This window comes from the organism of the source record quoted next, unplaced genomic scaffold (genome assembly GCF_019419815.1).
Source record: "Pyrus x bretschneideri cultivar Hongxiangsu unplaced genomic scaffold, Pyrus_bretschneideri_v1 Contig4, whole genome shotgun sequence".
In the NCBI taxonomy this organism is placed as follows: Eukaryota; Viridiplantae; Streptophyta; class Magnoliopsida; order Rosales; family Rosaceae; genus Pyrus; species Pyrus x bretschneideri.
In genome coordinates this window covers 1864674-1934513 of record NW_025999723.1, presented here as the reverse complement: position 1 = coordinate 1934513, position 69840 = coordinate 1864674, and the positions used below count along the sequence as shown (strand labels likewise).

The 69840-nt window shown below is 37.2% G+C and overlaps 10 protein-coding genes across 10 annotated transcripts in view; 5 read left to right on the top strand and 5 right to left on the bottom strand.

The window, feature by feature from the left end:
* LOC103958201 (pentatricopeptide repeat-containing protein At5g52850, chloroplastic) overlaps positions 1-270 on the bottom strand; it is a 2844-nt gene extending 2574 nt beyond the window's left edge. Inside the window, exon 1 of the mRNA XM_009370444.3 lies at positions 1-270. This exon is cut by the window's left edge and continues 2574 nt beyond it. Within this exon, the coding sequence (XP_009368719.2) occupies positions 1-210 (210 nt within the window). The 5' untranslated portion in view covers positions 211-270.
* Positions 271-2618: 2348 nt separating this feature from the next.
* LOC103958198 (protein SGT1 homolog) lies at positions 2619-5749 on the top strand. Its single transcript, XM_009370441.3, has 10 exons — positions 2619-2833; positions 2992-3061; positions 3515-3639; positions 3764-3896; positions 4137-4233; positions 4379-4444; positions 4696-4831; positions 4911-4996; positions 5080-5184; positions 5347-5749. The coding sequence occupies exons 1-10, from the start codon at positions 2674-2676 to the stop codon at positions 5452-5454; spliced, it is 1086 nt and encodes a 361-aa protein (XP_009368716.2). The 5' UTR covers positions 2619-2673; the 3' UTR covers positions 5455-5749.
* Positions 5750-6380: 631 nt separating this feature from the next.
* Positions 6381-8244, top strand: LOC103958199 (trafficking protein particle complex subunit 1-like). Its single transcript, XM_009370442.2, has 3 exons — positions 6381-6869; positions 7181-7299; positions 7863-8244. The coding sequence occupies exons 1-3, from the start codon at positions 6531-6533 to the stop codon at positions 7912-7914; spliced, it is 510 nt and encodes a 169-aa protein (XP_009368717.2). The 5' UTR covers positions 6381-6530; the 3' UTR covers positions 7915-8244.
* Positions 8245-14676: 6432 nt separating this feature from the next.
* On the top strand, positions 14677-16538 carry LOC103958200 (UDP-glycosyltransferase 88A1-like). Its single transcript, XM_048564914.1, has one exon. It carries the CDS (start codon positions 14849-14851, stop codon positions 16316-16318), a length of 1470 nt encoding a protein of 489 aa, XP_048420871.1. The 5' UTR covers positions 14677-14848; the 3' UTR covers positions 16319-16538.
* An 8900-nt stretch (positions 16539-25438) lies between these two features.
* On the bottom strand, positions 25439-27856 carry LOC103958197 (ABC transporter G family member 4-like). Its single transcript, XM_009370439.3, has one exon. The coding sequence runs from the start codon at positions 27472-27474 to the stop codon at positions 25669-25671; it is 1806 nt and encodes a 601-aa protein (XP_009368714.2). The 5' UTR covers positions 27475-27856; the 3' UTR covers positions 25439-25668.
* Positions 27857-36440: 8584 nt separating this feature from the next.
* On the bottom strand, positions 36441-37082 carry LOC103958251 (late embryogenesis abundant protein At1g64065-like). Its single transcript, XM_009370500.2, has one exon. The coding sequence runs from the start codon at positions 37080-37082 to the stop codon at positions 36441-36443; it is 642 nt and encodes a 213-aa protein (XP_009368775.2).
* Positions 37083-44968: 7886 nt separating this feature from the next.
* LOC103958250 (late embryogenesis abundant protein At1g64065) lies at positions 44969-45622 on the top strand. The gene has a single exon (XM_009370499.3). The coding sequence runs from the start codon at positions 44969-44971 to the stop codon at positions 45620-45622; it is 654 nt and encodes a 217-aa protein (XP_009368774.2).
* Positions 45623-49866: 4244 nt separating this feature from the next.
* LOC103958195 (membrane-associated kinase regulator 5-like) lies at positions 49867-51738 on the bottom strand. Its single transcript, XM_009370437.3, has 3 exons — positions 50588-51738; positions 50431-50493; positions 49867-50321 (listed from the first exon to the last, which is right to left on the bottom strand). Exons 1-3 carry the CDS (start codon positions 51483-51485, stop codon positions 50245-50247), a joined length of 1038 nt encoding a protein of 345 aa, XP_009368712.2. The 5' UTR covers positions 51486-51738; the 3' UTR covers positions 49867-50244.
* Positions 51739-59456: 7718 nt separating this feature from the next.
* Positions 59457-61609, top strand: LOC103958193 (reticulon-like protein B1). Its single transcript, XM_009370436.3, has 5 exons — positions 59457-59875; positions 60550-60730; positions 60825-60966; positions 61078-61147; positions 61256-61609. The coding sequence occupies exons 1-5, from the start codon at positions 59653-59655 to the stop codon at positions 61423-61425; spliced, it is 786 nt and encodes a 261-aa protein (XP_009368711.2). The 5' UTR covers positions 59457-59652; the 3' UTR covers positions 61426-61609.
* A 1009-nt stretch (positions 61610-62618) lies between these two features.
* Positions 62619-68165, bottom strand: LOC103958192 (nuclear valosin-containing protein-like). Its single transcript, XM_009370435.3, has 16 exons — positions 67550-68165; positions 66833-66954; positions 66639-66727; positions 66489-66524; positions 66144-66237; positions 65958-66000; positions 65773-65867; positions 65604-65668; positions 65016-65512; positions 64804-64891; positions 64548-64685; positions 63874-64442; positions 63650-63785; positions 63494-63562; positions 63257-63385; positions 62619-63158 (listed from the first exon to the last, which is right to left on the bottom strand). Exons 1-16 carry the CDS (start codon positions 67765-67767, stop codon positions 63045-63047), a joined length of 2502 nt encoding a protein of 833 aa, XP_009368710.2. The 5' UTR covers positions 67768-68165; the 3' UTR covers positions 62619-63044.
* Positions 68166-69840: the final 1675 nt, after the last annotated feature.

Genomic DNA, 69840 nt, shown 5'->3' with positions numbered 1-69840 from the left:
AACTCCAGAGCATTTTGCATAGAGAGACAGCAGGTTGTTGGTTAAGTAAAGGTCATCGTCAAGACCCAGTTTGGTAATTGGGCTGTGCACACAGATGCCCTCTGGCAGGGACTGTGAGTTGCATGCTGAAAGAACCCGGAGGCAAGTTTCTTTGAAACAGTTAACTTCATTTGTGTTGACAACGAACCTGGTGACTTTTGCTATAGACATCAAATTCACAACATTTTCGTATGGTTGAATTTGAGAGATAAAAAGATTAAATACCACGTGACGTTTTGACTGTCACACTTTAAAAAGCTAAGAGTACTTTCAAAGAAGATGTTAACATGTCATATTATAATCGTAAAAAAAAAAAAAAAAAACCAACAACAATATTTCTTAAGGAAAATTAATGAAAATGACTTATAAACGTTAAGTTTTAATCAAAATGACAAAAAAAATTGTTGTAAGTGAACAGTACTATGAGTGTTTCGTTAAAACTTCCTATTTTTTAACCAAAAACCAAATCTGATGTGGCATGATATTTGGCAACCCTCACCCGCAAAAATTAGCCGTGTTATCAACTTTTTTTAATTAATTATTAAATACATTATATTAATTTATTACTGTTTTTTGTTTTATAGTATTTATTATGGGTGTGTAATATCCACATACATCTTTTTACTCCTCACATACCTCTTATTAATTTCTCATTTGATATTCTTCAATTCATTCGATCTGACGATTGGAAATTAAGAAAGCGTGTAAGAAGTAAAAAGAGGTGTGTGGATAGCGCACATCTTTATTATAATAGTTCAATGCAATAAATTGTAATAAAATAATAATTTAATTTGAAATATCGAGTTGAGAGTAAAACTTTAAAATATGTCAAGATCACATACATTGTTAAATTTAAATTTTATATTAAAAATTTGTCGTTGGTAGACATGTAACATTATTTATATAGTCATGTACAAATGGAAGCTTCCTTTCTCAATAGTTGGGTTTCTGGTATGTGAATATGGAAGCTCGCACGAAAACTAATATCTAAAAAAATTATATTCCTTTTTGCATTGCGTTACATATAACATCACATTGATAATATTTATAAGCTGGGAATAAATAAAAGTACATAGAAACATGGAAGAAGCCAAGAAAAGTTTGTAAACTTGCCTTCCTTGCTTGGTTGTTCTTGGAAATTTACTTTCCTACCAAAAGCAAGAAATATAAAAATACCTACGAATATCATCCAAGTTTAGCTAAGCATGTCAAGACTAAAAGTGATGATTTAGAATTAAATAGGTCTATAGCATGATTCCCTCAATCATTTATGATTACTGTGTGATTAGTAATAATTTTTTAAATGAATCGGTAAAATACGCTGATAACTGTAAGTTTTATATAAATATAAAGAGTACTTTGGTTGTGAGTTTCATTTAGTGCTATTTTCTAATTACAAAGTCATCAATGTAGCGAGGAAGTTTTAACATGTCCATCTTACTAGAAATACTTTGTGAGGTCATATGAGATTAAAATATAGAGAATTTCATACTAATTTGAATATAGATTTTCTTGCATACTTAAATTTAGCAAAATTAACTAAAAGAAAATGGAGCTAACTCAAGTTCGAATCCCTTCTCAACAAATAGATTTTGTTATATTCTTTAATTATTATTTTTGATAAGATGAACTGTCAATTTAGTTACTAAATTATTACACGAGTGAAAATTAGGTCCCTAAACTTTTTTTTTTCCAGAAAAATTAGTCATTGAATTATAAAAATCTACCAATTACATCCCTAATATGAGATTCGAAGCTACTATATTCAATTTTCCGTCAATTTAAGTCACGTTACTTGCATGTGATCTACATTGGAGGGTAGATTGTAATTTTCTATAAAGAAATAGTGTATGGAGTTAACTTTGAAGCTTTAGACGTTAGATTCGCAACCTATATGAAATGTTAAGGGCTTATAGGTGAGAAAAAAATGATATTACACTCTAAAATGTGTCAAGTAATATAAGTTGAAGAAAAATAGGTTTGAATACAATAGTAGGATGAAAATAGTAATTTTTAATGAATTTAGAGAGTTATTTTACCAAAAAAATAATTCAAGAAACTAATTTTCACTGACATGATAGTTTAGGGATTAAATCGACACTTTACCCATACTATGTTGTATGCTCATCATACAATTAATCATTTGACACATGTTCTTTCACTTAACCTTAGTTAAATTTTTTCAAAATTGAAAAGATAACATTTGATGTGAAAATTAACTTGAGTTAAGTGAGATAACACATGGCAAATATATAAGTGCATAGTGAACATACACCATAGTTATGATGATGATACTCACAACTAGCAAGGGACGAAGCCCAAAAGCCCCACCAACGCTATTCTCTCTCCCCATCGGATTAAGCGAATGAGTAATGCTAGTTAAATAAATTTTTTAGACTATATTTGCAAATAACGTATCACTAAAAAAAATAAGTAAATTAATAAACGATTAATTATCTAATTATAAACAATAAAAGCATATAATATTAGCCTTAAGTTAAGCGAATATAATTTTAAGTATACGATATTTATCAGCTTACTCTCTCATATTTGCCACCCCAAGTCAATCATATTGTCTCCCTACTTTTTTTCTAGACTCTTCCATTTCCCTCAGTCCAGACGGTTGCTCCGCCAATGGCTTCCGATCTCGAAAAGAGTGCCAAGGAGGCGTTCATCGACGACCACTTCGAGTTGGCCGTTGACCTCTACACCCAGGCCATCGCTCTCAACCCTCAGAGCGCCGAGCTCTACTCCGACCGCGCGCAGGCCAACATCAAATCCGGCAATCTCACTGGTACCCCTTTTTCCTCTTGCAATTTCGCGCCAACCCTTTTCTTTGTTTCTTGTTTGGTTCCCAAGAAAGCCTGTGAAAATTGAAATAAGTTCAAGAAAATGGTCAATTGGGTCTTCTAATTCTCTTTTATCTGTTGTGCTTTTTTTTTGTTTGTTCAGGGGCTGTTGCGGATGCGAACAAGGCAATTGAGTTCGATCCATCACTATACAAAGCGTATTTGCGCAAAGGGTGAGTTCGAATGCACCAACACCGGAAACTCGTAATTCTGTTTGTTGTTTTTTTATCACCTATTTGTATGGAATACAATAAAGATTGCAACTTGTATTTGATATTTTCGGACTGTAATCTAATAGGGTGTTCAATTTTGTCTAAGCTTGTAACTATCAACTCGAAAATTAATAAAGGTCATGCTGATCATTGGTATTTGTTGTGGATCTTTCGTCCTTTGCGAAAGGGAAAGGCTTTTAATGCTAATTTGAGTGTTTCAAAACTTTTGTTTTTGTTTTTGGCCAAAATCTTGGAGGGCTTATGGCGGGGTATCGTGGAGTCCATTTGTGAAACTCGTTGTGTACTACGTGTGGGTTTTGATTTGGTATCAGTTATGTTCTGCACTTTCTACATGTGATTGCCAATGTCATCGCTAGTTTTACAATTTTTATTCTTTGCTGTTGTTGGTTACAGAATTGCCTGCATCAAGCTCGAGGAATATGAGACTGCAAAGGCAACCCTGGAAATTGGTGCTCCTCTGGCCCCGCATGAGACAAGATTCGCTGAATTGATAAAAGAGTGTGATGAGAAAATTGCAGGTGCGATGGTTGCTTGTTTCAAGTTGCACCTTTGTAGTGATTCATGGAAATGACGGGCCTTTTCACACAGTTAGATATTTAGCTTTCTTTTTTGGTCTGATTTATGCTGTTTCCTTCCAATCAGAGGAAACTGGTGTTCAACCAACATCTTCGTTGGAGAAAAACATGACAGAGAATGTTATACCTGCAGAAGATGTTCAGCCTGTGAGTCAACCTTCCAATCAGGTGACCGTAGCAACTGTCAAACCAAAATACAGGTTAGTCGAGATCAATTTAATTTCTGTTGCAGCAAGTGTTTTAGTCTTGATATTTTGAAGGAGCATCACCAAAACATTCTATCTGCAGTTCTTGTTATTTTTTTTTTTACCTTTTTGTACAGTGTATGTTGAAGCTCCGTGCTATCTATGCATGCTTGGGTAATACCCTCTTATTTGCTTTATGTATCCTTATTCCTTAGTCACTGAGATGCATGATTTGGTGGAAATTTTTTTATGCAGGCATGAATTCTACCAGAAGCCAGAAGAAGTGGTTGTGACCATATTCGCCAAGGGCATACCAGCCAAAGATGTTAATGTTGACTTTGGTGAACAAATAGTATGGTTCTCATTGATCCAATGCTTCTTTTTATTATTTGTGAATATTGATTTTATAGTTGTCGAGAACCTACATAGTAAAAAAGTTCTGTGGATATTTATACAAGTTTTATGACTGACGAATCACTTTTATTGGTTGTTTCCAGCTAAGTGTTAGTATTGATGTCGCTGGTGAAGATACGTATCATTTTCAGCCTCGTTTATTTGCGAAGGTAGTGCACCTATTCTATGTTGGTGAGATTTTTTTTTTCTTTGTTTGCAACAAGGATATACACAGAAAATTAGAGAAATAGATGATGGCCCTTTCCATTTTCCTATTTATATTTTTAAAATAATTGGCAGTATCGTATGCTTTGAATTTAATCTGGCCTGAGCAGTTGGTATTCTTTTGAGCTATTGGTTGATTTTATATATGCATGAGAGCATTTTCGAATAACTGTGCGGTTTGGTTGTTTGCGAACAGATAATACCTGAAAAGTGTAGATTTGACGTTCTGTCCACCAAAGTTGAAATTCGCTTGGCTAAAATTGAACCATTACACTGGACATCTCTTGAATTCAGCAAGGACAGCCCTGTTCCACAAAGGGTCAGTGGCCCAGGTATGTTAATATGTTTGCAACCCTCTGATTCTAAAACTAGATTAGAAATTTGCTGCTAAAATGTGTTTACTGTCTGCAGTTGTTTTAGCGCCAAGGCCATCCTACCCATCCTCGAAACCAAAAAGGGTCGACTGGGATAAGCTGGAGGCCCAAGTGAAGAAGGAGGTTTGCTCGTAACCCAATTGGTTTGACATTACTCTTGTATGTTTCACTGCATGACCACTTACTCCGGTGCGTTGTGACTCCAGGAAAAAGAAGAGAAGCTTGATGGTGATGCAGCTTTGAACAAATTTTTCCAAGACATATACAAGGATGCTGATGAGGACACAAGAAGGGCCATGAGAAAATCTTTTGTAAGACTCTTTCCGTATCTAGTATTTTGATAGCCAGTAGAATTCATAATTCCGGTCACCATGAAAGATTCGAGTGGAACCACCACGGTTTTGGGAGTAAAACCAGTCTACGTTATATTGACTTGCATATTGCATCCTTGTGTTTGTGTTTGTACTGTACAGGTGGAATCGAACGGGACAGTGCTTTCGACAAACTGGAAAGAAGTGGGAAACAAAAAGGTTGAGGGAAGTGCTCCGGACGGCATGGAGATGAAGAAATGGGAGTTCTAGACTGTTGCTGCACTCTAGTACTAGTTGGAACCGAGTGATATGCTTTTTCTTTGTGCTTGTAACCTATTTGGGAGTGTGATTTTGTTGGTTGGACAGACAATAGTTTTGCAGTTAGTCTTTGGCACTACTCTGGCTGTTTGGATGATGACTCTCTTAGTCTCTTCCGCCTGTGAAATTAACCCGCATTGGTGTATTTTCTTTTGTGTTTTGCTTGTGCCTTGTACGCTCAAAACCGATCCCATCTGGACAAATTGTAAGTGTTTAATACCTAATTTCTTTGTTCTTGCGTTGTTGATGCCGAGTTCTGCTTTAACTTCTTGCACTCCTGTCCTGCCAGTCCGCGGCACGGATAACCAGGTATCAATCATATTGTTCATCTAAGACGATATGCGCAATCGAACCGGCTACAGTTTTGACTTGGTGCTGAGTGAGAGCGGAGTACGCTGTTATAGTTAACTTGATCGTATCAATTGTACTATTCATCTAAGACGATATGAGCAAATAGAACCGGTTACAACTTTAACCTGGTGCTGAGTGAGAGTGGAGAGTACATTGTTATACTTAACTTGGTTAAGTTCGGATGCATCTAATTTTCGGACGTATCTGTACACATTTTCTTTTGATAAAATCAACCAACTTGTTGCCACTTAGTATTATGAAGTACGGATTAGCGATATTTCTTTTCATTCGTAAGTGAGAGATTTAAGTTTGATTCTGAATTATATTATTGTTAATTCATTGTGAGACTTAACCCACCTTCACACCTTAATGTAAATAATATCGATTCTTAAAAAAAAAAAAAAAAAAAAAAAAAAAAAAAAATTAATCATCTTGTTAACAAAAAATAATAAGAAATACCGTTTTTTTTTTTTTAAAGTAAAAATTAGTTAAATTCCTATGCATAAAACGCCGCGTTCCTTCTACCTGCAGGTTCTATAGTATCACCATCGTCCTGATCATTTTCTGTTTCTTTGGTCTGCGAGTGCGACGGCGAGTTCGGAAAATAAGATCAATCAGTCCGATCGGATTCCGATTTCAGACTTTGAAATACTTAGAAGCAGGAATAGCACGGAGAAATGCAATTCTTCGGAGGAACGGAGATAAGCCCGTCGCTGCCGGCGTCGACGGCGTCGGGAAACAACGGGCACATGATGTACGTCTTTAACCGCAACGGCGTCTGCCTGCTCTACCGCGAGTGGAATCGGCCGCTTCACACCCTGAACCAGCAGCAGGATCACAAGCTAATGTTCGGTCTCCTCTTCTCCCTCAAGTCGCTCACCGCCAAGATGGACCCCACCACGCAGGACAAGTCCAACCTCGGCGTCCCTCAGCTGCCCGGGCAAGGCTGCTCCTTCCATAGCTTCCGCACCAACACCTACAAGCTCACTTTCATGGAGTCCCCTTCCGGCATTAAGGTTTGTTTCTTCAATTTTCTCCATTTTTCATTGCCTTTCAGATCTAGATATTGAGAAGAAAAAAAACAGGGTTTGAATTTTGATTGGAATGAAAGGATTTGCTGATTCTGTTGGCTATTTGATTATACTAGATGTCCCCAATTAGCAATTTAGATTCTTGATCTTGAATTTGTGCTTGGCTTGGCAATTTTGATGCGTGTTCGTTGTTTATACCAAGTTTTGTATGATTATTCTTAATCCACTGTTGATGTGATGGAAAAAAAACTTAACTTTATAATTGGTGTGCTCTGCTTACTGTTTTGGGTGTGCAGATCATATTGGTTACTCATCCTGGAACTAGTGACTTGAGGGAGTCGTTGAAGTACATTTACAACTTGTATGTCGAGTACGTTGTGAAGAACCCGCTTTACACTCCCGGAACTCCAATCGGGTAACTGACTCTGTTCTCGTCGTTATAATGTGGTGAATGATAATCTTCACACCAAGAAGTTTCATGTGATAGGTCACAAATAGTTATTCGTATAATTAATCACAGTGAGAAGTTTGGTAGATAGCAATCCCTGCTGCATTAACATATGTCAAACTCTTTCCTTGATTTCTTATCACGCTGATGCATCCCGTTGGGTTGGTCAAGTAATGATGAAGAAAATGTGTCCTTATATGTTGTGTTGCATTATAACAGATCTGATCTTTGAAGTAGTCGTTCTTAGTAGGCATGTCGAAATGTGTCGATGTATGAAACATGTCTGTCTATTCCTTGTGTAGGCATATTGAATTAGTATTTATGTTTGGCGGCTTAGGCATCTTAGATACTTCGTATGTACCTGACTCGTTGATGTCATGATACTATAAATAATTTCTTATTCCGTCACACCACTAGAAAGTCTTGTAGTTTCTTGCGATTTCTTTTTTAAATGTGTGGTTGTGTACTTTGTAAGGTTTTCACACAATCGGAAAAAGGTTTTTGAATTCCAGAGTAAGTTTTCCTTGTAGGTGTGAGCTATTCAACACGACTCTTGACCAGTACGTCAGGAGCATTTCATAGAAGCTCAAGGAAGCATTCAGTTAGCATTCTTTCTGCCGACATTTACTCTTACCTTGGACCGAAGCCGATGGACATTTGGGTTCATTCAGATGCAGGTCATTGAAATGTACCATGTCGTGGATAATTTCTGCAACTTGATTCTAAGAGTTTTACAATGAGATATGAGCGTACATTTTCATCCGTGCGGACTCGATGTGTTCAGTGGCATCATGTAGTGTCCAATTTGATTATGACAAATTGATTTGATGTAATATTGGAAGCATGATTTGTTAATTGTCATCAGTTACCGAATTGTTTGGCTTTTCTTATCAAATTTTTAGTGTTTCTATACCTCTTGCCGTAGGCTTCAATTAGTCTGTCGGAAAAAAACTCTAGTCTCATTGGTTTTTCGGATATCATGTATGTCGCAATTTCCTTTACCCATCACCACCAATTGGCCACTTGGTGGCCAGAAGAGCCAGGCAAGCTGATGCTAACGCGCCATCCTTCCCTAAGTTGCAAAGCATCCACATACTGCCCTACTGAGACGATGACAAAGCCCCATACATTGCCTCTGTCTGTGTCGGACTGCATGCCATTACCAGGCCCCTCATCGACGCAGGCACCGTCTCTTTCCCTTCCTCACCTCCTTCGCCAACCTTGAAACACACCATTGTCAGCGGAGATAGCTCATAGATGGAAGGATCGAATGAAATGGAAAAGATTGAATTAAGGAGAGAATAATTATCCACAGCCCCAACGGGGGTGTTTAATGGTCATTCCATGTGAGGGTCTTATAGTTCAGTTGAATAAGAACATTTACTATTGTGCTCGAGTTTCCGAGTTCGCATCCTCCCCTCCTCAAAAAATGTCATTGGGGTTTGGTAACGATTGGATTGGAAAAGGGACCAACAAAATGAATTGGTAGTTCCAAGGGTGGCGATGGATTGGAATAATCCTACAACATTCACTACTTGCGGTAGTTGGTGGACGCGCTCTAAAATCAACGCACGCATACTTCTCATTCCTCCATGAGTCCTCCACCAAGAAAACGGATATGAATTTCTCGTGGATTGTAATTTTGTTCGAATGTTGCATTGAAAGCTACTTGATTCTGGAAACTAGGGCTACATTGAGATACATTCAATTACGGAAATTGATTATTTTCCAGAATTAAATAAATAGTGTTCAAACTCTCACTCACCTCCAACCATGTTCCAAGGGTGGCAATGCCTGCCTGCGTGCAGTTGGTGGAACAAGTTGGACTCATTCCAAATTTCCGCACGCATGCTCCTTATTCCTCCGAGTCTTTCACCAAAATAACGGATTGGATATTTTTCATGGGAATTTTAACGAAAAACTTCAGGTACTGTTCACTTTAACGAAAAACCATATTTTAACACTAAAAAGTCAATCATGGTACTATTCATTTTACCGTTTATTTTGTCGTTATTGTTAAAACTCAAAATTTTCAAGTCATTTTCATTAGTTTTCCTTATTTTCATGGATTATTTCGTTTTGAAATTTTGCATCGAAAAGGACAATTGAAATGGGCAAGAACTATCAAGAATGGTGTAAAAGATTTTTTTGTATTTTGATTGATCAGAAATCTACACAAGCTTTAAGTAAATATAAAAGGGGGAAAGAGTTAAAGCATTGCACGTGCAACTCCTGAATTTAAGCTTTTGTAAGGCTATACAAGATCCCTTGAATTAAGGGGACTACATGACATTCCTTGATAGAGGGCCTCACCGACTACCATTAGGGTTCTTATATTATTATTTCAACACTCCTCCTCAAGTTGGAGAGTGTATGTCAAGAACTCCTAACTTGCGAAACATGGTTGAGAATGCATCCTTTCCCAACGCCTTTGTGAACAAATATGCTAGTTGGTGTGAGGAAGAGACATATTTTGTAACAACGGAACCATCTTGCACTTTGTCTCTGATGAAGTGACAATCAATCTCTATATGTCTAGTCTTATCATGGAAGACGGGGTTAGCAACTATGTGTAAAGCTGCTTGGTTATCACAATGCAATGTCGCGACACCAGGATGTGATAAGCTCAGGTCTTTGAGAAGATGTCGAAGCCAAGACAATTCACAACAAGCACCTGTCATAGCTCTGTATTCAGCTTCAGCTGAAGATAAGGAAACCGTCTTTTGTCTTTTTGATCTCCAAGAAATCAAAGAAGATCCTAAGAATATGCAATAACCTGTTGTAGACCTTCGGGTGATTAGGCAACATGCCCAGTTCGAGTCACAATAAGCTGTCAGAGCTAAATTGTGATGTGAGGAAAAGAAAAGGCCCTGACCTGGTGTGCCTTTGATATACCTTAGAACACGAAATGCTGCCTGTATATGTGGCTTATGTGGTTCATGCATAAAACGGCTCAACAAATGCACATAATAAGTAATGTCAGGACAAGTGATAGTCAAGTAGATCAAACGCCCAACAATTCTTCTATACTAAGATGGATCTTTAAGCAATTCTCCTTTGTCTGAAAGCTTCAAATTTTGTTCCATTGGGAAGTTCACTGGCCGTGCCCCCAAGAGGCCAACATCCTTCAAAATCTCCAAAGCGTATTTCCGTTGTGAGAGGGAAAAACCTTTGTGTGAACGTGACATTTCAATCCCCAAAAAATACTTCAAGTTTCCGAGATCTTTGATTCGAAAGCGACTGTGTAGAAACCTTTTAAGAGAGGATATGGCAGCCATATTATTTCCAGTAATGACGATGTCGTCCACATAAATCAAAAGGGCCGTGAATGACTTTCCTTTTTTATGAGTAAAAAGAGAGTAATCAGCTTTGGATTGTACAAAACTAGCAGTTTGAATAGCAGTGGAGAACTTAGCAAACCATTGACGAGAAGCTTGCTTTAAACCATATAACGACTTGTTGAGGCGACACACTAAACTCTCCCTTTGTCATAGAAAACCAGGAGGGGTGACATATAGATTTCCTCATGAAGATCACTATGCAGAAATGCGTTATTAACGTCCAGTTGGTGAATGAACCAATTTTGAGCAGAAGCAAGAACTAATAAACATCGAACATTAGTCATTTTAGATGTGGGTGAAAAAGAATCATGGTAGTTAATGTCTTCCATTTGAGTGTAGCCCTTGGCTACCAAACGCGTTTTGTAACGCTCAATGGTTCCATCAGAACGCCGTTTGATCTTCTAAACCCATCTGCAACTAATATGAGATTTTCCGGGAGGAAGAAAAGTAAGAGTCCAAGTGTGATTTTCTACCAATGCTTGTAATTCAGAATGCATTGCGGCCTGCCAGTGAGGACTAGAAGCGACCCTTGTATATGTGCTAGGCTCCTCATCATGAGTAACATGAGCAATGTAAGCAAAATGATCGAGTGAGTAACGGTGATAAGATAAGAAATTACTCAATGGATACCGTGTACCTTTACAAATACTTGACGACGAAGACGACGATGGTTTGGGTGTGGGCAGCGTCATTTGTGAGCATACATAATCACCGAGGTAAACAGGGGTAGTGCGATGACGTTGGGGTCGCCCAGTAGAGTCTGGTGGAGCTATATAGTCATCAGTGGAAAAATGAGGATTTATGGGATTGGGTGGAGATGTGTCAGAGGTGGTTGTATTGGGTGAAGTGGGTGGATAAGTGTCTGAAAGGGTAGGATGGGATGAGGCATGGAGACATGGTGGACTAGATGTTTCTAGAATGGATGGAGAAATGATGGATGGAGAAGAATGAGGTCAACAATAGGGTAAAGATGCAGGTTTGTAGTAGGTTCTACCGTGGGAGAAGATGGCAAGGTCTGAAAAGGGTAGGTATTTTCATGAAAAATGACGTCCCGGTTCATAAAAATTTGTTTTGTTGTTAAATCATAAAGTTTGTATGCCTTTTGCCCGAAAGGATAACCAAGAAATGCACAACGCCTAGCTCGTGCATCAAACTTATGAGAAACATGTACATTGGTCGCATAGGCAAGACATCCAAACACACGTATATAAGAAAAAGTGGGAGGTTTAGCATGAAGTAGTTCATAAGGTGTTTTGTAATGGAGAAGAGGGGTTGGGAATCTATTTATACGGTGTCCAGCGGTTAACACACAATCCCCCCAAAAAGGTAATGGAAGATGAGCTTGATAACGCAAAACACGTGCCATTTCAAAAAGGTGACGGTGCTTGCGTTCTACAACCCCATTTTGTTGAGGCGTATAGACGCATGAATGTTGAAAAACAATCCCAATATCCTTAAAAAAAGGACGTAAAGAAAGGAACTCCCCACCATTATCGGTTCGAATTGTTCGTACTTGTGTTTGGAATTGTGTTTGCACAAAGGAAAAAAAACTTTTAAGTAGGCTTTGTGTTTCACTTTTATGATGCATGAGGAAGACCCATGTAAACCTAGAATAATCATCTACCACTGTTAAAAAGTAATTGGCTCCAGAAAGAGAACTTATCTTATAAGGACCCCAAATGTCACAATGGATGAGATCAAAAGGTTTCTTAGTAGTAATTGAACTAATGCCAAAAGGAAGACGATGTTGCTTGGCCAATAGACATATGTCGCAAGCAGCATTCAACTTAAAAGGGATATGCAAAATATTTTTTGCCATAAATTCTAATTGAGATGGTGATATGTGACCCAAACGTCGATGCCATAATTCAGTGGAGGAGGTGACAAGGTTGCATGAAGGTTTGACAAAAGATGTTGGCCTTTCTAAAGCGAGCGCCACTAAGTGATACTGTCTTCCATGCTGTTTACCCAAACCAATCGTTTTCTTCATAGCCAAATCCTGCAAAATGCACCAGTAAGGGAAACATGTTACTGAACAAGCCATGGCGCTAGTGACCTTGCTTACAGACATTAAGTCAACTTTGAAAGTTGGCACATATATTACATCTTGCAAATGAATTGAAGAATTTAAAGATAAATTCCCAATGGATGTGATAGGAGCCTCCTGTCCACTAGGCATTTGAACAGGTGGTAAGGTGACACTCTTGGTACAACGAGTGAGTGAATTTGGTGAAGATGTAATATGGTTTATCGCACCACTGTCGATTATCCATCGACGAAGGCGCTTCAGAGGTTTTAACAAACCTGATGAGTTTTCAGTGGCATTGGCGGCGACATTGGCTTTAGGAGCATTCTGTGTTGTCTCATTGTTGTTCATAATGGACAGTATCTGCTGAAATTGAACGTTAGAGAGACCAGGTACATCGGAATGCAGTTCTTGCAGAGAATCCCCATTGGTGGTATTGTTGGCAAAAATTCCATGGCATTTGTTGCGTTCACTGCCGTTGTTTCCACGCTTACCACCTTTGTTGCTATGATGAAGACGATGTTCGGGAGGATATCCGTGCAGTTTGTGGCATGTGTCAATGGTATGGTGGGTGGTGTCACAAAAAGTGCAGTGGAGTTGTTTACGGGAAAATAAGCTGCTACCAATTTGGCTGCCAGTTTACAACTTCTACCATTGACGAACCACCATTGCTGATACCTCTGCAGCTTCACGTGAATCACTCACATTGCGCTGTTTTTCTTGCTAGACAATCATGGAATACACTGAACGCACAGAGGGCAATAGACTCATCATCAGGATGTTGCCACGCATAGCACCATAAGACTCGTTGAGACCCATGAGGAATTGCATTAATTTGGTTCTCTTCGTTTGATCACCTTGCTTCTTTAAAGCACCACAGGTGCAAGACTTATGATCATTGTAGGATGCAAGTTCATCCGACAAACTCTTCAGTTTGGTATAATAAGCAGCAACAGATAATTGGTCATGAGAAATAGAAGCTATTTCTCGTTGAATTTGATAAATTCTAGGTGCATTACCTTGGCTAAAACGATCTTCAAGATCTTGCCAAATCGCTTGGGGTGTGGTGTAGTAAACAATGTTATCATGGATAGTTTGGTCAACTGAATTCAAGATCTAAGAAACGATCATGTCGTTGCACCGTTTCCAGGAAGCAAAGTCATTTGGTTTCTTGCTTTCATCAGGAGCCTTTAGTGTGCCATCCACAAAACCCAGCTTGTTCTTAGCACTCAGAGAAAGCTTCACAGAACGACACCAAGTGGAGTAATTGTCTCAGTTGAAAAGCTTGGAGACGAGAACCATCGCCGGATGGTCGGAATGGTGAATGAAAAAAGGACTGGAAATGTCTGACTTGTTTCCATCCGAACTCTGTTCACCAACCATGAAAAAACAACGATACAGAAGAAAAAAAAATGCAGAGAAAAAAAATGTAACGGGAAGAAACTAGGGTTTGCTTGGATTTCCCTAGCTCTATGATACCATATCAAGAATGGTATAAAAGATTTTTTTTGTATTTTGATTGATCAGAAATCTACACAAGCTTTAAGTAAATATAAAAGGGGGAAGGAGTTAAAGCACTACACGTGCAACTCCTGAATTTAAGCTTTTGTAAGGCTATACAAGATCCCTTGAATGAAGGGGACCACATGACATTCCTTGATAAAGGGCTTCACCGACTACCATTAGGGTTCTTATATTATTATTTCAACAAGAACCATATTGACCCGCAATTTAAAGATGAAAAAGACATTTCCAGACGGAAAAAGATCCTCGCAGGATCATCTTTACGAGTATTCAAGAGATTTTGTAATCATATCTGTTCATCGTATATCGTACGGTCATAAATTATTTAAATTTTAAAATTTAAAATTGATTATAAATATTACTTAACGAAAACTGATCGCACAATGTACAATGAACGGACATGATTATAAGATCCTCGTAATATTCACAAAATGAATCCGACAAGAATCATTTTCCAGATAATAAATTCAGAAATTTTGATTTCCCAATAAGAAAAAAGTAGACGGATAACATTTTTTTATTTCTTATTTTTATCAACAAAAATGATCGAGTAATGAAGGAAGAACCGAAGAAGTAGATAAGAACAAGTGTGATACTGGTAAAACTCTCACAAACACAGAGAACTATGGAGGCGCCAGCTATAGTTTTATATCCATCACCACCAATTGGCCACTTGATCGCCATGGTAGAGCTAGGCAAGCTCATACTCACCCGCCAACCTTCTCTGTGCATTCACATCCTCGTCACCACCCCGCCCTACCGCGCCGACGACACCGCCTCATACATCACCTCCGTCTCCGCCGCCACCCCTTCCCTCATCTTCCACCACCTCCCCACCATCTCCCTCCCTCCCTCCCTCACCTCCTCCCGCAACCACGAAACCCTAACCTTCGAACTCGTCCCCCTCAACAACCCTTACGTCCACCAAGCCCTCCTCTCCATCTCCCACAGCTTCTCCATCAAAGCTTTTGTCATGGACTTCTTCTGCGCTCTCGGGCTCTCCGTCGCCACCGAGCTGAACATCCCCAGCTTCTTCTTCTTCACATCCGGCGCTGCCTTCCTCGCCAGCTTCCTCTACCTCCCCACCATTCACAACATCACTGACAAAAGCCTCAAAGACCTAAATACCCTTCTCAACATTCCAGGAGTCCCGCCGATGCCTTCCTCCGATATGGCGAAACCGACTCTTGACCGAAGCGACAAGGCGTACGAACATTTCCTAGCAAGCTCAAGCCAGTTCCCCAAATCAGCTGGGATCATCGTAAACACGTTTGAATCTCTCGAATCTAGAACTCTCAGAGCAATATCGGACGGTCTGTGCTTGACCGAGAACATTCCCACGCCGCCGGTCTACCCCATCGGACCGCTGATTGTTTCCCACGGCGGTGGAGGCCGCGGGGCCGAGTGTTTGAAATGGCTGGACTCACAGCCAAGTGGAAGCGTGGTGTTCCTCTGTTTCGGGAGCTTGGGATTGTTTTCAAAGGAGCAGTTGAAGGAAATTGCGATTGGGTTGGAGAACAGTGGCCACAGATTTTTGTGGGTGGTCCGTAATCCGCCAGCCCAAAATCAAATTAAGGTGGCCATTACAGGCCAGTCCGATCGGGAATTGAAATCTCTACTCCCGGACGGGTTCTTGGATCGGACCAAGGACCGGGGGCTCGTGGTCAAGTCGTGGGCCCCGCAAGTGGCGGTGTTGAATCACGACTCAGTGGGTGGGTTTGTGAGTCATTGCGGGTGGAACTCGGTGTTGGAATCGGTGTGTGCCGGTGTGCCGATTGTGGCTTGGCCGCTCTACGCCGAGCAGAGATTCAATCGAGTGGTTTTGGTGGAGGAGATTAAGATTGCTTTGCCGATGAACGAGTCAGAAGATGGGTTTGTGAGAGCGGCGGAGGTGGAGAAGCGAGTTACGGAGTTGATGGACTCGGAGGAGGGCGAGTTGATGAGGAAGCGTACAAAGGCTATGCAAAACGAAGCCCATGCAGCGTTGGGTGAGACCGGGTCGTCTGGGGTTGCATTGACTAAACTACTTGAAATGTGGGGCAATACTGGTTCGAGCAGTTCCACCCTGGGAAAGCTCGCAGGCAACGCTATTTAATTTATACAGTGATCATTAACTGTCTTTAATAAATTGTAACTGTCTTTTACATCTTCATCATTATATTGAATAGTCCTAACAATAGACAATAAAATATTAATATTTTATTTATTTATAAAATAATACAATTTAACGATTAACGTGTTCACACTTATATGCGTGTCGATGTTGTGTATCAATGTGGGTGACCACTATATATATCCCTCCATCATCTTCTCACTTGGTGCAGATATTTTAATATCCCAGATCAAATAAAATAGTTGAAAATACTGATGGGTAGTGAATGCTCAATGTCTTGGTGGAGTTTTTCAATGCCCTTACAGATTGGTTTTTAACATTGACATTGTTTATGACTACACACACATTGTCAATTCCCATAATAGATTGAAATTGACTTTGGAGATGCAGGAGATCATATTTTCCAAAAGATTGCTGTAATTTTTCAATGTGTAATTAATGTATCAGTATTGAAGTTGCTCTATAAATAGAGCACTCCGTATACTTTCAAGGTACATAGAGAAAATCATAGAGAAAAACATACAGACTGAAAGAAAGAAAGATAAATAACATCATCTATTTCTCTGTCTTTAATTTGTCATCCACTTAAGTTATAATTACGGTGTGGTACTTTACATCTGCCTTGTATCTATCACTAAAAAGGTTATCACTCTAACTTTTACATATTTATAACACGTTATCAGCACGAGTCTCTAAATATAACTATTCTCTCATTTCTCTTCGCCGAATGAAAAAAATGTTTCCTATAAGGTTTTTACTGTTCATCTTCTTCCTCTGCCTCAATTGCACGGTATACCCTCGCGATGAACTGTTTGCTCCATGCCTACTCTTAGTTCTCAACCTAACGGTTACATACATCTTTGATTTCTAGTTTGATTTGGATATTGATTACTAACACATTGTTTATTTATGTCAATTTTACTGCAATCCAAGATGGTACGGTACAATCGTCCATCTTGAACTATAAATTTATTCTTACTGCGATCCAAGATGGTGTGGTATCGTCACCTATCTTGGACTGCATATCTAATTTTACTGCAAATTTTAAGTGGAGCAGTATAATAGCACACCCTACCCTGCATATTTAAAATTTGCATGCTGTTTAATTTCACTGCAATTTTAGGTGGTGCGGTATAATCGCCCACCCTGCTCTGCGTATTTAAATTTTCCTACTGCTTGAGTGGTGCGGAATAATCGCCCATTCTATGTTACATTATTTCAATGAGAATGGTGCAGTACAATCGCGCTCCTCATTCACCTTGAAAATCTCGAGCCAGAAGCTTCGAGTGCTTATCATTTTGGCCTGAAAATCAAAATGAAAAAATTGTAAGAACCAGAAGTTCTAACACTATATTCCTTCAGGAATACATATTATTACAAGTTCTTACACATCTCATTTTCTTTTAGCAAAGAAAATGGCGAACTTGACGAAGCTTGATTATGCTGCCCTGGACATTACCGGAAGAATTACCCGACCTGGGTACTAGATACCAAGATCCATCTGGAAGCATGGAATCTTAGAGATACCATCAAGGAAGAGAACAACTTATCTTCTCAAGATCGGGCGAATGCCATGATCTTTATTCGTCACCATCTTGATGAGGCACTAAAGAGCGAGTACTTAACGGTTGAAGATCCGTTAGCTTTCTGGAAGGCCTTGAGAAACATATACAATCACCAGACAACGATCCAGAATTTCAAGTCAGTGGTTGAGCACAATTCTGCGTTGTTCAGAATTACCTCTTAGATGAAGCTCTATGGGGATACCATTACTGAGGAAGATATACTGGAAAAAACTTTCAGCATATTTCATGCCTCTAACGTGTTTTTCCAGCTGATATCTGTGCTCCTTAATACAACCAGCTGATATTTGTGTTCCTGGTAGCTGAACAAAACAATGAGCTCCTGATGAAAAACCATAATTTCATACCTATTGGATTTGCACCATTCCCAAAAGTGAATGCTGCTTCCCTCGAAGTGAACGCCACATCCTCTGGTGGTGATAATCATAAACGAGGACGGGGCCACAAGCGAGGTCGGTGGAACAGGAAAAGCAAGAACCATGGAGTTCAATTTCACAACCAGGTTTCGAGGCATAGTTCAGACCTTAGCTTTAAAAATGTGAATCGCCACAAAGGCAAAGCTCATATGAACAATGCTCCCAGGAACTCTAAAAGAGTCTGCCATATATGTGGTGGCAATGGGGCATTGGCCGCGTACTTGTCGTACCCCAAAACATCTGGTGGATCTGTATCAAGCCTTCCTCAAGGAGAAGGGTGTCGAGACCAATTTTCTCGACCAGGCTAGACCAATGGATATACCTGATCCAGTGTGCGACTTATCAGGACAGTTGAACACAACCCACTTAGATGTTTTAGACTTTATTGTGGAAAGGGGAAATGAAATATACCAGTCCGATTGAATCATTGATGTACTTTTATTATGTTGAACTTGTAGTTTAAAAGCATTTCAGATTCAATAAAAGTGGCATGTAAATTTCTTGTTATAACTTGCTTTTAACTTTGATTCTTTTACTCAAAGAGCATGGATAAAAACTATGGTCATTCTCAAAACATTAGAAATGGTGAAGATATTTGTCTTGCAGACTGCGCAACAACGCATATAATACTTCCAGATCGAAAGTATTTCTCAAGATTGATGCTTACAAAAGTACGGGTAACAACAATATCAAGACCTTTAGATGTAATTGAAGGCTCAAGGAAAGCTCAGATTATGTTACCAAATGGAACAATATTGTCCATACAGAATGTGTTGTACGCTACTCCATTTACTTGAAATTTGTTGAGTTTCAAAGACATACGTTTAAATGGATACCACATTGAAATGAAAAGTACAGAAAATGTGGAATATCTATGCATTACCTCCAGTGATACCCAAAAGCGTATATTGGAGAAGTTACATGGTTTGTCGAGTGGATTGTATTATACATACATAAAGACAGTTGAATCACATACTGTCATGAACCAGAAGTTCATTGATTCAAAAGTTTACATGCTTTGGCATGACCGTCTGGGTTATCCAGGATCTACCATGATGTGTAGGATCATTACCAACTCTAATGGACATCCATTAGTGATCAGACACATTGCTATCTCAAATGATAACCCTTGCAAGGTTTGTTCTCAATGGAAGTTGGTAATTAGACCATCACAACTAAAGGTTGATGCTAAATCCCCATCATTTCTACAAAGAATTCAAGGGGATATTTGTAGACCTATTCAACCATCATATGGACTATTTCGATATTTTATGGTTTTGGTTGATATATCTAGCCGATGGTCATATGTTTTTCTTTTGTCTAACCGGAATGTAGCCTTTGCGAGACTTCTTGCTCAAATAATTAAGTTACAAGCACAGTTCCAGATTACCCCATTAAGTCAATCCGACTTGATAACGCTGGTGAATTTACGTCTCAAACTTTTGATGATTATTGCATGACATTAGGCATTGATGTTGAACACCCTGTTCCTCATGTCCATACTCAAAATGGTTTAGCAGAAGCATTGATCAAACGACTTCAGTTAATAGCTCGCACTCTGCTTATGAAAACCAAATTGCCAATCTCTGCATGGGGACATATCATCTTACATGCTGCATCATTGTTTCGATTGAGACCTATAACCAACCATCAATACTCATCAGTACAACTCGTGTTTGGACATCAGCCAAACATTTCATATTTACGATTTTTTGATTGTGCTATTTATGTGCCTATTGCACCGTCGCAACGCACTAAAATGAGACCTCAACGTAAACTGGGAATTTACGTAGGTTTTGATTCACTATCTATCATTAGATATTTGGAACCCTTGATAGGTGATATGTTTACAGCTCATTTTGCTGATTGTCACTTTAATGAGACAGTCTTCCCGTCATTAGGGGGAGAAAATACCGTTCCAGAAGAACGGAAAGAGCTAACATGGGTTGTTCCCACCTTGTCTCATTTTGATCCTCAAAACATTTAATGTGAAAATGAAGTAAAAATGATCGTTCATTTTCAAAGTATTACTAATCAAATGCTAGATGCATTTAATGATGCTATGATAGTGACAAAATCACATATACCAGTTGCAAATACACCTGCAAGAATTGATGTCCCTGTTGGACAAAATAAAGTGGCAGTAAATGATTCATCTGGTGCACGCCTGAAGCGTGGTAGATCTCCAGGTTCAAAAGATTCAGCCTCTCGAAAGAGAAAGTCGAGGGCACAACTGAATCCAAATGAAATCATTCAAGAAGAAAAAATGAATGACACATCCACAATTCATGATTATGTACTTTCAAGAAAAGAAAATGTCCTTGATGAGACACATGTCCCTGAAGAAACAGAGGTACATGAAATTAAAGAAATCTCGATAAATTATGCATGTACAAATGAATTGTGGGATCGGAATGAAATAATCACCGATGATATGTTCGCATTCGCAGTAGCCACTGAAATCATATTAAGTGATGATATTGAGCCCCGCTCTGTTGATGAATGCAAACATAGATAGGATTGGCCAAAGTGGAAAGATGCAATCCAGACTGAATTAAATTCCTTGGAAAGGCGGAATGTTTTTGGACCAGTAGTTCAAACCCCGCCTAGTGTAAACCCCGTGGGTTACAAATGGGTATTCATAAGGAAACGCAATGAGAAAAACGAGATTACAAGATATAAAGCACGACTCGTTGCACAAAGTTTTTCTCAAAAACCTGGAATTGATTATGAGGAGACATACTCTCTTGTAATGGACCTAATTACGTTACGTTACTTAATAAGTTTAGTGGTTTCAGAAAGACTTGACATGCGACTTATGGATATCATCACCGCGAATCTATATGGAGAATTAGATACTGACATATATATGAGAGTCCCAGAAGGACTTAAGTTGCCTGAAACAAGTAACAAACCACGAGGTATGCTCTCAATCAAATTAAGGTGATCATTGTATGGGTTGAAACAATCTAGACGAATGTGGTATAATCGTCTTAGTGAGTATTTGATCAAAGAAAAGTATATCAACAATGTCATTTGCTCTTGTGCGTTCATTAAGAAATCCAACTTTGGATTTGCTAAAGTGGTAGTATATGTTGATGATATGAACCTAGTTGGAACTCCTGAGGAACTTAATAAAACTGCTGAATATCTAAAAAGCGAATTTGAAATGAAAGACCTTGGAAAAACAAAATTTTGTCTCGGCCTACAGATCGAGCATTGTGCTAGTGGAATTTTGGTCCACCAATTAGCTTACATTGAAAAAATTCTGAAGCGATTTAGTATGGACAAGGCTTATCTACTCAGCACGCCAATGGTCGTTCGTTCTTTGAACATTAAGAAAGATCCATTTCGTCCAAAAGAAGATGATAAACTGGTCCTTGGTCCAGAAGTACCATATTTGAGTGCAATATGTGCTTTGTTGTATTTAGCACAATGTACTAGACCAGATATAGCTTTTTCAGTTAACTTGTTAGTAAGGTATAGCTCTGCTCCAACAATACGCCATTGGAAGGGTATCAAATTTATGTTTATATTTTAAAATATTATTAACCACACTAACATTTATATTTTAAAATATTATTAACCATACTAACATTTATATTTTAAAATATTCACATTTATATTTTAAAATATTATTAACCACACTAACATTTATATTTTAAAATATTATTAACCATACTAACATTTATATTTTAAAATATTCACATTTATATTTTAAAATTTTCAAGGTATTACACCATGCCTCTTGGTACTCTACTTTTTAATCTCACTTCGCCTTTGAAACTCAAATTACACCACTATGCCTCCTAAAACTTAATTTTTGCATCACTTTTCCATATTATGTCAATTCCATTAAAAAACATGTTTAGTCTCTGATTTTACGTGGCATGGGCTAAGTTGTTGAAGTAGGATTCTCTCCTCTCTAATTCTCCTACCTTTTCCTCCCCTTCTCTCTTACCTTTTTTTTTTTTTCTTTTCTGATGTGAATTAATCGTGACCGTTCAAATAAGAGAAGAAGAAAAAAGAGGAAAATTTGAAGGGAAGATAATCATACTCCTAAGTCCTAACATGTTTCTATTGTGATTGCCATGTGGTACACAGAAAATTTAAAAAATATCTTGATATTCTGAAAACTAAAAAAATATAAAAACATGCAAACTCTTCCCTTCCCATCCTTCCGTCACCGCCGCACCTTCCCTGTCTTAATCCAAACCACCCACCCAACTCAAATCGAAATCCACAACTCTGGCAACTTTCCAAAAAAATAAAAAATAAAAATCGATCTCTGGATTTAAAAACTAGGCACAAACCTCTAGCTAAATGAACTCCGTATTGCTACGTTACATTTTAGTTTGTTCGAAGATATTGATTTAAAGATAAGGTTAGGGAGACCAAAATTTTAAACTAAAATATGCAAATCAAAATTTGGTTGTTGATGATTTAATTATGGGTAATGTTAAAGAGACTAAATTTGTAAACTAAGTGTTGGAAACTAAAGGACATGAAAGTTTATAATTGATTTATTACTTAAGCGTTGATAAACGTGCTCATTCCTATTGGTGACACATCATTTAGTTTGCAAATTTAGTATCTCTAGCATTACCCTTGAATTAGTGATTTATTGTCGATTAACGTGCTTCTTTTCTATTAGTGATACATCATTTGGTTTGCAAATTTGATTTAAAAATTTGGTCTTCGTAACATTATCTTTAGCTTTATATCTTGACATGGTTGATGGTTTTTTAAGGTATGCAATTATCAATTTAGAACTTGAAGTCGAAACTCTTAAAATTTATTTGTTACTGTAAATAAACAACTCTTTGTGTCTTTAGAATATTAGAATCTCTCAATAATAGAGTACTTCAATAGTGTTTGTGCATGGAATTGCGAAATGCTACATGGTTGACCGGCCAACAGTGACAAAATGACGAGAATGCGTTGAGCTGGTCACGGGGTAACGTCAAGAAATTAAACTAAAAGAAACTCATGACCGTGACATTGCACTGATTCATTAGAAAGGCAAACAAACTTTCCTTTTCTTTATTTTCAACTTCTTTCGGATTGAGATTCTCCACGGATCCCTTCTATATGTATCCTTTGGGTCCTCAATTCTTGAGCTGGAGAGAGAGATAGAAAAGAGGGAAAAAGATGAACATGAAAAGATGATCAGGAAAGAATTCCTAGTGGTTCAATTTTCAGTTGAACGGACATGATTGAAAGTTCTTGAGGATTTGGATGAAGGGATCCATAGAGGATCCTATTCCAACTTCTTCGTGACTCCTTCAACTTCACCACCCGACAACCAAACCTCTCTCATCAGAATATACATGTTTAAGGCTGTGACGATCTTGGATTCTTCCCTCTCCTCTCTCACAATCTCGATGCACTGCGCATCATTTCGCTTCCTGAAGGGACCCGTGACACAAGATGTAGGGCCTCTGCTGATTACATATTGTTCTAACTTCTACCATTCTACACAACAACCCACTCCCTGACCAATCAGCATCTTCATCATTTCACTCAATTCACTACGTACGGCTCCCATGATATATTCAGTTTTTATGCATGTGGTGTGCTTGATTTAGATCTCAATGATCAATTCAAACAATGAGACAATGATATGTTAAATTCTATCATCTATAATTTTGCAAAAGTCTAAATTTATAAAACGCCAATTCAATAATATTCAATTTTTTTACAATAATTTGTAGTTCAGATGATTAAAAATAGGGTGTTTTAGATTTACCCCCTTACAACTGTTGAACTCTAGACATAAACCCACCTATATTAAAACATCTAAATAAAACTCAAATTTTGAATTTGATGTCATGTAAGATAAAAGATGTCCATACATTTAAATTTATTTACAACACCATGCCACCAACATTAATATGGCTATTACGGTTTTTTTGTAGACTTTTAATTTATTGTCCTTTGTTTGTCAACAACATTCAATTAATTCAAGTTTTTTTTGCTTTTAATTTAAAAAAACAAAAAAAGAAGAAGTTCTTTTCTTCTTTTATGTGAAATCGCCTAATCCAAATCTAATTAGTTCAATATACATTCTATTGAAAAAGTAGATACATTAACTTGTGAAAATAAAAAAATAAAAAAAAGGTAAAAATAAACTTGTAGATACATTGTTTCTTGTAAAAAACTAAACAATAGTTACATTATTTTCATAAAAAAAAATAAACAATGTGTAATTTTTTTTTAAATTACACAATAGGTACACAATTTTCGTAAAAATTAAATAGTAGGTACTTTACTTTTGGAAAAAAAAAAAAAAAAAAAACTAGTAGAAACATTGTTTCTTTTAAAAATTAAACAATGAATTTATAAGGTAAATTAGTTTTTATGTATTTTGCATGTATGGGTTTGTTATTATGTAGGTAAATTATTTTTCATGTATTTTACATATACTGGGTATATTATTTTTCTTTTTTTAAGCAATCTAATATTTTAAAATTTTAATAGTAGGTGCACTATTTGAATCAAATGTTTTTTTTTTTGCAGGTAAATTATTTTGCATGAATTTTGCGTATATCAAGCATTTATATATATGTGTGTGTGTGTGTGTGAAATAATTTTCCTACATTAATCTGTAAAATATAATTTTATTGAATTAATTAAGCAATAAAGCTTGTATAATAACATATATTAGACATGTTTTATGTTATTATATATTAGGCAATGAATTTGTAACATTTTTTTTTTTTTTTTTGTAAAATCATTAATTCTCTCTTACCATCTATCCGCATGGCATTAATTATGTACATCAAACATTCAAATAGGGTTTATAAAAATAAAAAAAAATTCAAATAGGGGTATTTTAGGCATCCAAAATTTTTCAATGTGTGAAGTTAAACATAATTAATGAATTTGCTAATGTGGAATCTAGTTAATGGGTTTTATTCAAGAAAAAAACTTATGTCGGGTTTTAGGTAGAGAAAATTAAGTTTGAGGGGCTAAAGTTATATTTTCAGTTAAAAATATTGTGTTTATAAGCGAGATTTTTTGAATGAATTTTTTACCTTGGTATGGCTTGTATCAAAAGCAAAACCTAATTTTTGATTTGAACTAAAATGAACAAACAAATATTCACTTTCAACTTATTTCATATAGTATTTATCGATCGACATCAACAATTATATACATCAAGCTCAAGGAGCTGTACCTTTTATTTGTCCATACATATGGAGGGGGCTATTACAGTAGCCAGCTTCAGTTTTTTGGCAATTAAGCAAATAAAAATCAAGAACACAAGCATATATACTAATTTATTGTACGGTTTATACCTTAATATTTAACTGTAATTTTCCCACCTTCACTACTTTGATCTCGAAACCCTTCTGGTCAAGACCATCAAACAAAGAACACGATATAACACGAAAAACCCTAGCAGGATGTGAATATTAGTCCACCTCTGCCTTTCATGCAGCCCTCTCTTCTGCAACACGTCGCCCCCCGTAACCATGCAAACTTTACTATCACTCTTACTCTCTTGGTACCATATCAAACACTTTGACACAAGGCAGCCGTACTCGTTGATTAGAAGAGCATCGAGGGCATATTTGTACATGGAGAAAAAGTGCATGAAGAGCCAGTACTTAGGCATGTTATGTTGAGAGATGAAGTAGCCGGAGAAGAGAAAAAAACCACCTAAAAGTATTGTCACGAGCGAAGTTCCGGCAATGTAGTTGGGGGCTAAAGAGCTCAAGAGCAAGACGAACGAGTTCGCCATTAGAAGAATGATCCATATGACAAGAACAAAATAAGCAAACGTTTGCCAAGAACCGCAAAGACCCACCAAGAAATAGACTGAAACGGAGTATATGATCGCGATGGTAAGCAAGTAGGGCAAGAAAACGAGAGTGTTGGCGATGAGGTAGGAGGAGAGCCGGTAGATTCCACCAGACGTTTCTCGGAGGAAGATCGGCCTTTCGTTGATGAAGATCGGAAGGGTTTCGGTGGCGGAGGAGAGGAGGAATGTAAGAGTGAAGGCGAAGAGCCCGAATCGCTTTTCGATTCCTTGCTTGTCGACTCCAATGTTGATGTAAATAGTTCCCAAAATAAGACCTACAAGAAGTGCTTCAAGAGTGTTAGTCAAAAAAAGCTGCCTTGTTCTGTAGATGATTTTCCAAAACCGGTTGTATAGAGCCAATATCTCTTGAATTCTAGAGCTCTTGTATCTAATGACTTGCCTAATTGCCTGCTTATCATGTTTCATAGGATCATTAGGAGGTGATGATGTGGTTGTTGTAGATGTGATGGGAGGGAGACGGTTCAGAATTTCCATGGTGTATTCCAAAGCATTGAGTTGTGGAGGGACAGTGAAGCCATTGGAGAGAAGAAAAGCTTCGAGAGAAGAAAGGGTTCCATGGTGGACAATTGACCCTTTTGATAGCAAGAGGATTCTATCAACGGTGGAGAGGATTTTGAAGCTGGGTTGGTGGATTGATAAGATCACAGTGCGATGACGTGAGGTGCAGATGGAATTTAGGGTTTGGATTACGTTGAAAGCGGAGGTGCTGTCGAGACCTGAGGTGGGTTCGTCGAGAAGGAGGATAGCAGGGTCGTGGAGAAGGCTCAGGCCTATTGAGACACGCCTGCTTTCGCCTCCTGATAGGCCTTGGCCGAGGCGGGTGTTGGACAAATGTGTGAGCCGGAGCTCGGTTAGAAGAGAGGAGACAATAGCGGCAATGTTTTTAGGATTAGGGTTGGGGACGAGGAGGCTTGCGGCAAAAGCAAAGGTTTCAAAGACAGTGAGGAGGGGAAGGCATGCGTCGTGCTGAGGGACATAGGCTGAGAGCTTGCGGAATGAGGAAGGGTTGACGGGGGAAGAGTTCAGGAGGAGATAGCCGCCTGTGGGTGACCTCCGGGCGGCTAAGATGTCTAGGAGGGTTGATTTTCCGGCACCGCTAGGGCCTACAATGGCGAGGATTTCGGACGGGTAGGCGGTGAGCGAGATGTCTTTGAGAATGTAGGTGGGGGTGGGGAGGACGCATTGCTTGAAGAGGAGGTGAAATGGGGAGAAGATGGTGGTGGCTGTGGTTGGTTTGGTGTAGGATATGGAAGAGGCTGTTAATTCATAGGTTTTAGAGGGTGGTTGAGGTGGTGGTGCATCTGATTCCATGGAGTTTTAGCTGGTGGGGTTGGATATGGAGAAGAAAGAAAAGTTGGAATATTACTTGAAGAAGTGAGGAAGAGAGAGGGATGCATGTATACAGTTGAAAATTATTGTGTGACGATGATATTATTTTTTTTTCGTTGAGTTTGTCATGTAATGTTGGTGGATTACTATGAGTTAAAAGGCCAAAATTAATTAAATAGGTTGGGGATTGAAGATATGGATGAAGTCAAGTTGGCCAGCAAAGGTAATGTTTGTGTTTCATCTGCACTAAGTTTGATTTTTTTGTTATTTAAATTAATCAAATTCAATTAGTAATTTCGCTCGCATAAAGGAATTTGAGATTTTTTTCGTTCAACTTCTCATTTTATTATGATGATTGAAGTTTTAATCTTATAAGTTATAACTATTGATATTGAACTAAAACTAGGAATTAGACATGCATGGAACTTGCTTTTTCATCTCACTGAATAAGAAAAAAAAAAGGGTTAAAATATAAAGTAATCTAAGTAAAGTGCAAGTAAAAGAAATTTTGAGTAGTTGTGGAAGTCAAGTTGGAAAATTGGCCAATGTGTTGCATAAATCAGCATGTGAGCAATCCATTTTTTCTTTTTTTTTTTGTATATCACTCCAAACTCACAAGCCTACTTCTGTGCTCTCAATCTGTCATATGCTTTTGTCTGAGAATATAGTATCGAGGTTTGGATAAAGCATTTCAGTAGGCTGCCTTCACTTGACAACATGCTTTGTATTAAATAACTGCACGTCCGTGAGTGCTACAATCCCACAAGAAATGATATGCACTTGCATAATAATATATACTAGTTATTAGTTTGCTTCATGCATGAGGCTTTATATTATTTCCTTTTTTGTCAGTTGGAGCCTTGGAGCATGAGACATTATTGAAGGATGCGGATGGAAGAGATCCAGAGGATCTTGTTTTCCAAAGTTACGCAGTATGTATATATAATCAAATTGCAAAACAGTAGAATTCAACACAAAACTAAAATAAAAAAAAGGAAAGAAAAAAAGAAAAAGAGATTAGGTTGTAAAAATTAATTACATTTTCAATATAAAATCAAGTGTACTTATTACTTAATGGAGTGGATTTGTGACGTAATTGTTTTTACACAACTTTGACACAAATTTTATGCGACCTACTCTGTAATGTATTTTGACGATCTGAACCGTCTATCTTTAAGAACATCATTCATAGATCATCTTTGCGAAAAATTAGAAAAATCTAAAATCATTAAGATATTTATTGATAATGAATATGGTTCTACAAAAAACTCTAAACCCTTAATCCAATAGCCATATGATTTTAGATTTGGATGATTTTTGAGACGTGATCTTTGAGATAAGACATAAAAGATAGACGGTTGAAATAAATTACGAATAAATTATGGTTTTGAGTATAAGCACACAATTTTTTTAGGAAAACAAAAATCGACAAAGGATCCAAAATATTTGAAAGTGGTAAGAATATCTCACTGTGAGTTGCGCTTTGATTTCTTCACTAGATAGTAAAGATGTCCATTTGCATCTTTGGGTGGAATTATTTTTCCATTTTTATAATGTATTTCCACGCACCCTCCAGCAAATTATCAATCTTATATCTAAACCCAACCTAATAAACTTCAACAAAACTTCCCCAGAATCCACAATTTATCCCGTACGTCAAGCTCAAAAATCTATAGCAGGCAGGGCTTACAAATCCATGAAGGTCAAATATTTGATTGAAATACTGAAATATCAAATAACCTGGTTGGCGATTTTGATGGATATTTTGGCTTAAAATATAACTTAGCTGTTTTGCATCGTTGGATGGATTTAATGATCCATCCCAGAAAGATTTTCATGTAGTTGTAACTGGTCAGAGAGTTTATGAAACATCATTGCCTTCTGCGTGAAATATTATATAACACAAAATTAAAGGATAACTCACACACATAAGAAGCTTCTATAATTTGTCTAACAAAGTTTAGTTTATCCTAAATAAGCTAAACATATTTAGAACAAAATGAAAAAAGAAAAAAAAAAAGTTTGGGCAACTCAGCTGGAAAAGGTATAAACAACTAGCATGTATATTTTATGTACGGCCATCATTCAAAATAGGAAACTGTTATTAGCGCAGAAAAAAAATTTCATATTGCCAATAATGATTCTTCTAAAATATAAGAAAAAAACTACAAGGTCCACAACCCTGTTATAAATAAATACACTTACCTTCTTGAAGTAAACCACACCACCCTCAAACCAAACCTACAACAAAAAGAAAGCCTCTACTTCCCATTCTCAATCTAAACCAGTTCCAGAACCATTACAACAATGACAACCGGAACCGAAGATTCTTGCCGGAAGCGAAATAGGCGCTTGATGTGCATAGCCGCCGGATCAGATTTGTGTCTTTTAATTTGATCTATCTACTCTGGCATCTCATCTATATTATAAGGACCCTAACAAAATTAAAGAACATACGGTAACCAAAATGGTGTTTAATAACTTTCCTTTTGCTTGTATTCTATGTCGGGGGAAGAGAACCAAACCTAAAACTTCGAATAAGAAAATATACTCATGAACAATTTAAACTACAATTAAAAAAAAAAAAAACAATAAAACCGCTTAAACTACAAGATTCTTGCTCTCTCTTATGCTTATATAGAGTAATGACAAGTAAGTTCTAAGGTACGAAAACTGTAATGTACAAAGGGATCCAATAGTGGAAGCCCAAAAACAAAAACCTTTGATGAGGTAATCAGAATTATAAGTCCATTTTCCAAATGGTTAGAATAGTAATTGCATTCACTCAAGTCTGATGAGACGAGAATGCCATGGGCCTAAAAATCAAAGTCCAGCACATGCACATGCCAAATCATATATATGCAGATTTCATTCTCTGTATATAAGCATTGGTCGACCCACAAACAAGACACCGCAGAAGACAGCACATTATGCCGAGAGTTTTTCAGTGAAACAACACGGTCTTGTATTCTAAGTATCATAATACAAGTGTTTAAATACTTAAAAAATCACTTCTAATTATTTGTATTATGACACTTGGAATACCGGGCCCTATTCCCGATACACTAGAAAATGGATAATGCTTGGAAACAAAATTTTAGAAACTAAAGAACATAGAAGTTAATGATTGATTTATTACTTAAGCATTGATAAACGTGTTCAATCTTACTGGTAACACATAATTTAGTTTACAAATTTTGTTTCTAAATTTAGTCTCCCTAACATTACCCGAGAAAAATTTCTCTTTGATGCCCCCCTTGTCAGTTGTGTTGAGAATTCATGGAATTATGCGAGGTCATACATTTGCTTTAATATTTTTATCCATATTTTGCAGTTTATACAAGCGAAGAATAAACCCTAATCTCCCCAAGCTAGCGCCCCCTCACCCCCAACGTCCTTCCAATTTTTTTTTGCTCTTTATTTGGATTAATTTGGACCTTCTTCTTGATACGCATCTTTAATTTGACGATTTATTTATGGCATTATTGGTTTAGGAGTTAAGAAAGTCTGTCAATGTCAATTAAGTAGCAGGATTATCATTAATCATATATTTTGCCAGAATGCAAAAGCACATGGGCATCTTCAAGTTCAACCAAGAAGGCATCAGATTGGGAGAAGTGTTCGCTTCGACAACGACGACAAGTACAGTTGGACTGGACAAGACAAGAAAATTGGATTAAGATACAAGTTGGGAGCTAGGATCACCTCAAAAGAGAAGAATAGAAAAAGAAAAAAACAGCCCATGAAGGCTTTTGTAACAAAACAAAAAGTATGTGTAAAAAACTGAACCTGGTTTGTGACTGATCCAAACTTGATTTACCTCAAAATTTCTAATTCAAGAAGAAAACTTTTTGGGGATTCTCAAGTTATATATGTTACATCTTAATGTTAAGATTTGTTTGAAAATATTTTAACATAATTGAAATTGTTTTCAAATCACAAAAAAATGCTTATGATAATGTTTGACAAAAAAAAGTTAAAAGTGTTTCGCTTGAAGTGCTTTACACTTCAAATTAATACTTTTTCAAGAAACACTTACGTTTATATTAAAATTTCAATATGTTTGTCATAGAAGCATTTATGACCGTCCTACATTATCTGTGTTTTTCTTTGTAATTTGGAGGATTAATTAAATTATATAGAGTTAAAACTTCATGGAAGATAACTCAGAAATGCACTTCATTGACCTTTAACATATTCATTCAACAATAATCATATAAAAATATCAAACAATAATTATAATATTCGGCATAATTGAAAAGATCAATCACGAACACGTCTTGGATTTCTTTCTCTGTATTTGCAAAAATTCATCAACATTTATTCACACGTCTTGGATCTCAAGAAACAAAGAGCCGATGGTGGTAGATTCTATATTGTGTAAAAATTAGCAAATATCTGCGTGCAATTCACTGTTATAAGAATATTGTTCCCCAGATACTTTATTTATATCATGAAGCTTAGCATCGAATATTACGTTCATGGTAGGGACCAATTCGCCGCCGTAGAAGACCAGCCACCAAAGGCCGATTGATTAAGTCAAATAATCCCAATTAATGTGATAACGATTGAAAATGACTGAAAATAACAACTAGGCTTTAGTATTTTACAATTTAAATTGTTAAAATATATTAAGTAAATCTTATAAAAATATGTGTAAAAAATTATGTAAAAAATAATAATATCATGGATCTGTTCCCAATGTACGTTATGATAATATTTGATATATGCTACCTTGGTGCGCCTGGAAATTGTGTCCTTGTTCGGATATTATAATTAGTTAGCTAGACGGGCCAGGGTGGTACTCTACTATACAAAGTTTCCTGAATTAAATACTGCCTAGTTGACGATTTTTGATGGACATTTTGGCTTTAAAAAAGAGAACCGAGTTGTTTTGCATCGTTGGATGAATTTAATCCATCCTAGAAGGATCTTCATGTATTTGTAACTTGTAAGAGAGTTTATATCAAACATGAGTTTTATTCATGATATATAAATGAGTTTTAAATTTAATCACTTAGTCCATCTAATTTCGTATTACTTCATCAACATCGGCTCGTTGAAATTTGATATAAAGTAAATCTATAACGAGTTCCCTGATAAAAATGTAAATCACTTTGGCCTCTAAACATATAATAGGACCTTTTTGTTTTCCCAGTATCACGGGAAGCTTGTCATCCCTTCAAACTGCGAATATTTCAAACTTGAGCCAAGCAATTTCGTCCTAGTAATACCTGATGCATTATGCCTTCTACGTGAAGTATTACAGATTCACAAAATGTGACATTTCAAACTCATTTATCTGATTCTCTGTCTCACTTTGAGCTCAACACACAGTGTCATTTGACTTAGTTGCCCAATAGGAATTAGGTTAGGTAATTGCTATATACTTTTGATTGCTAACTCACACCACGCCTTGCGATATCTAAAACCATAATTCTGAATCGAACTCCTCTCATTTTTATTAATTTACAGTATGTTTATTTATTTGGAATAACGTGATGATGAATGGCTTTGAATATAAAACCATTCTTTATCGTTATCTCTTACAATTTGTTTTTCGAGTATATCATAAATAAAATCCTTATGGCTCACTTTTTTATTTTATTTTATTTGATTGTTAGTAAAAAATAAAAATAAAAAGAACAAAAATACACATTTCGTGCAAGTAATTATTAGGAACGCTTTTCAAACATTAGAAGCTTTTATACTTTGTCTTACAAATTTTAGTTTATCCTAAATAAGCTAAAGATTTGTAGAAAAATGGAAAACGGAAAAAAAACACGTTAGGGCAACTCAGCTGGAAAAGGTGTAAACAACTAGCATATATCTTTATGCAGGGCCAACATCCAAAATATAGCAAAAAAAAAAAAAAAAAAAATACAAGGTCCACAACCCTATTATAAATAAATACACTTTCCCTCTTGCAGTAAACCACAACACCTTCAAACCAAACCAACAGCAAAAAGAAAGCCTCTACTTCCCATTCTCAATCTAAACCAGATCTAGAATCATTATGACAACCGGAACCGAAGATTCTCGCCGGAAGCGAAATAGGTGCTTGCTGTGCATAGCCGCTGGCATCATAGCACAAACCATCATCATAGTCCTTTTTGTGGTTTTCGTCCTCCGAGTCAAAACTCCCAAAGTCCGCTTAGACTCGGTTGCAGTCGACTCACTCGCCACAAACTCCAGCTCCTCTGCTCCTTCCTTCAAGGTTGAAATCAATGCCGTTGTTGCGGTAAAAAACAACAACTTTGGACACTACAAGTTCGAGAGCAGCAAGGCAACTTTCTCGTACAAAGGCACCGACGTCGGCGAGGGAACCATAGCTAAGGAAAAAGCTAAGGCTAAGAAAACAAAGAGGATTAATGTTGTAGTGTCGTTGAGTTCGAACAAGGTTTCGAGCCACTCTGAGTTGAGTAGCGATCTGAGGTCTGGGAATTTGACTTTGACAGCGTACGCTAAGTTGGATGGGAAGGTTCATCTGTTGAACGTTCTCAAGAAGAAGAAGTCTGCTGACATGAACTGCACCATAAATCTTGATACTAAAGCCAAAATGGTCCGCGTATTGACTTGCAAGTGATCAAATTATTTAATCCTTGACTTTTTTTTTTTCTTTCTTCTTTTCTTTTATTGCGTTTTCTTGGGAATTTTTAATTTCATCTTGATGGGTTTGGAGTTTCGTTGTTGTTGAATATTAATTTGTATTTCTAATTTTTTATATGGAGGGGAAATATATATGTATGTTCTGTGCATGGGAGATTAATTTCATCTTTTGCACATTCTTTGTATAATATTGGTTTGAATTTTTGAGATGTACAATATTTGCTTGCAACGAATTTTTCATTAACTTTTCAACCTCTTGATAAGAAAAATATTATGCTCTCCTCTCTACATTCAAGGTCGATTTTTTTTTTTCATAGTTTGATAAAGTTTGGAATAGATAATTATAAGGAGATTATGTTAACCAAATGAAAAAAAGATTATGTTAACCACATTAACATGTAACGTCAGATGGCCCGTTTGGTAGTAATTGCCTATGAAATATTGTCGCATACAAAAGTTAGACATGTTCAAGTGCATATATATATATATATATATCATTATCAAACTTAAGAAGGGGGTTCTAATTTTTTATATACAAATTTCTGTTGAAGAAACGGGTGGTACTATCCACACACACTTTTTTTAACCTTCCACACACATATCTCATTTTTGGTTGTTGTATCGAATGAATTGAAGAGTTTCAAATGACAAAAATTAATAGGAGGTGTATGGAAAATAAAAAGAGGTATGTGACCATCCGAAAGAAATTATGATACTGAAAAGTTGCGTGAATTTGATAAAAGTATTTAACTGTTTTAGCATTTCACATAACCAAACACACTTGGATTTCATGACCTATTTATAAATAAATAAAAAATATAAAAAAATATAAAACAAAAAACAAAAAAAAACTAGTTTTTGCAGGCTTACATATTTTAAACTTAAAAAGCAACTTACATAGAATAAATTAACAACAGTTATAAATGTCTTAGTTCAATAATACAATATCACGTAGAATAAAACATAGCATTATTGGACCCGAATTTCCTGACCATGATAAATTATTCTCCTTAAGTTGCTTCCATTGGAGCATAATTCCATAGTGGAAGCAATCATCTCAAGCTTTACATGTCCTACTATTCGGTACTTTATCAACGGATACGACACGCCTGTGGCTAATTTCCTTGGTAGTTATCACCGAGACATATGTACAAATTCTATGTCTTCTATGCAGTTTGGACCCATATCATGGGAGTTTTGGGGATTTAGTATTTCATGTAAGGTAATAAAATTATAAAAAGAAAGGTGAAGAAAGAGTACTTCTCAATCTCATTAAGAAATTTATGTGCCTCAAATACTGCCATTTTCCTCTTCGTCTAAAGCTATCTAAGGCAGATAATCAGGCTGCATAAATTTATCCTTTAAGTCCCCTCTAAAATAAGCATTCCTACAAAGAAGATGATACTTTATAATTAATATATGAATACCTGTTTTGGTTAAATATATGATCAATTTCAGCTCAAAAAGTTGATGATTTATGCCAGATCTGGACTGACTGGCTGCCATACCTTGCTTACTCTTCACCTCAAGCATCTTCAAAAAGCTCTTGCTTCATCAACACAAAGGGAAGAGTCAAGTTGATAAAACAATCATATGTAGGACCCTAATCTTTCCCACGGCTTCAATTTGACTGTTTGAATTGGATTTGAATTTCAACCTCCATATATCAAATAGTTCGCTCTAACAAAAAATACAAACATGGAAAATTGCACTAGTGGGTTGATCGTCTTCAACTCAGAGAGAAATTTTTATAAGCACTGATAACATAAATTATGTGGTGTCATTTAATGAGTTATACGTTAAGTGAAAAAATAATACTCTATAGGTCTGTAACTATATTCTAGGTACACCAAAAAATCACTCGGATCAAGAGCAATGCTAGCTAGGAAAACTAAATTTTTAAACCAAATGATGTGGTTGCTACGATTGGATTATTATTTAAATGTTGATTAATGTGCTTATTTCTTATTTTGGTGACATATTATTTGATTTGCAAATTTAATTTAAAAATTTAGTCTACCTGGCATTACCTTGGATCAATATGATTTGCCTTATGTTAAAAGATATATAAAAAGGCGGTGGATTTTCATTTTTTTTTTTACTTGTTCAAAGATAAGAGGGTATAGCCAAAGCATACAATATATTTATGTGACATACAACACATATATAAATGATGGATGTCTCTATCTAAATCACTATCTCCTTATTGAATACTGAGACACAAACGAACAAGGGTCATCCAAAACCCTAATATACACAAACGTTGATAGCAAAAGCTAAGCCCTAAACCAACAAACTCTGTAGTTCACCACAAACAGTAGTAACGTGTGTTATATGTGCTACTTGCAACTTATTTCTCGGACCACTTTCTCTGTCAAATTAATATTGAACGTGCAGTTCATCTCTGCAGACTTACTTTTCTTGATCATGTTCATCAAATAAACCTTTCCTCTTAGCGTGGATATTGTGTTAAGCATCACAAACCCAGAACTTACATCATTGCCCAAGTTTGAATTGGCCATTGTCACGTCCCCCGTTACAGTAGCCCTTCTCGTTGCCCTAGTCCTGGCCGTTGCCTTTGGAATAGCAACATCGCCGATCACTGTACCCCCATACACAACGGTTATGGAGCTCTCCTCAAATTTGTACCGTCCGAAATTAGGATTCTTGACGGTAGTTTCAGCAATGAACCTCAAGTTAAGCGAAGGGTTGGCTGTGTTTGTGTCAGTAGTGAGTTCTTCAATCGTGACAGAGCGAATTCGGAACTTTGGGCTCTTGACACGCATCACGGTGAGTGCAAACACCGTTATAACGACGATCTGGAAGACGGCGAAAACAGCAATGTACACTAAACATCTGATGCGTTTCTTTTTGCGTAAGGCTTGGGAGTGGTCTGTGGCTGACTCTGCATCGCTTCTGGCCATGGCTTGGCCATTAGCGTAGGGTGCGAAAGCGAAGGACTCTTGATTCCTTTCTGCCATATTAATTTGCTTAATTTCTTGATTAATACAAACAGTTTGAATTGAAAATTCCAACGGTGTTGGGAAGTGATGAAGATTCAGATAAGCTTATATAGCCTATTTATAGTTGAGATTGTCACATAGTTCGAAGTCATCAAGCATATAATATAATTTTTATTAAATAATGAAAATTGAGGTGGTCAAAGAAAACACTTTCCTTGAAATTGTGCTGTGGGTTGATTAAGCTCTCTGATTATTTATATATGGGTTTAGGACTCCATATCAGACGGTTTCAAACCTATTAGAGAGGGGAAAAAGATTTCCTACATCTAAAAATATATATTTACACACACGCGTCGTGTACTCTTCTATATCTATATACATAGTATTGTATATACTATAAAGTAATTCGAATGAAAATATTAAGAGTTGAAAATAAAGGTTTAGGTTAAATTTAGAACTCTCTACAATTTCACAATTCTCAAATCCAACTTCAATGCTTTATTATTCTTTATAAGGATATATTTATAAAATTATAAATGAGCGATAATAGGAAATAAATCAAAACTATCATTTGTCCACAAGACAATGAAACCTATACCAAATCAAATCGTATCATATATCAAATCCCTAATTAAATCATATCAAATCTTTAAAATACTTTTCTTTATATCTTCCGAGACCCCACTTTGCCAAGAAGGAAATAAGATCTAATTTGAAATTTTGTAAATTCAACACCCATTTTCATGTGGTACCACGCATTAGAAAGCTCGGCTAATCACAATCCATCGGAAATAACGTTTCTTTTCGAATGCCCAACTGGAACTAGCGCCAATCTTTTCGAAAACTCAGCTAATCACAATACATGGGAACTAACACATTTTTTCGAATGCCCAGCTAAAACTAACGCCCATCATTTCGAAAGCCCAACTAGAACAAATTCCTCTTTTCGAAATCTCGATTAACAAATCTTAATCCTTGGAACTAACGCCTCTTTCCAAAAGCTCAACTGGAACTAACGCTAATCTTTTCGAAAATTCAATTGGAACCAATGTCCTTTTTTTAAAAAAAGGTAGCAAATAAATCTCTTGTTATGTTTGAACTAACACCTTTTTTCGAAAGTCCATTTGGAACAAATGTTAATCTTTTTGAAAGCCCAACTGAAACTAATGCCTCTTTCAAAAGCCCAACTGTCACATCCCCCCCCCACCCCGGGACGGATCACTTCCCCTGCTCGCTCTATCACCATAGCACGATATTGTCCGTTCTGGGCCCCAACCACGCCCTCACGGTTTTGTTTCTGGGAACTCAGACGAGAACTTCCCAGTCGGTCACCCATCCTGGGATTGCTCTCGCGCGCTACTCACTTAACTTCGGAGTTCCAATGGAACCCGAAGTCAGTGAGCTCCCAAAATGCCTCGTGCTAGGTAGAGATGGGAATATACATATAAGGATCATTCCCCTGGGCGATGTGGGATGTCACAATCCACCCCCCCCCCCCGTAGGGGCCCGATGTCCTCGTCGGCACACCACCGCCAGGGTTAGGCTCTGATACCAAATTGTCACATCCCCCCCCCGGGGCGGATCACTTCCCGGGCTCGCTCCACCACCATAGCACGATATTGTCCGCTTTGGGCCCCGACCACGCCCTCACGGTTTTGTTTCTGGGAACTCAGACGAGAACTTCCCAGTAGGTCACCCATCATTGGATTGCTCTCGCGCACTACTCGCTTAACTTCGGAGTTCCAATGGAACCCGAAGCCAGTAAGCTTCCAAAATGCCTCATGCTAGGTAGAGATGGGAATATTGACACGCCCCGACCCCGATATTCCCCGAATACCAGGATAGGCACGTGCTGGCCGACACCCGAAGGTGACGAAAGCCATTTATTGAGTGCAAATGCTGAAAACAAGGGATAAATAAGGCTTATAAATATAAAAGAATAATTAATATGCAAATAAGGACCGTGTTCAGAGCACACCTCTAATCTAGAACACTACAAGAAAATAATATAAATTTGAATGAGACAAAGGAGTGGGTCCTACACCACGAGGACTCGAAGATGCCGATGCGGAAGTGCCTGGACGTAAGAATTGTATGCCTCGATTCTAAGTCCTAAAGGGAGCGCAAAACAAACATGAGTGGACCAAGTTGATATATATATAATAAAACAATTATCAACATACTAACCCCCAGGTTTTATGAAAACACATATATATAATGATAAACATAGGTTATCCGAAGCCTAGCATGTCGTGCAATGTCTCAAATCATAATTCGCATAAATAATAAACACTAGTGAATGTCCGATACAACTCTCCAGGCCCCATGCCGGCTCCTCGTCTCTGAGCAGACAGTCAGAGGAAAATACACTTTAGGCCCCATGTCGGCTTCCCGTCTCTGAGCAGACAGTCAGAGGAAAACACACTCCAGGCCCTATGCCAACACCAAACCGTCGCCTGGGACGGACCGAATCTATCCCTACGTCCCGTAGCGGAAATGACCACTAGGTAAGTACAAAACCAGTGAACATACGTATATTGAAAATCAACTTCATAGTATAAAGTCATCCATCATCTATACTATAAAGAAGTGTTCTAAACATGTTATAAATATCATATCGTCATCCATCAGATATTCTATAAGAACATGGGTTATAGGAAAAATAGTAATAATTCAAACTAGCCTCAGTAAGCATGTTATCTCATAAAACGTTCATAAAACATAATCATCAAATCATGCTTTTCATATATGCATTTCTACTATCAAAACATGCATTTTTAAAAGGGGTCCACTCACAGTACTTCACCGTCGAAATTAGCCTAGGACGGTCCTTGCACGAAAACTCGAAAAGTCAACGGTCAAAGTCAACGTTGACCGTGACTGGTCAAAGTCAAAAGTCAACGCTGACCGTTGACCCAGTCAACGGGTCAAGGTTAACGGGTCAACTGGTCACGGGTCACGGGTCACGGGTCCATGGGTTTGGGCTTTAGGGTTTTGGGTTAGGGTAATTGGGTTAGGTTTTAGGTGGGTTAGGTTTGGGTTAGAAGGAAAATGGGTTTGGGTTTGAAACCTCACGGCCCAATGGCCTAATTAAAAGGGTAATGGGTTTGGGCTTGGCAGGAAAGGCCCAAAGGCCTTGGGTGTTCGCCGGATTCCAAGGAGGGAGAAGGCCGGTTTTCGGCCGGAGAATTCCCAAGCTCCGTTGGAGCTCAAAACTCAACCAAAACATGTCATTCAATATACCAAATTGAGGCCCCGAAGGTAAGGAATCGAAATACACCCTTGGTTCCCATCATCGTGGTCGGAGTTGGCCGGAAAACAGCCTGGAAGCCACGGGTGTCCGCCGGAAACTGGGTAAGATTCAAATGAGCATAACTTCTTCAATACTCAATTAAATTGGGTGAAACAAAAAGAAAAGTTGTAGTACTCAGCGAGACGAAGAGATTGATACCGCGTACGCCGGCCAACTCGACGTGGTTTGGCCGGAAATTGCCTCGAAAGGGGCGGTGCGCGCCGGAAAACTGGGAAATGTCTCCGAGGTGGTTTCTTCATGGTTTGACGTCTAAAACACAACCGCGGGGTTAGAAAAGAGCTATAGGTGTGGGCATGGGTGTGTGTGTGCGCGCGCGCGCGCGCATTCTGCTCGGAGGAAGGGAGAGAAAGACAGAGAGAAAGAAAGAGAGAAGAGAGACTGAGAGAGAAGAAAGAAATGAGAGGCTCGGCGGGACAGAATCAGGGGGTGGGCCCTTGGGCTCACCAATTAAGACTCAAAAACAATTTTAAAAAGGAAGGTATCCCTCAAACTTAGTGAAAATACAAAAATACTCATTTTCTTACGTAAATCCCAGGACGGGTTGTTACAAATATACATATAAGGATCATTCCCTTAGACAATGTGGGATGTCACTTTATTCTTATACAATCTTTTTTCCAGCAATTTTTTCATTATTCTTGTTTTTTTTTTCCATCCTCGAGGAGCGATAACAAAACTTCTCTCTTCTTTTTTCCTTCTTCATGGCAACAACAATACTTCAACTTCTATTTTTCTTCTAACAGTCATAAATAATCTTCACACAGGGAAGTGCTCACAACAAAGTTCAACTAAGAATTGAACTCTGGTTTGATACCGAGTTGAAAATAAGGGTTTAGGATAAATTTGAAATTCTCTACAATCTCACAATTCTCAAATACAACTTCAATACTTTATTATTCTCTATATGAATGTATTTATAAGATTACAAGGGAGCAATACTAGAAAATAAATCAAAACAATCCTTTGTCCACAAGACAAGGACACCTATACCAAATTAAATCAAATCATATCAAATCCCTAATTAAATCATTTCAAATCACTAATTAAATCAAATCTCTAAAATACTTTCCTTTATATTTTCCAACAATATATGTACCTAATTAGAAAGCTCTCGTATTAGGAAGGGTGGCATGGGATCAAGTATAAGCAAGATTTAAGAGTCTGGTACTTTTGTTAAAAGTGCCTTACGAAAATACACAGCAGAAATTTTTCTCATAAAGTACAGAAGCTAATGCACAATGGGAAATCTTTGTGAGAAATCTACGTGTGAGAAATCTAATTTGTGTTTAGTCTATTTAGATAACATATTTGAAAAAATATATTTCCCAGACCAAAAAGACTAAACACAATATCTTTCTATATGAAGTTGTTTGGGCTCAAAATAATATTTTGGGCCGACCTTAGAGTCATTCTCGGCCCAATAGCATTCATCTAGAATCTTGTCATGGGTCGTCCACTCAAGATTGGCCGAATCCTGTTTCGAGGAGGATTGGTTTAGATAAGGGTGAGGTGGTTGAACCATAATGTAACAAGGAGTCTTAAAGCTAAAGATATTTAGAATTAGGAGATGAATCTAGTTTGTTATGGAGCTTGGTTCAAAGTCCTATAGGGGTTAGGATTGGCTGAAACCTTCTCAAATTGGGTTAAAGAGTTCCAATCCGAGTACATTTCTAGTTCGGCTATGAAGGGGGTTTGCTACTATAAATAGAGAAGGAAATGCATCATTCAAACCCCTTCAAATCAACACAAAAATTGCCCTTTGCAAAGCTTCTCAACAACCCTGAGATTTTTTCCTCTCCCCCTTTCTTCCCGCCAACACATCTTCAGTTTGGATAAACAGCACTGTGAAGGCAACCAGTGATATCTTCGGTTTGGATAGACAGCACTAGAATCGTAGAATCAGCCGATCGATGAGCACCTTCAGTTTGGATAGACAGCACTCCTTTGAGACCGACTGGTTATTTATGCACTGGAATCATAGAATCAGCCGACCAATGAGCACCTTCAGTTTGGATAAACAACACTGCTTTGAGACCTACTGGTTATTTATCCAAGTCTCGGTCAACAAGGATTTTTGAGTCCTTATTGGTAGAGGTCATCTCATTAGCCTTTTCGGCGAAGTAAGGTGTTACAGGTTACTAGGCTCGGCACATTGAACGCCGAGTTTTATTTTATGATTGGATATCCACAAGCACATTTTAGAGTACGGCATTCCGACGACCAAACCACATTTGCCATCAAGACATTTATCTCTTTCGAGTATTTGTGTCCGTATAGTCTGATACCAGTTCAGTGTATTTATACTCTCACGAATATAATTATCGAGACCGAACCTAGTGCCGATGATTTGTGAACTTCGCAGAACTAGCAGGCTTATCTTCAGGCTCTAGAACCTGAAGGCCAAGACGTGTTCCTTCATTGGCCACAGTTGTAAGATCGAGAAGTCAGCAGCACACCCAACGCAACATCGACATATTACTCCCCAGCCAAACTCAACTAACAAGTTGGCATGCCCCGCACACAACCGAATAACGTAATTAGCTTATTAATTACTCGGTCTACGCGCAATGTATGCTTGGTAGTTTTTAGGGTCAATAGAAGTTCAAATCGCTACGATGAGGGACATTTCCAGGATTTTAACATGGGATGGATTAATATAGACGGGTCCAGGTTCATGACATAGGTGATTCCTCGAACAGTTGGTATGCACGACTTCATATGACAACCAAACTTTCGAGGGATCAATCTTTATTCTACTAGACATTTTGGACCAATATAAAAACAAGGAGAAACATCTTGAGGTTAGGCACTGAAGGACAAGAAAATGATGGAGAAGTTGCAGGGATGAAGTTTGAGTGAAGGACGTAAAAGACAGCGACCCGTCTCAGGCTACGACTACTTATTCTTCATACTGGTACTGATAAGTGCATATAAAGATGAAAATACGTCGTTAAAACTGTTTTCATATCATGATATTTTCAACGCGTCACAGTTGAACTTATCATACCTAATTAGACGCCTTTGGGATCATTTCTTATCGAGTTGATGTATGTCATTGACCTTTTCTCTTATGCAAGTTGTCCTACTTTTTATTTTTTCTGTCGAAGACTCGAAACATACTTTTCCTACTTCCAGAACCGGTAATATACAAGTCAAACACTCCACTAAGCCACCTAAACGGCCAAATAATAATGATTACAAAAAAAACATTATCATTAACGTTTTTGGGCACCATCATACTAAATATTTTGATTAATTCCTGTTTGGACCAGATTTTGCACGCAATTGGCTCATACACTCAAAATTGTAAGATGATGGAAATATTAAGGATTAGGGTTCGTTTGCGAATAAAAGTTGAATCAATCGCATAATTAATCTAGGTTCAAATAATCGAAGATGGCAAGACTTGGCAGCGGTAAAGTTTCGGCTAAGAATAATTCTGAGTAAATTTAAAGAATAAGAATTGAATATTATCGGAGTTATACCATGCGGTAGACTTATCCATCACGGAATTTATCCCTATAAATATAAAAGGATTTGCAACGTAGAGAGTTCCTTCAACTCAACAAACAACTCAAAACGCTCTACTCGAAAACTCTCGCTCTATGTGAAACTCTTCTTATAACCCTTAGAAAAATACTAACTATCCTAACCCTCTCGTTAACACATCTTTAGTTTGGATAAGTAAAAAAAAAATTTGTTGACAACCGATGATATCTTCAGTTTGGATTAGTAAATAAAACTAATTTGTAGACTCAAACAATTTAGGAGGATCTTCAGTTTGGACAAATAAACATTTCCTTTGAGTGTCTTTGCCCGTACAACCTAATATCGATTCGGCGCATGTATATATTCTCACGAATTTAGTTGAAGCAACTGAATACGGTGTAGAAGATCTTGAACTTCGCATTAAATTAAGCAACCTCGTCTTTCAGGTTCTACAAGACTACAACCCTAGGCTGAGAAGTGTTCCTTCCTTAATCGTAGTCGCTTAGGGTATAGAAGTCAACAGCGCATTCGACACTACCATCACCACATCTATTCCACTCGCCTGACTGAGTTAGGTCTCAAGTTGGCACGTCCGCATTTACAAAAAGGACGCAGTTAACTCGTAATTACTCGACATACGCACTACGTAGGCTTTGTAATGTTTAGGCCAACAATTACTAATTAGCATGAGGTGCAATCTGCAATGTCATTAGGCTTCTGGTATCCTCGTGCGAATTGTATGCTTATTAATAAAATAAAAATTGCTTGCTTATTAATAAAATAAAAATTGCTTTTGCAAGTGGTAATCTTGTTTGAAAAGTAATGAATCGTACAAGTCACCATCACGTGCCTGCGAGAAGTCCAACTTCAAAGCCGGCTTCCGCGTTTGTGACAAGAAAATGGCAAGACAGAGGACCTTTGCTGATCCCACATTCAAAATAAGTGCACTCTTAATCCTCCCATCATATATCTATAAATACTTGCTAATCAAAACTACCAACATTATCTATCTTCCACTCACCAAACAAATATACAGAAACACTAGAAAACAGAAAACCATAAAACAAAAACTTTGGGAAGCTACAAATTGAAAGAAATTAAAATGGCAGCTGAGAAAGAAGCAACATCTCCCCCTCCCTCGGCACCCCTGGCAAACAGCTACACTCGGAGCGACCAAGAATCTGCCGTCACAGCAGACCCCGCCGAGATGAAAAGAAACAAGCGCATGAGGTGCCTACTATACGTTGTTGTATTTGCTGTGCTCCAAGTTGTAGTTATCGCAGTCTTTGCACTCACCGTCATGAAAATAAAAAGCCCTAAGTTCCGGGTTCGATCAGCCTCCCTTAGTCAGTACGAAGTTGACAGTGTCACGAACCCTTCATTTAACCTAGAAATGGATGTTCAGTTTGGTGTGAAGAACACCAACTTTGGACACTTCAAGTACGAAGATGGAATTGTTGAGTTTGATTATAGGGGGACAAAAATTGGACAGACCAATGTGTACGAGGAACGTGCCAAGGCTCGATCGACTAGAAAGGTCGAGGCCTCTCTGGACCTAAGTTCGAATGGGTTGAACGCTACTTCTCAATTAGCGAGTGATATTAGCTTGGGGATTATCCCGATTACGTCCACTTCTAGGTTGGAGGGGAAGATACATTTGATGAAGGTGATCAAGAAGAAGAGGTCTGCTCATATGAACTGCACCATGGACATCGTTCTTGCTACGCGGTCGATCCAAAATATTGTCTGCAAATGATATTTCATACGTATATTTTTTATTTCATTTTTAATTTTTATTCTTGTATTGTGAGATATAAGACATTTTGCTGCTATACATACATTATAGTCGGTCATAAAGTTTCCTATGTAGTATTCTTTGTTGTGATTAGTGATTTGAGGTGTTAATTAATGTAAGTCCCATATCGGGAAATTGAGAAAATACAATCTATAGTATATGGTGCCACTTCTAATTACATTGAGGTCTTTTGTGTTAGAATTCAACATCTAGTAATGTGTTTAAGTTGAGGTATTATCAGTACGATTAAAAGTGAGTCAAAGATCTTTATCTGAATATAATTTGGACTTTGATTGAACCCATGACGTAACCCAAATAAAAGAATTCAGCCCTATGTACCTCTCCAATGGGCTCGTGGTCTTATGGGCCTTTCAATAAAAAAAAAAAGAAAATTAATTGTTAGGGTCCAAGAGTTTGGGCTTTCGGGCACACAACCCGCCATTTATATTCTTGACTTCATCCAATTCATGGTTATTCAGTAGAGTTTTGCTTGTGCTTGGTTCCTTTAAACGAGTCATTCTTCCGTGTGTAAATCACAATTCATACATATAAGGAAAAAAATAATTGTTAGGGCCTAATAGTTTGGGTTGTCGGGAACATAGAGTTCGTTTGGATGTGCTTTTAAAATGGCTTAAAGCGCTTCTGGTGAAAATATTTTTTGAAACAATCCTTAGTAAAAATGTTAGTAAATCCTGAAAAAGCACTTAAAGTGTTTCCTAGAATAAGCACATAACTAGTGCTTATTGTAGAAATCAATTAAGTGTTTTTGAAACCCAAAAATATTTTCTCTAAAAACATTTTCAATCATTTTAAAAGCACATCCAAACGAGCTCATAATTTGCTATTTTCATTCTTGACTTCAACCGGTTCATGGTTATTCAGTACAACTTTGCTTGCACTTGGTTCCTTTATTGAAACGAGTTCCTTCTGCAAACCACAATTGATCCGTATACAAAACTCACTTAGGATACAAACAGAAATATTTATGCGCACATCTAAAACAGTGATTACCGACCAAAAAACGATTGCTTCCTTCTAAAGCATGAGCCAGTATTTTGACACGGTGGATAGTGTTATCATATTGTTTAAACGTTCCAAAAATCTCGCCGATGATTGAGACAGATTCAGCAACGGACGCGGATGCATATGACAATATCCGTGGAGGAAACGCAGCAAGTCTAATTGTCCTCGGATGAAAATATGGCGTCGGGTCGGGTGTTTGTTTGTGTGGTGTTTCTTGGTGCATTGCATTCATCTGCATATAATTAATCACATTTCTTGATTGAAACACTTGAAACTAAGTCATGTCTTTTTGCTGCTCCAACTTGTGCAAATGCAGTGAACGGCAGCCTTTGCCTCGGCTTATCAAATTTTTTGTTCTGACTTCGGAAATTAGGAGTAATATAGGGACAACTCCAAGCTGACAAGGCTTCCTGCTTTGCAAGGATTTTTGGGGGGGGGGGGGGGGGGGAAGTATGTTGTCTCGGTAGAACATGAAATAGCTCTGATTGTAATAGTATCAAGAAACACATCTAAAAATCGATTGTGGTGTGTTGTATTGTGTTTTGTTCACATTGTTTTGAGCGTTATTGAACCATAATATAAATTTATAAGAGTTATGTTAGCTCAGCTTGTACATAGCTACGTGACATTATCTCTATTGCTAATATTAATAGTTGTGCTACCATCAGATGTGGTTATATCAAAAAAAAAATTTGCATCGACCTCCCATCTTTGATTATACGTGTTATCTATAAACTAAACTCTTTCATAAAATACAAATTTAGTCGGTCTAAACTCTAAATGCAAAACCAGCTATACTTTGTATCCCGTTGAAAAAAAAAATGAAAAAGTTCATGATTTATCCTCTTTTGCAGATGCATGGTTCATTCAGTGGAACAAGTTTGGTGAGTCGAAGACAACTCAAAATATAATTTAATTAAAGTAGAATCTGCCGATCGAGAATGACTTATAAGAAAAAAGAGACGTTAAAGGTGATGATCTCTTGTCATAAATTTTAGCATTCCACATGATATGGCATGAATAGTTTGACACCTTATCGTCCTCATTTCATCCAGTCACCAAACTTGTGACTTATAATTTCAAATTTCCAAGTTCATATAATGGCCAAAGGAACACTTCCACTTCAGTCCCATTCAGTCATACAGCTCCCCTTGATAATGGTCTCAATTGGTGCCCCGAGATATGTGGTTTTGTTGTTTGTCATTTTTTCTTCTTTGGCAGGTCTGCAATGTGGTTCGCCGTGAAGTTTGCATTCATGTCTCAAATGGGATTTTGGGGCCACAAATTTTGGTGTCTTTCTTGGCATTTCTTGCTCATCATAATTATGTGTTTGAACTGCAGTGCAAGTGCATGCCTTGTTCCTTTGATTTACAGATATCATTTTATATAAATTTTAAGGTTTGTTATAATTTCGATCATGGATTCTAATATTAATTTCTATATTCCTCAATTTAGACAAAATCTAAACGTACAGAAGCTCTTAGAGTTAGCTGTAATGGTGCGAGGAGAGTGGAGTTAGTGACGGATTCAGAATTTGAATATTGGGGATTCTAGTGTCAAGGTCTTGAGTTTTTTGGATAGACATGGAGTGCGAAGCGTGCAAAAAAATTTCCCTTTATACACCAAGGTATTTCGTTGAATACATGGTGGGTGTGTTGTTGTCAGTCAAACTATGTTGTGCACATGTAAACAAATATCGACATATGCCAAAACAATCTAATGAGTGCTATCGAGAGAATTTGTCAAGTACTCTTAACGCAACCTATTGAGTGATGTCAACATATGTTAGTAGACATTACATCAAACATTGGATGGGCACCAAAGAAACTCATACCAAACAATCAAATGGTCATCAGAAGACTTTCATATGTATATTAATCGCACTCTGGGTAAGACCACCTTAGTTACAACATACATCTGCCTTTGAGTGGAGTAATACTATAAAATTTAAAAATTATGACAGACAATTCAATTCTTTTCATTATAACTAAAACAAATAAAACTAGGGAATTTTAACGAAAAATCATATTTTTACACTAAAAAGTCAATCCTGATACTATTCACTTCACCATTTATTTTGACATTTTTATTAAAACTCAAAATTTTCAAATCATTTTCGTTAGTTTCCAATAAAACTATTAGCATAGCATATAGGAAGGAAGAAATACAGTAAAATGCAAATATTTTGGAAAGTGGAGGGGTAATTTGTAATTAGAAGAGGAAAAAATACATGCGACCTTTTTTAGCAGTTCCTTCCTCCCCTGCTGGTGCTGCAACAAGCAGTCAAAAGTTGAATAAAATCTGTCCATCCAACCTAGCGACCATAACCAGATGGGATGGGTGGTCAGAGAGACTGGGAGAGAGAGAGAGAGAGAGAGAGAGAGAGAGAGAGCATCTGCCACCTTCTGACTGCTTTTCTGTTGTTCACTTTGAAACGAAATCAGATTTTAATAAAACCAAATAAAATGCTTCTTTTGCAATCCAAAAGCACTTTATATTTACAAAAAGCAGAAATGCAGTTGGAATCGAATTAACCAATTTTTCTCCAGGTTGGTGATGATCATAAATCCTCTTTCACAAATTCAAATTTGTTTCGTAACATATACAGCTATTGAGCTTCACACATATATATCTCGTAAAGAAAATTGAAATTTCATCCAATACCAATTTACTTATAAGATCTCATTTTTTTACTTACATGCAAAATTTCCTTGCATCCCATCTTAAAAACATTAATATCGAGACTTTATCAATGGCATATTAAGAAAATGAACCTCTGTTTAATGGACGATGATTGTTTGCTCTTTCATTTTCGGTGCTCTTTCGTGCCCTCTTGTTTTATGTGATCACGGTTAAACCACGTCAATATTTTTTTTTTTTATATAGAAATAATAAAACAAAAATAAATAATAATATAAAATGTTAACGTGGCTTAACCGTGATCACATAAATAAGAGGACAAGAAGGACACCAAAAGTGAGAGGGCTAACAACCCTTATCCCCGTTCAATAACCAGACAATTTACAGGCAACAACCAAAGTTGATTTCCAATTACCAGTTTTTATGAGTAATTGAAGAACAAGCATCTGATTCCATCATCTGTCAATTTCTCCTGGAAAGTGGAATCCCCATACAAAACCAATAAAATGAAAGATGCAAAAACTTGTTGAGTCAAATCAAGATCTCTCAACCCAGAAGACAATGTCACATATCTTTCTGATTGATTTAAAACACCATTTTCTCTCACAAATTCAATTCAAAAGCAACATGATGCTGCTTGCTTCAGTGTAAAAAACCCTAAACCAAAAAGGATCCCTAAAATTCTCAGATCATGACACGTCACTGTACAGACAACAACAGGTGAACCCTATATGCTGTGCTCACCGGCCATCATAGCTCAAACGCTTGTAGTTAAAATACCAAAACAACCCTAACCTAACCTCATATTTTCGTTTTCGTTTCTTCCTTTGTTTTTACAGAAAACACAGAAAATAACAGAGGGTCATAAAGTTCCTCTGTTTTTCCCGCGTTTTATCCATTAAAATCCGACGAACAGAGCTTCAAATTTCTTCTTCGATCGACATTCTCGCGGATTTTTCATGGGAATCACTTGCAATCCGTGATAACAGAGAAGAATCTGTAAAAAAAATTGTGAAGATTTTCTGTAAATTTCCATTAAAATAAATTTGGAATTTGAATTTCTTCGCTTTGATTGGTTAAATAAAAAGGAGGAGACTGATGTTTACCAGTAGAATATGATCTCATGGAGGAAGAATCACTGGTTGATCGCGACAGTGAAGACAAAGAATCTGAAACCAAATTAAAAATCGAAATTAATTCATAAACATCAAATAATAGATTAAACAAATGTTTAAAATTTGAAAGGTTTGAAACTCTCAGTACCTCTAGAACTGAACGATCTCTTGCAATGTAGAATGGCGCTCTGAATCCCATCGTTGTGCAGCAGCAAGGAATCGTCCCTCCGTTGCACCGGCGGCGCCACCATCACCGTGGCAGACTTGCTCTTCCCCAAGTTCTTACAGACAACTCTAAATCCCGCCGGAAAGTTCCCCTGCTTGTCCTTCTTCGGCGAACACATAGAGAATATCGGCATCGCCGGAGACGCCGTCGGTGAGTCTCCGGCAGGCTTCACCTTCTCAGTAGACCTCCTGGAAACCTTGGAGTACAGAGGTTTGATTAGATTAAGGTACTTCTGCAGAACATCCTTAGAAAATCTCTCTGTTTTCGAGTCTTCCGGCTTCAGATTCTGCAATCCCATTCCGTTTCTCCTGGAGCTGTTTTCTCGGGTGAGCTTAGGTGGGTTTTGAGCTTCTTCTCCGGCGAGCTGTTTCGCAATTACTCCTTTGATTTTCTGCTTCTGGGACTCCATCGAAACCTCGGACTCAGCTTTTTCCCCTGTTTTTTGATCTGTTTTCTGTCTGGGATTTTTGAACTTTAAAGCTCCGAACTTTGGGGCGGATTTTAGGAGAGCGATGGGTGACTGAGGAGGCCTGGAAACTGGCTCAATAGGGAGGATTTTTCTTTTGGAAATGGGATCGGAAGCGGACAGAGAAAGGGTTGGTTTGCCGCCGGCCGTTTTGTCGGAGGTGTTTGGTTTTGGTTTGGAGTCGAGGATGTTGTTTTCTTGTGAACTTTGGATGATATCAAAACTTAATTCCAAGTCGAAGAAAGAATCTTCCTCTTCCTCTTCGACCTCGTTGTCTTTTGCAACGGAAGGATTTGAAGGTGTGCCGGTGGAGGAATTGGGCTTCCAGAACTTGAGGAAGTACAAAGTTGCCATGGCTATGGAGGAGAGAGAAGGGAGGGAGTTGGGAGGAGGGAGTGGAGAGGGGTTAAGGAAACGGCGGGGTTTTGAGGGGTTTTATACGAGGAAGGAGTGACAGGAGGGAGTAACGTGAGGAAATGAGTGAAACAAACAGGAGATTTATCGAAAATTTCACTTCGTTTTATGGCGTTACGTCTGCAGCATCGAAAACAGAGGGGGGAGAGAGAGAGAGGGAAAACAAGCTTTTAACAAGCTTTTCTTTTGCTTTTTTCTCCCTGGAGAGAGAGAGAGAGAGATTGCTTTTGTTTTTGTGTGGGAATTGCTTCTAAATAATTGAAAGTTCTTAAATAAATTTTTAGTAAAAATGTAATTTAATTCTAAAAAAATATTTAAGTTGTTTCTTACGAGAAAAATATAAAAAGTGATTCTTTCAGATATTTTAATTGTTTTGGGAATATCAAAATGTGTTTTTTTTAAATCGTTTTCAATCATTTAAAAATATTTGTCAAACGAATCCTTAGATAACTACTAGGGGTGGTTCGGTATGGGATACCATACCGAAACTAGTATCCCGAATTCCAAACCAAAATTTTTCGGGACGGGAATTTGAAGACCAATCCCAAACCAAATTTTCGGGAATCCCAAATTTCGGGAATCCCGAAATATTTTCGGGATTTTGGGACAAATCGGGAATCCCAAATTGAAATATGAAATTATGAATTGTTCTTCAAATATATAATTCAAGAACACATTCATGAACTAGGAATTTCATTTCATTCACACTACCATTTAATTGAACACTGACATGCCTGACTGTTTTTATCATAGTCAAAATTCAAATTAATTAAACCCTTTTTGCAATATGTTGAGAGACAAAAGAATCAAGCCTTCTAAAATCATCAGCCATGGCAGCAGCAATAATAAAATCCACATAAATATCAAACAAAACATGAAAAATATGCAAAGTGTAGGGCATTCCAGGTTGCAGAGCATGAATTAGAAACTACTAGCATCAATTATAAAAGAATAATATATATATAATAATTAATATTATATATTTTCGGTTCGGTATGGGATTCCCGAAATATCGAGAAGCCAATCCCGAATCCCATACCGAAATTTTGGGATCGGTTCAGGATAGCATCCCGAAACTTTCGGGAATTTCGGTTTGGGAAATTTTTGGTTTGGGATCGGGATTTTTTCGGTTCGGTTCGGGATTTTTGGGAATTTTTTCCACCCCTAATAACTACAATTAACACGGTGAAGATACTTGTTAATGAAATAAACATATATAAATTATAATTGTATCTACAAATTTATAGACGAGACACCACGTGACAATGAAGGTTATACATGTATGTAAAGATTCATACACTGTTTTACGAAACAATGCAGGTTTTATTTCAGACGATGAGATGATGCAGAGGTTTTCTCTCATCCAATGGCTGTCCCCCACTCGCCGGTCCCTTGCGCTCGTCGTCTCATCGTGACTTTGAACTTTGATTTGCAGAACGCGTTGATTTTGTTGTTTGTTTCACATACGAGGACACGAATCCCTCTATACTTCCCCCCAAGCCAAAAATTCAATATTCCCCCTTTTCTTTTTAGTTGTTTTGTTTCAAAGAACTATAGTCCATCGTTTCCTAGACGTGAGCATAATTATATTGACTAAAATAAATGTATCTTAATATCTTTTTTGGCATAGTGGATAATAGCTAGTCAAACTTTAGGGACAAAACAAACTTGTGGATAATAGCTAGTCAACTTAAAAGGAAAAATAAAACACAAGTTTTTATACTTTCGTAACTCATGTTACTTTCTAGTAGAGCATCGCTTGTATAAAAAGAACAAAGTTCATCAACTTAATGAGAAAACCGAACAAAAAACAGTGAAAAGTTAACACCATAAAACAACTAAGTTATAAATCCTTTACAATGTAAATAAAGCATTTGAATTTGGTTTTAATTTTATTTCATGAAGATAAACTTGACCAAAAGAAAAGAAGAAAAACTAACTCAAAAGTGTGGGAAAGTTATAAATAGACTTGGTCAAATGATCTGTTTTTCTTGTGGAAAAAAAAAGGTAAAGTGAAACGAGCTTGGTTAAATGATCTTTTTGGGACTTTTTTGGAGAAGAGCGTGATGGTGAATTGAGTACAGGGTGTAGTTCCCAATCTAACAAGTCCAACTTCTAGAATCGAGATCCTCTACATATTTTGCGGTCTGAAGTCGATGGATCGTGAAAGATAGATTGAAAAATTCGAATTACTCTTTTTAAATTTTACAATCATCGTTAGCCTATCTCATTGGTCCACCTCTCACAAATTAAGGGTCCAAATTTTTCCTCCTTTTCCTCTCTTAAACGGTATAAATTTTTTGATCTATCAACTTCTGGATTGCGAGATCTGAAAAAGATCTTAATTCCTTCTTCGGCATTGGATTTTTGGCATGGAGGACGGTGACGAGATTTCCAAAAAGAACAAGACAAAAGAGAAAAAAGAGAAAGAAAAATGAAAGAGAAAAGGCCAAAAAGAAAAGACTCCAATGGCTTTAACTTTGCTTTTGCAGAGAGAGAAGTCAGAGAATTGGGGTTCTTTGCAAGGCAAAAGCCTTGGGGTGCAGATGGGGCACGCTTCTTCTGCTTAAAGACTAAAGCTTTGACTTGTAAAATTGGTTTTGTGTGGTGTTGGACCCTCGGCCATCCTCTTGAATCAATGGGGGCTGCATTCTGCAGAACACTACGGAGAAAGGTCCTCTCGTATTTTACTCTTTCACTTAATGTTTTACAAAATCTTCAGGGTATGTGAGGTATTGAACTTCAAATTCATTAAAGCATGCAGCGTGAGATTGATTTGAGATACCGACACACTGATAGTGATATTTCCAGTTGAGTTATGCTTCTTTGTCATTGAGAAGTAGCTCTATAATATGCTCTCTTTGAATATAAAAACTCGTTAGGGTATGCAAGGTGATGCTCTAAATTCCTTTCAGCGAGAGGGTAGTGCTTTCGACACTTTGTTTCTCACACATTTTTTTTAATTTCTGGCCGTCAAATCTAATGAATTGAAGAAGATCAATAACTAAAAATTAACAAATGTGCAGGAAATGTAAAAATGAGTGTGTGAATATCACTTTTCTCAGCAAAAAATGCTATCTTCATCGTATTTCGAATTAATCAAACATTGTCATGTGAAAACAAGTAAAATGCATGCAATATGTGTGATTGACTTGAAAAAACCGACACAGTAACAACTCTGATCTAAGCACGTTTCTCTAGTGCGTGAAAGTCATATTGAAGTAACTCATGCATAAGATACTTTCTTGGAGTGTACAAAGTTGTAGCATTAGGTCTCAAAAAATGACTTTGTTTTATATATTCTTTCCAACCATTTGAAGAAAAGAAATTCTGGGTTAAGAGGATTGGGACATGTTAGAATCAGATGCTCCAATTGCCAAATTCTCTGTCACAGCCTTTCACAAAGGCAGGAACCAAACTTGTGCATCCTTTGGTCCTAAAACTGCTTCACCCACACCAACCTCCCTCTGAATTTTCAGCTCTTTCTTTAAAGGTAAACATGGAAGCCAACGACTAAATGCAAATATGTCTGTGGTTTGTGGTATGAACGACATAATATAAAAGGCTTAAGCTGACTCTGTAGTCTATACTTTTATTACTCATGATTTAATCACAACATTTTTGTCATTTACATGACATATAGTTTATCAGATTTGGAAATAATATATTAGTCGCGTAGAAAGGGGGAGATGAGCGTTTATATTTGTGTGAATAGACCTGCATCTTCGCTTGTACACACCCTTAAGGTTTTTTTATGGTGTTTGTGAGGAGACGCCTTAGCCTACGTTGCAGTGTCTATCTCCTAGTATCCCCCTAGCACTTTTTTTCTTTGTAGGAATAGTCGGTTTTTTCTCCTAGGTTAGTCTTTTGTATGGATTTTTTTTTTTTTTTTTGCATGCTTTGGCGGTTTCTCTGGTAATGCACTTTGAGTTTTAAAATAAAAAAAAAATAAAAAAAATAAAAAAATAAAAAAAACATCACATGGATATCAATTATAGTATGTGTGAGTAGAGAGACCATTTTTTAGACTATATTTTAGAAATCATATTAGATGAAAGTTGATGGTTGAATTCATTCTTTAATAAATGCAAGATTTTGCACCCAATGATTATTCTACATTCCGTCAAACTTTTGAAATCCCTCTTTACCATTTATTTTTCGAACCATTCAATAGTTCAGACTAGAAAAATTGTGATGGGTAAATTTATGTGTCAAATGATCTTTTGATAATGCACATCCTTGGTTTGGTTGGTGTTTCCTTTTTGTTCAAAAGAAAAGTAGGTGTTTCTATAAAAAATTTAAATAAATAAAAAAATAAATAAAAAAAAGAAGGTGAACCCCACCCATGATAAGATGTTAAATTTTTATCTTGTTGTCATCTCAGGTGGAACAAACTACGAAAAATCCTTAACGTGAGTTTTGGGTGTTAGGTGTTGGGTTTTTGAGTGAGTGAGGGCTATTTCATATTTATCTGCTAAAGAATTTTCATATGTGGTTGGCTAGTCAAATTATGCCTCAAAGAAATTTAATTATTGGTGGGGTCTTCATGTTTAATTGGTGTCTAATCCTAATCCCGCTGATGTTAGCTATTCATGTTTAGGAGTTCAAACCCTAAATCTTATATTAGTATTTAAAATATCGGTATCAGTGAAAATATTTATATATAAATTTGTGGAAATATTGGAGGTTATATTGATATCACTTGTCTTTGATGGAAATGATAGAAGTTTGCTAAAAATATGGCAGTCTACTCTGATACCAAATAAAATTATATGGGTTAATTTTCATGTATTTCATAACTTTGAATATAAATACATACAATCTTTGGTCTCTAAGAAAACAATAAAGGTCACAAAGTTGACCCATTTCCACCACCCATTTCCACATCTTTGTTTGATATTTTCGATATTTCACGGATATATCCAACGTATCGAAGAAATTTTAAACCAGTTGATTGGAACCCAAAGTTGACCCAAACAATGCAGCCAGCTGCTTCTATTGGACTTTTACTTTTGTTAATTGGGCTACAAAGTTTATCTGCCCAAACTTATACTTTGGGTCTGCGGCCCAGATAACTCTCGTCAATGCTGTAGAGTGGGCTTGGGTTAATGAGACCTACTTCATCGTTTTAAATTTCTCATCAATTTTGACCCAAATAAAATGAAATGCGTAGTGTTTTTGTTATCAACAATTGTCGTTTATCAGAACTGATGAATTGCCATGATAGTTAGAGTCGTTCTGTCCTCTCAGGTTATTAATACATTGCATCCGAGTTTCATACAATGCAAATAAACAAAATGGACTATCTAGCCAGTAGTGTGGTTGGTTAATAACTCGTTTGAAACTGCTTTTAAAATAACTAAAAACACTTATAGAAAAAATGCTTTTGCATTTTAAAAACACTCAAAATGCTTACATATGTGCTTCTTGTCAGAAAAACTTCAAGGATTCTTTTACATTTGCGCTAAAGATTGGTTTCAACATTTTTTTCATAAAACCACATTCAGCCATTTTGAAAACAGTTTTAAACGAGCCCTAAATCAATTGGGAGAAGAAGGAGAGAGAGCATATTCTTCTGTGAGGTTCTGTTATTATATTGACAACTATAGCCTATTGGCATATTCTTTATTTCTCCCAGAATCATCGTACAAAATAATTCAAATGATTGGCAACTCTTCTTCCAAAACATTTTGGCTCTTTCGGAAGAAGAAGCCTTTCCGACGGCAGTGGATTTCAAATTAAAGCTAACCCGCCACCGCAATGTTGAAGCATGTCCCATGGCGGAAACCTGACAACGTTAACATGAAAAAACGTCTCCGGCATCTTGATCGTTGCTTTGCCTACTCCAAATCGGTGGGTATCTCTCAACTTTGAATCTTGATTTACTTCAAAACTGTAACATCTATCTGCATATTTTCTAGGAAGTTTTAACGAAAATACCGCAGTATTGTTTATTTTAACTAAAAAGTACATTTTTACACTAAAAAGTGAATCCAAATACTATTCACTTTACTCTTTATTTTATCCATATCGTTGAAACTCAAAGTTTTCAAGTCATTTTCATTAGTTTTTCATATATTTCTAAATCTGTATGTAGTTTATATTTATCTGTCTTTCCATCTAATTTGTATTCAGTAAGATTTTTAAAAGAGTGAAACCACAGGAAATACCTAAACTTAAACTCTAATATTCCAATTGCTTGCCAATTCTTCATGATAGGTGTTCTATTAGCACTGCATGTATTTAAAATATCGGTATCGGTGAAAATATCGATAGACAAATTTGTGGATATATTGTATATTGATATTGATATCGATTGTCTGCAATGTAAATGATGAAAATTTACTCAAAAACATGAAAATTTAAAATTATTTTTTAGGAAATGTTATATAAAACCACAACACACGTATGAATTAAGAATTAATGATTACATACTGTGTAATATGTGATATTTGAGAAAAAAAAAACTTCCTTCTAATGACAAGTAATAAGATAATAAATTATACATAACCTAATTGAAATCTTCGTCATGAAAGCAGTACAAGTTTTATTGAAGTAAACTAATACCATAAAGAAAGAATTTAAAAAATAAAGAATACATAGGCTCATGGATATTTCCTGCAAACTTTTTGCAAATTGTCTGCAAAACTGGATATTTCCTGAAAATATCGTGGAAATTTATTGATTTCTAGAAATATCGTGGATATGGGATGAAGTTTTGGACCTCACCCCATCTTTCCATATCGTCTCCTGAATTTTTGAATACTTCTATGGAAATATCGAGCATATTCAGGATATTTCAAATATTGAGTACAATAGACACATATACAACATTTTGAATTACTCTAATTACTAAGAGAAAGATCCAACTTATATGTAAGAAGACGATCACACAACCGTCTCAAAACTAGTCTACTTACTCTAATTACTTTGGTTCATGTATGCTGTGCATTTCGACATCTTTCCTATGTGTCACATCTTGGTCCGGGCCCCCACCACATTCTAGACTCAACATAACTGTAGCACAATATTGTCTGTTTTGGGCCCCTACCACACCTTCACGGTAATGTTTCTGGGAACTCACACGAGAACTCCCGTGATGGGTCTCGCGTGACGGCCAACATGCCTTGATTTCGGTCGGGATGTGTCACTATGTAATATTGAATGTTACGTGAATAAATAACTAAGATTAAAATTAGAAGAGTTAAATATTTGTATAAATTAAACGGCTAAAACACTTGTAGTATTGAATGAAACATAGCCTTAAAATCGCATCCCTTTATTTAATTTAATTTTATTGATTGCGTTTTCTTTTGTCATTGTCCCTTTTTTTATTGTTTTAATTCGTTATGTATAGCAGATGGCGAAAAATAATCATGTCAATCCACCTTGTTGTGGGTTTGATCTTCACTGATCACCTTCCCTAACAACTAACAATTCATTCCATTAACGTTAACTATCACAAAGTGATCCAGTGGTTGGGACGAATTCTATATTCCTTAGTGAATCGCGCGATGGTGGCCAGATGAGACTGAAATGCCTCTATGAGTCTTCTCATCTTCCAGAAAGATGAACTTCACCACCAACTGGTCTTTTTTATTTTTTTATTTTTAAGAAAGAAGAAAAAAACTACTAATGTTATCTTTTGTTAGAAAATTCGTTATGCATAAAATATAGTAATACTTTGAAAAAGAGTATGCACCAAATTCCTACGGTCCTACCAATTCCTCAATTGTGACATGAACATTTGAAATCTAAATTAGAATTTGATTGCACTTATTAAATTGTTGGAAAAATGAAACATAAATAGAAAACAATTAATTAATTAATTAAAATTGGTGAGTAATTAAATAAGGGGATGGGTCGCGCTCACGCTGCGATCACAGAAACACCAAAAGCTCCGGGATGCGAGATTTTCCCGCCCCGTAGTGCTTTCCTTGGTTTCTTCACCATCTTTCAACGGCCCAGATTTCACCTCCCTAACTACTCGCTCTAAAAATAATTTAATTTACGAAACACGTAGAACACTCTCTCTGATATCAACGCTCTGAAATAACACCTCCATTTGGACCATTTCTCTCTCTCTCTCTCATCGATCTGAGAATCCATGGCGGAGCCAGACCCAACTACCGCGTCGCTGATGGACAAGAGCTACAGCCACCACTCGTCGTCTTCGTCCGACTCCGACGACGACAAGAAGGCCAAGCACGCTGCCGCCGTCAAAACCAAGGTTGAAGACAAGCCGTCGGCGCACGATTCCGTTAAATCCAAGATTTTCAGGCTCTTCGGGAGAGAAAAGCCCGTTCACAAGGTCTTGGGCGGCGGCAAACGTACTATATTTTTTCCCTCTCTTAATCCGTTTATACATCACTAGCATAAATATTTTGCATGGATTTGGTGTTTTTTGTTTGGCTGATCGGAAAATGTGGGAAATTATGAAGAAACTGAAATTCTGAAAGTTGATTACGTTGATCTGATAGAATATTGATTATTCTGTTCGCCTGAATTGCATCGAAAGTGAAATTTTTCTTGAAATAACAAGAATCTTCGTTTGAGCGAGCTAATCTCAGTTTATTAATTCGATATTTTTCTTGAAATTTTAGAATTTTTGTTTAGTATTAGTCAATAGATATTCCTAACGGTTGTGATTAATCTTGAAAGCTATGAATTCGGGGAAGATTTGTTTGGCATTTTTTAATTTGTTGATTTAAATAGCTATAATAATTTGTTGTTTATGTGCTTTCTGATTTGTGTATACTGTATAGATTGCCAGTTGATGCAATAAACATATATTGATCGTGTTTCCTTATTTGGTCCTGGTTTCGAATGCGTAGCAATACGGACATGATCAGTTTGAATTCGGGAAATGGTGATTTGTTTGTAATAATATGGCCTAGAGAAAGATTTTCCATAACAGTTTTCCATTTGTGCGTTTATGAACTGAAAGAAGAAACTTGGGAAGAAATGCCATCAATTGCGATCTAATGTCGGTCTTTCGTTGCAGCTGCTGATGTTCTCCTATGGAGAAACAAGAAAATATCTGCAAGTGTGCTCAGCGGTGCCACTGTTTTATGGGTTTTCTTCGAGTTGCTCGAATACCACTTAATCACTCTGGTGTGCCATTTATTGATACTTTCTCTGGCGGTCTTTTTCCTGTGGTCCTATGCATCCACCTTTATCAACAAGTAAGGCGTTGGGTGTTCTAGCTGTTTGTTTTTCGCATATTTGATCCTTGATGCAGTATCTTATGGTCTTCACTTGACTGCGTTCCTTAATCAGGTCGCCACCACAAATCCCAAAAGTTCAGATTCCTGAGAAGACTGTCCTTGAACTTGCCTCTGCTCTGAGAATTGAAATCAACAAAGGATTTTATGTTTTGCGGGATATTGCATCTGGAAGAGATTTGAAGACATTCCTTGGTGTAAGTTGATCTTTCGCGCATAGTTATGCTAATCTTTTGTTCATAGTTATGCTGTATGTTTAGGCTGTTATTGGATTATGTAGTCACTAGGTGTTGCTCGTCTAATATCAGGTTATAGCCGTCTTGTGGATTTTGTCGGTGGTTGGGAAATGGTTCAACTTTCTGACCCTATTCTACATAAGTAAGGATGGTTTCGTTTCAGTTTCAATTTAGTTTCGTGCCTCTCTGAATTCAGATTCGGGAAGCTTTCATTTCTATTATTAACTTTGTCCCAAACATTGAATGCCAGTTTTTGTGTTGCTGCACACTCTGCCGGTGATTTATGAGAAATACGATGACCAGATTGATGCCTTTGGTGAGAAGGCATGGATCGAAATTAAGAAGCAGTATGCAGTGTTTGATGCCAAGGTTTTGAGTAAAATCCCCAAGGGTCCAGTGAAGGAGAAGAAGAAGGATTAGACACCCCGTTACGATGTTAAGCGTTTACTAGGGTACACATTTTAGTCACTGTGTTTTTAGTGAAATTGTTTAATTCCGTTAGATTACTGTCATCATGCGTTGTGTTTTAGTACTGGTTACAGCTTACTGTTTTTCGCACGGTTTACTGTCCTTCGCTATTAATGGTATATGAAAGTTTTAATTCGCACGGTTTGCGTGTAGGTTCAAATTGCATAGCAATTCTTGTGGAACAAGTAATCGTCCAAATTATTAAATTTATTTTTATGTTTGACTATTTCATTGCAAAACATGATGTCCGCGTAATCTAAATAGGAATTGAATTGAAGAGTTGAAATCTAAAAACTAGGTGGCCCGGTGAAGAGAAATTAACATATATTTATGAGAATTGTGAGCAAGACTCGCCTTTAAAGTAAGGGAGTTTTGACTAAAAGCTAATGGTATTGTTCATTTTAATGAAAAATCATATTTTTATACTAAAAAGTTAATTTTGATACTATTCACTTTACCCTTTATTTTGTTTTTATCATTAAAACTCAAAGTTTCAAGTCATTTTTATTAGTTTTTTTTAAAGTAAAGAGACATCACTGTGACAATATATTTGTGTAATACAAATCGTTCTCAATTTTTGGAATTGATTGATTTTGACTACTATTACACCTACCCACAGCCTTAGTCCCCTATATTTATTTGCCAACAGATTCCTTGCCGGATTCTTTTGGTGAGAATCATGGGATCTATGAATCGAGTTCGTTTATCGTACATCGTACGGTCAGTTTTTATCAGGTACGGTTTGTGTTTAATTTTAAATAAAAATATTTAAAATGATTTATGACCTTACGATATACGATGAACAGACACAATTCACAGATCTTCGGAATTCTCACAAAGAGGATCCGGATTCATTTATTTGTTTTGCTTGAACCAAAAATATATAAAAAATAACCGTTAAACATTTTCACTGGTAAGTGATAGAGAATGACAGTACTCGTTAATTTAAGTAGCTTAAAGTGCTTATTAAACTAGCCTTTTGTTTAGCGGTACTGGTATTAAGGTTGTAAACCGACTAGATACAACCCGAGTTTGTATCAAACTTGGATGGAATTAATTGGCTTTAATGTTGAATAAATCATCTTTTCGTCTTGAATTTTCTAAAATAATAATTTCATTTCATATAATAATATATTAAGAAAAAATAAAGCAAAATCTACATGTATAAAGAGCATTGCAACTATCAAATAATTACACAATTTAAGAACAATGTTCACAAATGCTCTTTAAATTCAGTCCAAGTTTCCTCTCACCAATCTGAAATCCCACAAGCATCTCCAAATTCCACACACTTTTCACAGAACATGGACTAAAAAAATCCCAAATAACTTTGGCTACGCTTACATTTTGTACACCGATATATACGTTCCTTGCGTTGTAAGGTTTCTTCCTCGCCTGAGCGTCGGAGCTAGAGCTGCTTCCAGCTGATCGTCACGCTGTTGCGAGCCATCGAACATTGTTGCTTTTCATGTGGAGTTTCCTATCTTCCTCAATCCCTTCACATTCTTCCTCAAAGAATGAAGCTGATGACTAGTGCCTAAGTTGCCGGCTTCCCCGTCTGTATCAGTGGTTTACATGAAATAAGTCAGTTGTTGCTTCTTCCTCGAGCCACCCTCGCCATACAGTTCGTTCCACTGTTTCAGCTCACTCATTACCGATCCCTCTGATGCGAAACTTGCAGCGACCTGCATTACACCATACACATGTAACATAAAATGCAATAAGAACAAAAAAATGCGAGTTTTTGGGGGATAAAATGTGAAAAGAAGGTGAAGTTTGTGACCTGATTCTTTGCCTGCCTCATATCTTCCATGTTTAAAGCCCTCAGGGTAATTACGCGCTCCTCCTCTTCTTCTTTCAGTTCTGAAGCTTCTTCTGTGCTTTTTTCTTCTGCATCTTTCTTCTTCTTTTCCTGTAGTTTCAAGTTTGATCAAAATCGTTAAGCATTGCTTAAACCAGAATTGGGAAGAAAAAAAGAATATGCCGTTGCAGAGAAAGAGCATAAAGGTAGTGAATTTACCATATCCTTTTGTCTCTCCTGTTTTATAAGCTCCCTAACTGGTCGATAAGCTGCTGTCACGCACAAGTTCTGTTTTTCCAGGATTTAGTGTCGTGAGTTCATCGTACTAGTCACAATTTAAGGTAGGTTATTAATATTGTCAACTCGAAAACTAACCTTAAGATCACTTCCACTGTACCCTTCTGTCATGGTTGCAAGCTCCTTAAAGTCCAGATTTTCGACCCCTTCTTTCGAAAGAAGAGTTCTCAAGATCATTTCCCTGTTCTCGACTGAGGGAAGGCCAACCATGACTCTGTTGAACGCAGAAAGTAGATTTAGATTTGGCAGATGGTGAAAAAGAATGAAGAAAAATCTGTATGTAACTGAATGTTGATCTATACCTCCGCTCAAATCGCCTGATGATTGCTTCATCAAGGTCAAATGGCCTGTTGGTTGCGGCGAGAACAAGAATTCTCTCCCCGGTCTTTGTCAAAAGTCCATCCCAGTGTGTCATGAACTCGTTCTTAATCTTCCTCATGGCCTCATGCTCCCCAACTCTAGTTCGCTGCCCGAGCATGCTGTCAACTTCATCCACGAAGATAATAGTCGGGGAGACCTTTGCTGCAAGTGTGAATAGAGCTCGAACGTTCTTCTCATCTTCTCCAAACCATTTTGAGGTGATCGTGGACATCGACACGTTGATGAAACTTGCTCCTGCTTCACTTGCTATGGCCTTTGCCAGCATTGTTTTTCCAGTGCCAGGAGGACCGAAAAGCAATATGCCTCTGCAAGGCTTCAGAAGCCCACCCTTGAAAAGGTCTGGTCTTCGAAGCGGGAGCATGACCAATTCCTGAAGTGATTCTTTGATATCATCCAATGCACCAATATCTGCAAATGTGACTCCAATCTCATTTGCAGGGATAACCTCCGGCCTTATGCGCTTCTCAAATTCATTGTCAGGTGGTACTTCCTGCACAAACACCACGAATTTTTGATAAGACAACGAAGATCTGAACAAAATAGACACGGTGAAACATGTGGATTTTGTGGATAGTACTGCAGGACTTGAACTTACTACTTTAGGCGGAGGTGGATTCTCACTGTCCTTCTTCACCGCAGGACCAGATTTCTCGGCTTCACCTTTGTTTTCCGGTGCTGCTGTTTCAGACTTCGATTCAGTCTTTGCACCAACAGCATCTTCCCCTTCGGTTTTCTAAAATTCAAGAGAAATGATAAACCATTAAGCCATCAGAATTTACTAGCAGTTCCATTTAATCCACCACTCGAAATGTAAAACATCAAGAGGTTAAAAATGAAAGTAGAAGAAAAACCTTATTGGAATCGGCATTGGTCTCTAGTTTCAGAGAATCTTTCCCGCCAGATTTTCCCTCCTGGAATATACTCAATCCATGGGACAAACTGTTCCAGATTGAGAATCGTAATTAGATAAGAGAAAATCATAAAACAGTCTGTTTTGCAGTGAAATATAACCTAAGAAATTATGAAACTGAGAAATCAAGCATACAGAAAATTTGGTATCTACCTCCTTGACGATATAACAAGCTTTCCATTTCGATATTCTGGATCCTTGTTTTGCATCAAATGATAAGATAGTGCCGAAATCACAATCTCTTCTATGTAATTGCTGAGTACCATTGTGTCTGCATGGCAGATTGAACCAAGATCGTCACATTCAAGATCATTCGCCGCAAGCACCTCGGCTATGTGATTTTTGTTGTCTTGAAATTGGATCATCTTCATGTCTTCTTCCAGTTGAGATTTCCAGCTGACAAGATGAGTCTCGTCTTCTGGGGGTCTGATCTCAATATTGTAGGGGAACAAAACAGCAAGCTTCTCGTCGACTTCTTTGCAATCATCTTCAGCGTCTACCATTCGGGAACCAAGTATCAACACTGACCCTGAAAGTCTCTTCACCATTTTGTTGAACAAATTGTATAAGCGCCGTGATTGGAGAAAAAGCTTCTCGACATCCCTGATGTATAAAATGATGGAACCAGTTTCTGATATCGAAGATAAGACCTGTACAAGAAATAAGATTCATGCCTATTAGTACTGTACTAGCATTTTCAAGCAATCATGCCTTGTATCTAACCAAAAGAAAAGACATTACATTGTAAAGTGACAGCAGAAAAAGTTTCTCATCGAAACACCAGTTGCTCACACGCTTGAGAGGAGCTGAAAAAAACGAAAGAATGTTACAGAATGATAAGCAATTCCACACATACCTAAAGCATAAAGTTAGGTTCTCAAACAGCCGGTATTTTACTGTATGAACAAACCTGAACTTGGTGAAGCAGATTTGGAACTGATGCTACTCATATCAGATGCAGAAGAGGCATTTCTTTGAAGCGTTCGAGTTGGCCCTTCTGTTCCCCTGCGGGTGTGAGATAATGGTGTTTTAGAAACGACACTTTTCATAAACATCAGGACACTTGATTCAAGAATCAATCACCCAATACTATACCTTGATTTGAGATCAGAAGAACCGCTTTGCCGAAATAACGCACCTGTAAAAAAACAATTAGTTATAATAGCAGTGAAGTGTGGAGTGTGGACATTACCAATAGTCACTGAACTGAGGACATGAGCAAGAGATAGGATTTGACCAGAGGAGCTTTAACGAAAAAATATAGCTATATTTCCTTCGTACCTTTAGTGTCCCCGCGTGAAGGGAGCATTGAGAAGGAACCGAGTAAATTGGACATTTGCTCCAACGTAACCTCTGAGATGGACCTCTTATGATGCTACAAAAAGAATGCAATGAATCAGGCAAAAGAAAGAAAAAAAAAAATCCAATCGAGCAAATTCAAACTTTTCCTTTCAAAAAAATTTCAATACTTTGACAAAGATACATGAAGTGCAGAAATGCATAACATTGAGTTTAAACAACATATGATTCCCGGTTTCATCACTTGCTAAACTTAAGATCTACGCTAAGACTTCGGAAAAGAAAGAAACATGATTAGTTTCTCAGTAAGAAGCAGAGAACGCTTACTGATTCTCTTTTGGCACAGCCGTATTTACTCTGTATCTGCAAACATGTAAAATTGACAGTTATTAGTACTACTGTATTACGAGCCAAATCTAATTCATGTAAACATGTAAAGACAGACTGATATAGTACTGCTGTATTACAAATATTTACCTTGATCGAAAAATCAGTTATATCCAACAGCAGCAACTTCGACTCAAAGTAATGCGCTAAAGCCTTGGCGAGCATTTGATGATAAAGTTCTTTGGGAAACAAGAGATGCAATTAGATTAGCTTATGGAAAAGGTTAAGGTACGAGTATTTAAGTGGAAAATCGCAAAATCGGATAACGTTTCTAAGTAGCCTACCTGCAGGTCCTGAGAGCAAAATAGCTCTACTTGCAGGTGAAAGATTCCGGGTGTGCTTGGATAAGTCGGAGTGCTTCAGATGAACATATGCAGCACTTGTTAACAACATCCGAGTTCTCTCTCTGTCATTGCCATCATCGAAACAGAAATTGTTAGATATGATGCAAGAAAGAAACAAGTTCAAGTATTAGAAATCAGAATTACATCACTTTCGTTTAAAGGCAAATCCACATCATGATTCCATCTTAAAATTATGTTTCTGATAACTTAAAGGACAAAACTTAATGGGTTGATCCTAAAAAAAAAAAAACAGTTCAAAAAATCGAATCGAGAAGACTCAACATCCACACAAGTCACAAGCAAGCAAAGATTGGATTCAAAGGCAATTTTGCAGAAGTACAATATCCATGTCTGAATAAACTCATCACCAAAAATTTAATTAAATAAAAAAACCCAGAAAAATTACATAGCCATTATATTAAAAGCAGATATAATCAAACTTAATTAGTCAAACAAAATTTACCCAGGAAGAAGAAAAATGAAAACTTGTGCAGAAAAACCCAGCATTTATGGATTGTATTATTCACAATTAGGCAAAATACTGAACTTTAATTACATATAACCTGGAAAATTAGATATGAAACACAACCATCTTCCATGTGAGCATGCTCAAAACTAAAAATTGTGGTAATTGAGTTAGAAAATCTCCAAAATTACCTTAGGTAATAAGGAAACTCCTCAAATGTGACTTTGCTGTCTCTGCCATCTACCACCTGCCTTATCAACTCCTGCTCAATCTGCTCCGCCGTCACCTCATCCGCCGAGCAATTGCCGTTTACCCATTTGCTCACAGCCTGCCCGGAACTCAATCCCAGCCCCACCCCAACCCCAACCCCAACACTCAGAGCAGACAGCAGAATGTGCTTCTGTTCCATCCTTCCACCAATCCTTTTGAACAAAAGCCACCTCCTTCACGGCAGAGATCGAAGGCGGGGCCTTTTCACCAGACTTTCCGGCGAGATACAGAGCAAAGGAGATTGAGATTCAACGAACGGGGCAGAGATTCATCAACTTTGGGAAAACCAGGAAGATGGGTTGGTGGGATTTCTTTTTGGACAATCAAGGAAACTTGGAGAGAGAGAGAGAGAGAGATTTGTCGTGTGTTTTTTGGGGTGCGTATGTATGTGTTTACACAACACACGTCCGAATACAACGTTCGTGCTGTGGATTGCTTATGTTGTTGGAGCTCTGCAGCTATTTATAGCATGCTTGTTACAAATGGACGTTAAAGGCTCCTCCAAGAAAAGAAAAACCACATGAAAACGATGGAATTAGAGTTGGATTCTTTTTTCACCTCTGGTACTACTAGCTGTTTTTTGACTGACCGGTCTCCTCCCAATTCTGGCGGCTTTCCCTCTTTTCTTTTCTTTTACTTTTCAATTTTGCTTTCTCTTCCCAATGACTAACCCCTAGCGATATACCATGTGACAATTTGTTCGTTTACATTTTACTTTGTTATTGAAAAAATGAATCACATGTGTTTTAAAAAATAATATAAAAATATCAATTAGTATTACGGTTTAATGATATTTCTTTTTACTTATAAGTGAGAAGTCTTAGTTCGATTATTGCCAATGACAATCTGTTTTTTTTATTATTCTTTCACTTTTTTTTTTTTTTAAGTTTTACTTATTTCAGATATTATTTTTTTATTAAAATATATTTTGAAAAATAATGAGCGTGACCAATCACAGCCCCATTACGTGGTTTTTTTTTTTTCTTTTTGTGTGATTATTATTATTATTTTTGACCTTTTGAAATCTTAATGGAAAAGCAGTAATTTGGGTGTTATGAAAGCTTTGTTCTTTTTACCTTTTTTTTCTTTCTATATATATTCTTATTCAAAACAAGACATAAATAGATTGTCACATCCCAGCCCAGGCACCCACCACATCTCGAGCTCAACTCCACCGTAGCACGATATTGTCTGCTTTGGGCCCCGACCATGCCCTCACGATTTTGTTTATGGGAACTCACACGAGAACTTCCCAGTGGGTCACCCATCCTATGATTGCTCTCGCGCGAACTAGCTTAACTTCAGAGTTAAGATGGAACCCGAAGCCAGTGAGCTCCCAAAAGACCTCGTGCTAGGTAAAGATGGAAATATACATATAAGGCTTAGAGGATCTACACCCCTGGGCGATGTGGAATGTTATAATCCACCCCCCTTAGGGGCCCGACGTCCTCGTCGGCACACTTCCGGCCAGGGATTGGTTATGATACCAAATTGTCACATCCAGGCCCGAGCCCCCACCACATCTCGGGCTTAACTCCACCGTAGCATGATATTGTCCACTTTGGGCCCCGACCACGCCCTCACAATTTTGTTTTTGGGGACTCACTCAAGAACTTCCAAGTGGATCACCCATCCTGGGATTGCTATAGCGCAAACTCGCTTAACTTTGGAGTTCCGATGGAACCCGAAGCCAGTAAGCTCCCAAAAGGCCTTGTGCTAGGTAAAGATGGGAATATACATATAAGGCTTAGAGGATCCACTCTACTAGGCGATGTAGGATGTTACATAGATAATTTCTATTTTGTATTTTATTTTTTAAATAATTGAAAGAAGTGGATGAACATATAATTATATAATACTAGCATTTGCCTACACACTTTGTGTGTATGAACACATTTTTTTAGAAAATGAGAAGGAGAGAGGGAGAGAGAGAACGCAACGCAGGGGGAGTGGGAGGTTTTTGTTTTTGTTTTTGGTTTTTTTTTTTTTAAATATTGAAGGTATTTTAATTTTTAACATCACCAGTAGGTGAGGCTTCAATAAAAAATAGTAAAATTTGGACATGTGGAATTACATTATTGGCCATTATTTTTTTTGTGTGATAGAAGACTAATTTGTCTTTTCACCCTCTTTTGGTTGACAAATAGGATTTTATTAATTAGTAAAGATGCTCAGATACTTTATAATTTATATGTAATTTTATTTTACATTT

What these genes read in the sequence shown, in the direction of transcription:
- LOC103958200 (XM_048564914.1), top strand. Translation starts at nt 14,849, where the DNA reads ATGGAGGCGCCAGCTATAGTTTTATATCCATCACCACCAATTGGCCAC.
- LOC103958199 (XM_009370442.2), top strand. Translation starts at nt 6,531, where the DNA reads ATGCAATTCTTCGGAGGAACGGAGATAAGCCCGTCGCTGCCGGCGTCG. An exon ending in AGTCCCCTTCCGGCATTAAG is followed by an intron (nt 6,870 to 7,180) that starts GTTTGTTTCTTC and finishes TTGGGTGTGCAG; the next exon opens with ATCATATTGGTTACTCATCC. An exon ending in ACTCCCGGAACTCCAATCGG is followed by an intron (nt 7,300 to 7,862) that starts GTAACTGACTCT and finishes TTTTCCTTGTAG; the next exon opens with GTGTGAGCTATTCAACACGA.
- LOC103958198 (XM_009370441.3), top strand. Translation starts at nt 2,674, where the DNA reads ATGGCTTCCGATCTCGAAAAGAGTGCCAAGGAGGCGTTCATCGACGAC. An exon ending in TTGACTTTGGTGAACAAATA is followed by an intron (nt 4,234 to 4,378) that starts GTATGGTTCTCA and finishes GGTTGTTTCCAG; the next exon opens with CTAAGTGTTAGTATTGATGT. An exon ending in GGGCCATGAGAAAATCTTTT is followed by an intron (nt 5,185 to 5,346) that starts GTAAGACTCTTT and finishes TGTACTGTACAG; the next exon opens with GTGGAATCGAACGGGACAGT.
- LOC103958197 (XM_009370439.3), bottom strand. Translation starts at nt 27,474, where the DNA reads ATGGAATCAGATGCACCACCACCTCAACCACCCTCTAAAACCTATGAA.
- LOC103958192 (XM_009370435.3), bottom strand. Translation starts at nt 67,767, where the DNA reads ATGGAACAGAAGCACATTCTGCTGTCTGCTCTGAGTGTTGGGGTTGGG. An exon ending in GAGTTTCCTTATTACCTAAG is followed by an intron (nt 66,955 to 67,549) that starts GTAATTTTGGAG and finishes TGGCAATGACAG; the next exon opens with AGAGAGAACTCGGATGTTGT. An exon ending in ACAGTGGAAGTGATCTTAAG is followed by an intron (nt 63,563 to 63,649) that starts GTTAGTTTTCGA and finishes CTGGAAAAACAG; the next exon opens with AACTTGTGCGTGACAGCAGC.
- LOC103958195 (XM_009370437.3), bottom strand. Translation starts at nt 51,485, where the DNA reads ATGGCAACTTTGTACTTCCTCAAGTTCTGGAAGCCCAATTCCTCCACC. An exon ending in GAGATCGTTCAGTTCTAGAG is followed by an intron (nt 50,494 to 50,587) that starts GTACTGAGAGTT and finishes ATTTGGTTTCAG; the next exon opens with ATTCTTTGTCTTCACTGTCG. An exon ending in CATGAGATCATATTCTACTG is followed by an intron (nt 50,322 to 50,430) that starts GTAAACATCAGT and finishes TTTTTTTTACAG; the next exon opens with ATTCTTCTCTGTTATCACGG.
- LOC103958251 (XM_009370500.2), bottom strand. Translation starts at nt 37,082, where the DNA reads ATGGCAGAAAGGAATCAAGAGTCCTTCGCTTTCGCACCCTACGCTAAT.
- LOC103958193 (XM_009370436.3), top strand. Translation starts at nt 59,653, where the DNA reads ATGGCGGAGCCAGACCCAACTACCGCGTCGCTGATGGACAAGAGCTAC. An exon ending in ATTTGAAGACATTCCTTGGT is followed by an intron (nt 60,967 to 61,077) that starts GTAAGTTGATCT and finishes GTCTAATATCAG; the next exon opens with GTTATAGCCGTCTTGTGGAT. An exon ending in TCTGACCCTATTCTACATAA is followed by an intron (nt 61,148 to 61,255) that starts GTAAGGATGGTT and finishes ATTGAATGCCAG; the next exon opens with TTTTTGTGTTGCTGCACACT.
- LOC103958250 (XM_009370499.3), top strand. Translation starts at nt 44,969, where the DNA reads ATGGCAGCTGAGAAAGAAGCAACATCTCCCCCTCCCTCGGCACCCCTG.